The 72,089-nt window shown below is 38.9% G+C and overlaps 1 protein-coding gene and 2 long non-coding RNA genes across 6 annotated transcripts in view; 2 read left to right on the forward strand and 1 right to left on the reverse strand.

The window, feature by feature from the left end:
* Nucleotides 1-23,119: 23,119 nt before the first annotated feature.
* KLF6 (KLF transcription factor 6) lies at nucleotides 23,120-33,198 on the reverse strand. 2 transcript variants are annotated; one of them, XM_035564287.2, is made up of 4 exons: nucleotides 32,656-33,198; nucleotides 29,356-29,929; nucleotides 27,500-27,623; nucleotides 23,120-27,074 (listed from the first exon to the last, which is right to left on the reverse strand). In XM_035564287.2, the coding sequence occupies exons 1-4, from the start codon at nucleotides 32,755-32,757 to the stop codon at nucleotides 27,023-27,025; spliced, it is 852 nt and encodes a 283-aa protein (XP_035420180.1). In that variant the 5' UTR covers nucleotides 32,758-33,198; the 3' UTR covers nucleotides 23,120-27,022. The 2 variants fall into 2 exon arrangements, with proteins under 2 accessions (XP_035420180.1, XP_035420181.1); XM_035564288.2 differs by having other exon boundaries at nucleotides 29,542-29,929; nucleotides 32,656-33,157.
* A 22,316-nt stretch (nucleotides 33,199-55,514) lies between these two features.
* The window catches only part of LOC118260899 (uncharacterized), a 101,613-nt gene continuing 85,038 nt past the window's right edge, over nucleotides 55,515-72,089 (forward strand). For 2 of the 3 annotated variants that reach the window (XR_004782324.2, XR_007707932.1), the window contains exons 1-2: nucleotides 55,515-55,591; nucleotides 55,962-56,030. This is a non-coding gene — a long non-coding RNA (uncharacterized LOC118260899). Of the gene's footprint in view, nucleotides 55,592-55,961; nucleotides 56,031-59,242; nucleotides 59,503-60,280; nucleotides 60,849-72,089 lie in introns of those variants that run through there. The other variant, XR_004782325.2, reaches the window with a different exon arrangement.
* Nucleotides 65,853-68,691, forward strand: LOC118260901 (uncharacterized). The gene is made up of 3 exons (XR_004782326.1): nucleotides 65,853-66,069; nucleotides 66,805-66,956; nucleotides 68,610-68,691. It is a non-coding gene; the product is annotated as an uncharacterized LOC118260901 (long non-coding RNA).

The following is a 72,089-nucleotide window of genomic DNA, read 5'->3' on the forward strand; positions in this document are numbered from 1 at the left end:
TGGATTGACTCGCTCTGACTTAGCTAACTTTCTCACATGCTTATGTCCAGCATAACTCTCAGTTCCTTTTACAGAGAGTGGATAAGAGTAGTCCCCCAAGACAAAGCAAGTAAATACCCCCTACACAAACCCATTTCTCTCAAATAACTGAGAAGAAAGTCTGCAAAGAGTATCTCAGACTTTCACATTCAATTTTGAAATGTTTGGCACTTCAGGGAGATGAATCTGACCCTATAAACAAAAAATGCAGAAGCCATCCCACTCCTTGGATTACCACAGCTGAAACACAGCTCAGCTCCTTTGCTGAGTTACCAATGCCACCTACAATGACCAGTAAGTTGTGAAAAGAATATGAAGACAAACAGAAAAGTCATATGTCAGGCCAGCTGAACCTTATCATTGAAGTAACCACAGGGTACAAGAATTTCTGAAAAAAAAAAAAAAAAAAGAAAGGCAAGAAAAAAAAAAGAAGGGAAGAATTCATATGTGCATCAAAGAAAGAAAGAAAGCAGGAAAGAAAGAAAGCAGGAAAGCAGGAAAGCGGGAAAGTGGGAAAGCAAGAAGGAAGGAAGGAATTATGTTTTAACATAGGTACCCATCCTCTCTCTACATTTCAAATCCTGTTCTCTGCAGCATATTGACTTGTGTGTTCACTTACACTCAAGCCAAGGGAGATCCCATATGAGGACTTGAGAAATTTAGATTCACTCCCAGTCTCTAAAACATGTTTGCTGGGTGCTGTTGAACAAGCTGGATGATCTTGTCTCCATACCTCAGTTTCTGTCTCAGAAATAGTAAAGTGTCTTTTGATATAAACACTAAACATTTTGAGTATTGCTTGCATATTTCCATAGTGATAGCATTCTGCATCCTGTACATATTCTTTTTGCATAATAAATAAGTAGTCATTATTGCTCAAAAGTTCCTACAAGACATTACTCATTGTGAAATAATTTAATGGCCTAAAATAAAAAGAAAGTGGTCTCTGATCTCTGCACCAGTCATAACCATATCTTTGCCTTGTATCTGCTTTAACAAAAGTATCTTCAGATTTTTTTATGAACACTTTGAGCACTTTGAACACTTCTATGAACACTTCCTTGTAAAACACTGAAGAAAGGAAAATAAGTATGAAGTCAACATGCTTTTGCTCTCAAGAAAGTAGTTGAAACAACTCAAACAAAAGTATACCTGCTTTGCTTCCTTAAAGTAAAGCACTCAAGGAGGTGAACAAAGACAAAGATGAGCAATAACTCCCTTCCTCTCAAGTTCCCACTGTAGCAGCTGAAATCCATGAATCAGCCCATCAATCACTGCAGAGCAGACAATACAGTCACCCCAAATGCCAACATCCGGCATCCACGCAGCGATAGCAAAAGGCAAAAATCCAAGCCAAGCACATAAGCAGACCAAGAAGTAAAACAGAGGTTGGCCTTGGGATTTCATATCAACCCTCAAAAACCTCAAATTGAGGAGAAAATAATAATAATAATAAAATAATAATAATAATAATAATAATAATAATAATAATAATAATAATAATAAAGAGCAGTGAATAGGCAGCAACATCCAAGCTGGAAATTCCACATCTGATGCAACAACCTTCAGTGTTACAATGCAGCTCAGCTCAAATCCCCAGCATGAAGATATTCACCAATGACAAAGGCTGTGGATTGCTTAGATCAGAAGACTGGTTTCTTCCCTCTTTCTTATAAATTATGCAGTGTATAAGATCATCCTAGTTATGGTCTGAAATTCCCAGGAGCTGCTGTATATTATATAAATAGAAAGCCTGATAGATCTCCAGGATCAACGACTGACCATACAGAAGTTACCTGTGTCACAGCATCACTTCATATGGGCTTGATACTTGATACTAAGTTTTAGAACCAAGTGGTGCAGCAGGAAGAACACAAACACATAATGGGGAAAAAAAAATACTTTGTAAGCTAAGGGCTCTTTTACCCCATATTAGATCTCTCCTGAGCTAGCAGAACATTCCCATAGGAAGCCATATTTGGAGGCAAGGTTCCAGTAGATACCCACTGAATGGGAAAAAGCATCTGCAGGTCATTTCTTCAGGCTACTGTTAGCTGCCTGTATTCACAAGGATGATGCAGCACCAAGGGTTCAAAAAGGGAGAAAAAGGAATTACATGTGATCTGCTAAAAGGTTGCCAAAGAAGTTGCAGGGGGTGTTTAGGGGTCTGATGAATACTCAGAGAGCAGGAGAAAAACTTAATTATGGGTTTTCCTGCATTGTAGGGTTAGGAAGATGTGCTTTCTGCTGGGGTATTGATGCTCATCCAAATTGAGCTTAGACACTGCCAGTAAACAGAGAATTAGTGTTAATTTATTCAAAGGGGGAGGATAAACAGGCCTGAAGGCTATAGACCCTTTCCTTCGTGGAGGGTTCACTGAGAAAATATAGCAAAGGTAACTGGGTGTGATAGTGAAGTAAAAAGCAAATTATCCTTCTCGTGAGAAGGGGATAATTAAAATTACCTAAAACTGGAATATGTGTGATGCAGTAAAGTATCAGGGATTTTAAGGACCAGTGTCTCTGGTCTGATATTAAATTAGCTCAAATTAGATAATGGCTGCTTACCTTAACATAATATTAAGCCCATAGAAATAATAGATCTTTAATTAGGTTCATTCTTGTAAACAGCTGCATTAAAGTTAACATAGGGAGTGCTGTATTCTTTCCTGGTAAAACCAACAAGCCATAAATTTGTCACTTGAGTTCTAAGCACATGCACAAGTATTTGAAGAAGAAAATCTCAGCAGCTTGTTATCATAAAGTTGCTCTAGCATGGAGCAAATGAAGGAGAGTTATCTGAGATTTATTTTCAGGGCCACACATTCTTCTCCAAATCCTCAAATCTGTTGGATTTCTTATCCACAAGCTACCTCACTCACGTACACATTTGGAAGACTTACCCCTTGACTGCATGCTCACCTTACACAATACTTAACAGATCTTGTTAGTTAATAAAATATTTACATCATATATATCCTACAGTATCGTTACACATTCAATGCTGTCAAATATTAACTTGTCAAATACCCTAGAAGATGTATACTAGCCTCACTGATGTCTTTCAAGGACACTTACTGCTACAACATCATTATCTACTTTACAAACCTTTCCACCACAACTCATTAATTCATTACGAGGTTAACTGTTCTTGTTACTTCATTAACTGAAACAACACAATTTTTCTTGTACTTTAATAGAAGATTTAATTTAATAGTTTAATACAATTTATTTCACTCATATTCCCAGAGATAAATACTCCTATGTCTGTCATCAAATCTAAAATATTTTCAGAAAAGCTGATCCAAATCACTTTCGATTTCTATTTCTGTCTTTGTTGTAAGAGGCTTTACTATAAGCAACAAATATGTTAGTACAGTCAGTATAGAAATAATAGGTGACGTACAACAGTCTGTGTGGGAAAATGTTAGAGGGGAAATGGGATTAGAGAAATCTGGCTCCTCTACATGGTGTCTTGTTGCTAGATTTATCAGAGGTTTTAGAGAGAGGTTACCTTTATTTCACTGCAAGAAAATATTAAGGCAAAACTTTCTTTGTGTTTATAATATGAGATACTCTGCTGGTACTCTTCACTTTATAGACAATATAAACCTGAAGATATCTGAAATCAACAAAATTTCATGTGCAGTGAACAGAAGTAATATCATATGAAGTTCTTGATTTTCTGCCCAGAGTTCTTCAGGTATGTGGTAACCCTAGGAATCAACATCAGCAATAAAAGCTGATGACGTAAAGCTCATGGGAATATATCCTCTATTGCTGTAAGCTGGCAAAGTTCCATTTAAAGCACTACAACAAGAGAAAAGCTGACCCAGGGAGTAGCAGTAACATACAATAACCCTCTCCAAGGATTCCTAGAAAAAGATTTCTATTAAAAGAATTCACAAAATAAAAAGCAAGGTTTCATTGCAACCTCAGAAAAAGAAGTCTGAAAAACGAAAACCCTCTTGAAGTTAATGCTGCAGAGAACATATTTGATCTTTGTGGCCAAGGTGGACTTGACTGTGCATTTATGGCCTAAGAGGGGAAAATTTAAAACTGAAGTGGGGAGAATGGCAATCAGAGTGCATTTCTGGGGGCTATTAGTACATTCCCCTGGCAGCTTCTACCGGTGCTGTGTCTATGGGGACCTCGGGGCAGCTTAAATGCTCTCCCCACTCCTGTTCAAAGGATTGCTTTTAAAAGTACTCTTTAAGCTGGTAATTTATACTGTAAAGAGGGATTCAAGGCCAAAAATGCATCCACAGAATAAGAGCTTGAAGCAATAATGTTATCTGACCCCTTGGTTGCCACCATTAGATACTGTTGTTTAATGCACAGTGAGTGTTTTATTTTGGGCTACTTTAACATTCAGCAAAGAACATTTACAATGGTTATTAACCCCATGTTCTACACTTCAACTGCAGTAAATATTTTTTCTAGACATTATATAATATTAATGATATATTGTGGATGTAAACTTTTTTCCTTGGAGCTGACCTCTTGCTTGAATAAACAAGTGGTTGGAGGTTATTTGCATGTGCTGTTCCAAGATCATCTTCCTCTTCTAATTCTGTGCGAAAGATTGTTTCCTCTCCTCCAGTGAAGGGTATTAGGGAGCAGATAATTTAGATTCAAGGTCAGTTTCCTTCAAAGCAAGTAGCCTGAACTATTGCAAGTAATCCTATGACATGCAAGGGAATTGCCCAATATGAGTAAGATTGCAAAATCAGGTCATGCCTGAACTGATGATGTTGAGAAACTGGAGGTACTTCCTTCCCTTAAATGACCTTGTGGGATGTTACATGCCCAACCTTAGCCAAGAATGCAACTGGGGAACTAGCATCAATTTTCAAAACTAGGCTCCCACTTAATGGTGCAGACTGCGGAAAATACCACTACTTGCAGGCAGGATTAATTATTCTAAACAAAGGAACTGTCTAGTTACTGTTCATGCCAAACAACATGACATACTCACCTGTGAATTTTCCCAGCCCAGGATAACCACGGTGGTTAAGGTAACTCTTTGTTGCATTGCATGAGAATATAAAAATGAGACATGGAGAAAACCTACAGAGAACTTCAATTGAAAAACTAAAGTCACAGTACATTCTGTGTATGGTGATACATTAAATATGACACAAACTTTATTAGAACCCAGTATAACCTAAGGGCTGTAATCTCAGTTTGGGTACACTGTTTGGGCTGTGCTGAGTATGCATCAGTCCTTTAAGGTTTGCAGAATTCGGCTTAATTAAAACAAGATATTTTTGTAAGACAGTCTCAGCTGCCCATCATATCGCTCCAAACAACAGCACTCCATCAGATCTGTAGACTTTGGGCACAGAAAACAAATAACAGGACAGTTTGCATGCCTGATTTCTCAAATTGTAACCTTTAAAAGGAATTTTCTAATCTAGCTGTGAAACCTGCTGGATTGCATTTGTTCTCTTTTCCTGCCCCATCTCAGTGCTCCATATTTTGTCGTATCTGCAGGTTCTGTGCAGTGACAGTTTCCAGTAAGGGTAGCTCTGTCCTGTCCAGTAGAGCCCCATGTAACGATAACCACAGGTAGAAATGGATCATCATCAGCATAAGCTGTCTCTGTGATTCTTAGACTGAGCTGCTTAGCTTTGTTTCTAGGACTTAAATACTTCTTGGTAGCTTAATACTGTGCAAAAAAAAGCTAATTCAGAAATATCTCACGTGGCACGACAAATAGACACAGCTGGAAAGGTGAGGTACTGCATGCCTCTCCCAAACCAGAGAGAAGTTCATCCTAAACTACCAGAACCACTTTACCTGGATTTTCCTCACACACCTGAAGCCAGATTATTTAATAAGCCTAGTGCGTCTCTCCAGTGGCAAAGAACTTGTAGCCTAATTGTAATGTCTCCTTGTATACAGTCTGAAATGTTGAAGTGGTGAAAGAATTATGTTTCTTTGTGTGTATTTTGCAGTGCTGAGGAATTGCACTTTGCAACCAAATTGGAGCTGTGCTGTGCACAAGCTGCCAGTGCACACCCCCAAGCAAGACAGCAAGGCTTGAAAGCAGCCTTGGATCAAGACAGTGACTACCACGCACTTTCTGCATTACTGGCCTGAGGCTTGCATAGAGAACAGGTCCTCGTTGTGGTGAGATCAGGGCTTCTCCCTTTATTATTTAGAATCCAGTCCAACAGTTCCTCCGCCATACAATTCCCATGTCTCTCCATGGCTGCTCCTTGCATTAATTGGCCCCAATCTCTCCCTATTCAAGACTTCCATCCTATTAAGACAGAGGCTTAATGTTTTCTTGCTAAAGTCCTGATTTTGCAACCTCTTTACATGTGGCATTCCCACCAAATTTGATGCAGATAAACCTGCACTGTCTAGTCTTTTCTCAGGCTTTGCACAAAGCATAGCTAAATATAGAAAACACATATTCAGAGAGGAAATGGTCTTTTTTTTTTTTTTTTTTTTTTTCATTAAGAGTCACCATATGTCACAGTAACAGTGCTGAGTCAGAAAGTTCCTCACAGGTGCAAAAACCATGTGTCATAACAATGGTTTAGTTACTTTAAAAAATCCATGTGGCAGAGGTGTTGTTATAACATTTTTTTCCTGAGACAACCGAGACTGCAAACCTGATTTCCTGATTTATTTATTTATTTTTTAATTTTTTTTTGGGGGGGGGGGGGGAAGAGGAGAGAGGATGGAAGATGGGGAAAAAAAAAAAAGAATGGCATTTTATTAAATTCACCATGACTTAAATCAATAGTATCTCTTTGACAACAGCTGTTTGTTTGTTTGTTTGAATGAATGAAAGTTGCACACTCTATTTCAGTTATATTCCATTACAGTAGAAGAGCATTTGAGATCTTTTTTTTTTTAATATCATATCCTATTGTTTCAAGACTACTTCTCCAAATTTGATGACTTTTGAAAGAATAGCATGAAATTATCTTAAAATGAAATACGAGTGTAATTACAAAGTGCTAAGCACTTTCCTAATGCACTTGTTGAATATACTATGCTAGTAGCATAAAATATGTCACAATTGATAAAATTTAGAACATGCTTCAGTAATTTCACTTAACTCTTAAGAGCAGGATAGAATAAAAGAGCTTCTGTGCACCTTTCTCACTGCAGTTATGTTTCATTGTTACTTTGGGAGTCTAGATTGATCTTGAGTATTTTAATATTCTTTGCATCAGCAATACTAGAGCAGATAGGGAATTTAGTGAAGTTAAAAATAAATGGTAATATTCTCAACTAGTGTAAATCACCACTGAGATCAATACAATTATGTCACTTTACATCAGATTAAAATCTAAAGAAATAGGTACTAAATCACAGCATTTCCCTGCCTAATTAGCTGCTCTACCTGTGAGCAGACAAGGTCACCATTTCATGGTCTCTGTGATAAACTGGTTGACTTCCCTTTGGTTCCTTTGGCTTTGTTCAGTAATTTAAGAATAGAAGCAAAGCAATGATTTCCCTATAATATCGTGTGAATAAAATAAATAAATAAATAATGTAAGCTTTAATTTTCCCTGATGGTAGTAAAGCAGCAAGCAACACAGCAGCTGAGCTGGTGGCGAGAGTTTGTTTTCAGGCCAGAAGCTGTTAATTAAGAGGAGCATTGCCATGGCTCTCCTGTAAGGTGGCTGCAAGAGAACCAACTGCAACGGGGAGCTGCTGATGCTCCTCTCTTGCACATGAACTTTCCTGTGTCCATAGAAACATAGGAAAGCTTGGTTTTGAAGGGACCTTAAAAATCAATCCAGTTTCAATCCCCCTGCCATGGGCAGGGACACCTCCCACCAGACCACGTTGCCAAAGGCCCCATCCAGCCTGGCCTTGAACACCTCCAGGGATGGGGCATCCACAGCTTCTCTGGGCAACCTGTGCCAGGGCCTCACCACCCTCTGAGTGAAGAATTTTCTCTGAAAATCTAATCTAAATCTCCCCTCTTTAAGTTTAAAACCATTCTCCCTTGTCTTCTCATTATCTGCCCAAGCAAAAATTTGCTCTCCATGTTTTTAATAAGCCCCTGTTAAGTATAGAAAAGCTAAAATGAGGTCTCCCCAGAGCCTTCTCTTCTCCAGGCTGAACAACCCCAGCTCTCTCAGCCTTTCTTCATAGGTGCTCCAGGCCTCTGATCATCCTTGTGGCCCTCGTCTGGATCCACTCTAATAGCTCCACATACTTCTTGTGATGGGAGACAAATAGCATGATAGTCATTTCATAACATGACAGTCATTTCAAAGTTCCAGTAGGGTTTAAAATGAAGCCCAATGAGCCAGCTTGCCCTGATGAAGGACATCTTTTCCACACTATAGATGGTGGTGCCATGTTCTCAGTCTGGCACCAGAATATGAGCACACTGTAAAACCTACATTTATACAGTGAACCTGATCAGAGCAACACCTAGATTGGATTATCAATTATTTCATTTGTGTGCTCTCCATCATATTAAAGCAGAATATATTTACAAACAATGCATTTAGCAATGCAATAAATCACAGTATAAAGGGTCTTTAACATGACTATCAATTCACAAAGTATAATTTTGTCTTCAAAAGTCTAGAAAAGAGATGTACTGCATACCCACTGTACAGACAGATAAAATAGGATACAAGAAAGAGTGCATCTAAAGACTGTGGAATTCTTTATAAATGTAAATTTTATCAAATGCCATCAGCATCTTGTACATCAGAAAAAGTGCAGAACTGTAGTAAAGTTCACACTAAAAGGGACCTCTGGAAATCATTTAATCCAATTTCCTTCTGAAGGTGGTTCTACTTGCAAAATTAGATCAGGTTGCTCAGGGTATTTTCCAGCTGAGTTTTGCAAGTCTCCAGGGGTGCAGATTCCCCAACTTCTTGGCAACCAGTTCCAGTGCTTACCACTCACAGTGAGATATTTATTTATTTTTCTTTACATTCATCAAAAATTGCATTCTGCTGCAAAAGCCAGAGAGTGAATCAGAAGTGGAATTTAAAGCCAAACATCTCTGGTCCAACCTTTTGAAGCATAGTGTTGGCCCTTAAGTTTCTCCCACTTATTCCAATATTAATCTCAAACATTTAGTTATCCAAATTATCTCTTTCAGAAAAAGATCCAGACTTGATCTGCAGACATCAAAGATTCCCTTGTTTTCCTTGGCAAACTATTTCAACAGCAAATCACCCTCTTTCTTAACATTCTGTGTCTTATTTCCTATTTGAATTTGTCTGGTTCTCTCTACCAACTACTGGTCTCTTTCATTTCCCCATCTCTAAATTAAAAAGCCCTTTATTTTTCAGCATTTGCCCATACCCTGTGATGGTATGACTTAGAGGCATATTCTGCAATACAGAAGTGACTGCAATTGCCTTTTAACCATGTGAATATAAAAGGCTTGAGGAAAATGAGTTCTGCAACACAAGTGGTGATTTTTGTCTTCTGCCTTGTTCACCTGTAAGGTGTAAGAAATGATGAGGGGGTTTTGGGTGCTATAATCAAGTTGCTTTTTGGTCTGCTTTTTGTTCAACTAACCAGACTATCTTCTTTGTGTCTCTCAGGGTAAGGCATTTATCTCTGCATCCTCTCTAATTTTTCAATTGCTATTTTAACATATGGTTGCCAGAACTGTAGAGTATAAGTTTTAATACACATCAAGGAAAAACAGTGTCCCTCTTCCCCCTCATTCCTCTTTATCAGCCAAGGATCAAATAAGTTTTCTTGTTTTTCTATTTCTTTTCCTTAGCACACTATTCCAGAGCTTAAACCAAGACGCTTGCAAGCTGTATGACTATCACTTTTATACAGCCACTGATTTCTACAATATAGTCCTTTACTGTAAATATATGGCCTGCAATCTTTATTCTTAGAAATAAGAAGTTTCATTTTGTGTATTGAAATACATATCTGTGAAATGCAATTGCTCTCTTCATCTACCTCTTCTTATTTTTTACTATTCTTTCCAATTTTGTACCATTCATATATATTTTTTGAGCGACAGATATATATTTACTTGAGATCATCAAGTGAAATATTAAACAGCACTGGACATAACACAGATACCTGTCAAACATGACTAGAGCATTTAATTATGATTCCCCATAGATGACTATTATTTGAAACCTGCTAGTTAATTAGTGGTTAACTCATTTAAAGCATGATTTATTTGAAATTAGAGTATCTTATGGAACTAAGTCAAAGTATATATCCATGGGCTGAAATTATCATTGAATACCAGGCAGGAACAATCATACTAAAGACTAATAATGAGGAGCTTATAAATATGTATATCTACATTATTATTATTATTTTGGAGCATTTCATTCTGTTGCTGTGAGAGAAATCAGTTCCCTGCCTTACTTCCAGATGATTGACAGTTCAAGGGTCACACATTGGCCTGTTTCTCTTCCTAGAGGAGGAAATCTAATTTTAGTTTGAAAGAGACTTAAAAAGTTCTAGAGCAAGAGGTCATCCAGCTTTATTAACTGCTCTTTGGGCTAAAATCTTTGATGGAAAACTATGAGTTTGGAAGTGTAAAAAAGGATTCTTGTAAAATGTTGATGCCTACATGTATAGCATGTAGGATCTTAAGAGCACCATGAGTCACAGTAGAAAAACTGTGCACTTGTTTTATCACAGAGTCCTTCAGGCAGCAGGAGGAATGGGAGGGATTCTGAACATTTGCTTTTGTGAACACAAAGCATATGACACCAGAAATACCTCTTTTGTTTCCCTCCTTTCCTTTGCCTTTGCCTTAATTATTGAAGGCAAGGAGGGGGTTACTAGAGATTGAAGTATTAAAAGTCAACCCCCAATAGAAAAACATTAAAAAGTAAACAAACAAAAACAACAACAAAACAAAGAAAAGCATACTGGATGTGTAGGCAGACCAACTGATATTTTACTCCAGTAAGTGGATTTTGTATTTTTATATTGTTGCAGTGAATAAACCAGCAATATACATCATCCCAGAGTAGCAGACATGGACACAGGCATGTACAAAGCTTACTGGAGTTATAGGAAGGATTACCACTGGCTTCAGATGGATTAGGCTTCTTCAATGAGATCTGTAAAATTTCATTGATCTGTACCTGTTACACAGAGGTTCAAAGTCTGGTATCCTGCGTAAACCAAGCCACTGAATTGCACCTACCTGAGTTCTTGACCTGGCTAACATGTCAATTTGAGTTTAGATCCTAAAACTAAACTAACATCTTTCACGAGTATCTTTCTTCATTTTCAGGAGCCTGGTGGTTAAAGGATTCTCTTAAGATAGGGGATGCTTAAGTGCAAATCTTTTTCTGACTTCTGAAATAGAGATTTGGCGGTTAAATAAGCATTGAGAAAATAGCTCTGCAGCCTAGAAAAAGAAAATTCCAGGCTCCTTTTCAATTAATATTTTCTTAATTTATATAGAAAGAACAGTTCCAGTCGGATATTGAATTTCAACACCATTTCAGAATCCTCCAAGGAGTGATTGCTTTTCTGAACTGTAGAAAACATTGGTGCAATTCCTTGCCCAGTGGTGGGTTTCAAAGATGTATGGACATGGATCTCACACATACCTAGAGTATCACTTCTGCTGTTTGCAAGAATAGATGAAGCTGACAGATGAATCTAATTCCAAGAGTCATTTGTAGCTGTGAATCTGAAATGGAAGAAGGTGTTTTCCTCTAACCCCATGTTTGTTTAACAACCTTTGATGGCAGAGCAGGAGTCTGAATGTTTCTTTGTCATTTCCTACTGCTTAATACTTCACACAAAGCACTGGCTTCTTTGAACCCCATTTTTAGGTGTCTTGTTCTGCCCATAAATTATATAGAGAGGTCTGATTTCACTAGGTAGAAGCTACCTGAAAAATGTTTCAATTCTCTATAGACTTTATCATTTTTCCCCCTTCAGCCTATTTCATCTCAACACAAATTCTAAAAAGATCAGAGACTGGGATTCAAATGTAGTATAAATTGATGCACCTACTGGGCTACCCTAGTTCACAGCAGCTGAAAAGAAAGCTCCAATCTGGAAGTGACAGTCCACTATCATATAATCAGACAACATTGCAGGAAAATACTATGAATGAAAGCAGGGCTATAAATACTGTGTGAATTAAATCTGTAAATAAAAATAATATATAAAACTAATAAAGTTCACTGTTTTGTTTTGTTTTGTTTTGTTTTCTTAAATGAGAATTAGATTCTCAGCAAGTAGCTGAACTGTCAGATTTGGTGATGTGCTGATTGAAACAAAGTAAAGACAGCTCAGATTATTTCCCAGATTCTTCTCCTTTCTTAGTTGTTACATCTTGGGATGCAGATGGAGAATAAGCAGAACTCGCACTGAAAAAGAAGAAAAATCAGTAGCAGCTGAAGAAGATTCCTCACCTACTTTGGAGAGATTTTACTGACCATCTTTGTCTCGTGTTTTCACATTCTTCTCAGGGGAACTAAAAAGGTGTACTCTTACAATACTTATGAAAGAGCTTAGAAGCACATTCTTTTACTCTTCTTCCCTGAATTCCAACCTTTAAAATTGACAGTGTCTTAGAAGTCCACTTCTGGGAGGAGAAAATATAATTTCCTAAAGGGAAATTTGTCAATGGCAGGGGCAACTCAGCAAAAGCTGAGTCACTTTTTCATCAAATGAGTCTGGCATCAGGTTAAGGAAAAATAACATGTGGAGACAGAAAGGTATGCAGTATATATTTTTACTCACCCCCTACACTAATCATCCATTGTCTTATATCCTGTCTTCAGTCAGCTGACTCATTTGACCCACCAGTAAAAATAAAATGTTGTGAAACAATTAAGGTGCCACACTGATGACTCGTTTAATACTAATGTGAATCCACAAGCAGGAAAATTTTTGTTTGTTTGTTTTAAGTCTTTATTAAGTTTTCCATTTATTTTAACTCTACTTTTCTTATAAAATAAGTCAGTGACAGCAAGCTATGTAACTTAAAACGCAATGAATATATATATACATGTACGCACACACACGTACATATGCATACAGGCAGACAAATAGTCCTTATGACTCTGACAATCCAAGAGAGAGATTTTTGAGGAAATGTGGTGGGAACACATATAAGGAAGGACCCAAACATCTAAAAAGCTGGGTATTTCAGTTTTAAGTGACTGACCTCAGAATTATGTCCAAACCCTGGCCTACAAAAATGTGTCACCTGCATTGTGTAGAAGCAGACTTAGGCCCGGCATACAGACACCCAAACCAGCCACCCACAGCTGGCACCCTTGGGTGGTCCTGGCTGCCTCTTCTGCCCCAGCTCCACCCGACTCTCCAGGGCCAGTGGTCTGAGTCCAGAGCTCTTGGGTGCAGGAATGCACCTGCTGGTTCTCAAAGAAAGCCCATTGTGGAGGCTGCTCTGTCATTCTCCGTGTGCCCTGAGACTGCTGTAGTGTTTGCACATCACAGAGGATCTGGGTGGACTATCGTTGAGATCAATGCTAAGCTCCCAGATATCTTTCAAGTATAACTCTTTGGCAGCTGTCTCTTCCCCAGCAAGCAATATAAGCCTGTTTATTATATGCATGGCCTGAGTTCAATCTTGATGAAGATGGCAGATGTTACACAGACACACAGGATCACATCCTGCTATCATGTCAGTTTTACACAGTTCTGACTCTGCTGACATTGATGGAGATATCCCAAATTTAAACTGGCAGGAGGGGAAAGTACCCATGACACTTCTAAGGAGCTGATGTCCTTAGACACTTGGTTATGTACTCATTTGACATACTACGTATTAGTGTATGTATTCTAACGTTTAGATTTAATACTGAAGTTTTAGTTTTAGTTCAGAAAATAAATCTCTCTGCCATAGCCTATAGGTCTAGCAGCTGTGACTGTCACACAGTATTTTTGCATGCAGGAAATGTAGGTTTCTGTGTTCAGTTATTTCTCATAATATCACAAAAAGGAAATCTGGGTCACTTCAGTCATTTGCCTCCACTAATAGTTAAGTGTGAGTTACTGCTATTGAATGTATTCCAAAAACATTGATTTTATTTATTTATTTGCTTATTGGCACCTCACAAGCAAATAAACACCACCAAGAAAAAAGATCCTTACTAAACAGTTAAGATACCCTTTATTAACCAAGACTTGAATATGACATGAAAAAAAGTAACATTTATACACAAAGCTCTCTGCTCAAAACCTGCACTTTAAGGAGTCATTCCCTGTACCGCAAAAGATCGGGGGAAAGAAGGATTCTTCAATGTATTTACGAGCTATTTCATACCCAACAAGTTGAAGAAGAAAAGGGTTTGTGACAAGAGTGAACTGCGCAATCCAGTTGCTCCTGCTGTTCCAGTTAGATTTCTTTCCACCTGCTTTTGATGAACCAGTGTTTCTAGAAAGCTGGGCCAGATTCAGCACAGTGGGACACAGGTAGGCTAATTTAATTCCCTCATTCCTTACAGGTCTGACTGTTTGACATTCTTTGTTTGCAAGCCTTAACAACAAAAATACACCTTTTGTGTAATTATTTTTTTTCTTAAGCTATGGCCTCTCATTAGGAAACAACAAAAAAAAAGAAGTTGAGACTGACAAAATCACCAGGAAATACCGAGGCAATAGCGATGCAGATAATGACACACTGCGTTACAGTAACATTAATGTAGAAAAACATGCATATAACTGCCAGAATGGGAAATGTCCTTCCACTATAGCTGTGAAAGCAAATGCAGGTGAAGGTTCCAGAGGCAGTGATGGGAGAGCAGGGTGCTGGGTTTCCATAGGTTGTCCGCAGCTGCATGGGCACCACTCCATGCCTGAGGCTGGTCCTCCTGCCAACAGCCCCCATGCAGGGATGTGACCACCAACATATGCTATTTTCAGGGACAATTTTCTCTTTGAAGAGGATGAGGAGGGAGCCACATTCCACACTGTGCTTTTACCTTCACATCCCCCAGGACACCCATTTCCATGACACTCTTATATGATGCAAAGAAAGTGAGAGTGAGGGAGCTGCCCATGTAGACTATAGGTTGACCGACTTTCTAAATACAGTGTTTATTTATTGTCCCCTGCCCCCAAGAGATTCTATTGAAAACAAAATTATTTTGCCAAAGTAGGAAGTTCAGTCTTGGCTAAAATTTTGCCACTTGCACAGCTTGAAATCGTAAACAGTTATCATTTCCATTTGAAGAAGCAGAAGACTGTAAAAAGGGAAAGATATAAGAGCAAAATACATATTTTTCCTACTCTGTCCTTCTGAGGAATTAAAAAGGGAAGGCGGGAGGAAGAAAGATAACTAGAGAAAAATATATATACAAACTCTGTATTTAAATATTGAATTCAGAAATGAGGAATACCACATTTAAAAAATATTATTTTTCACTTTTTATTATCCATCTTCCCTTTTCCTCCTTCCCCCAGCACTACCTCCCCCACGTCAGCTCAATCTCTTCGTGTGTGTGTAATAATAGATATCCCAGCAAGGTATCATCTTTGTTAGCATATTTCTGAAGCTCTTCTAAGCTGCTGTTTTCAGTGAAAAACTCTGTATTGCAGCTTTATGATATGATATCTTTCATTATCATTCTCCCAAATGATTCATATAATGATTGTGGCTACTTGCAGGCAAAAAAAAATAAAATAATAATAATAATAATAAAAAAAATCATTCATTATGCCCTCAAGAATTGCACTAAATCCTTTCTGACACTAACCACACATGCCACTCTGTATCCTATGCACTGTTTGACTCACTCATATTTTGGACTGACTTCTGAGCAGTGATTCAGCTATGTCCTGCCCAGCTTTCCATGCTGATAACACAGGAAAATATGAAAAAGCAGCAACATTAGCCTCATTGTGTTCTTCCAAAGCCAAGAAAAAGCCTCACTGTTTTTCTGTTGCAGTTTCATTGGCACGTCCTCGTTGTGTCCATCGTATCGGAACATGGTCATTATTCACAGCCTTGATGACTGGCTTTAAACACACTTTCCTCAAAAGTGAATTAAGTGATAGAGAAATTTTTAGCATATGTGACTCCTTCACAGGGTGCTGCATTTGTTGATCTTACACTTGAGGGTCTCCTGCAGACCCAAGCGAGAGGCTAACGCACGCTGGTGATATGCTCGTGGAAAACGAGACATGGCAACCAGCCTTGGCCTGGCAGGAAGATCATCTTGAAGGACAGTGGGGTCCCGGGGGCTGTCCACCCTTCCCAGGGGTAGAAGCCCCTCCACGTTCTACTGCTGGGATGGAGGCTGTGTCCCACACCACTGCCAAAACAGCATCCCCACAACTTCTCAACATAAAAGATTTGTTCCTTTGAAACTGAACAATCTCCAGTGGCCATTTATTGTCTCAAACCTATCCACCTTGAACATGATTACTTAATTATATCCCAAACTGGGCAGACTAAAATCTCATTTATGACATGATCCTTTTGGTGTATAATAGTCTTAACAAGCCTTAATTTTCCACTCTGTCTTCCTGTCATAGTAACTTACCACTGCTAAGAATAATAAGATAAAAATGTTAGGTGGAACGGCAGAAAGGAGGAAAAAAAAAAAAATCACTTCAGAGTAATGCTCATGTAGTCTTTCCACAGAGAAATACTTAATGAGGTTCCTTAGGCACTTTTAAGGACCTTCCCTGGATTTTAGGTGAAGAGCATTGTCAGGTTTGGGGGATATTTTTGCTTTAATAACTTTTTTTCAGACATTGTCAGCCTGAAAATTATGGCCCATATATTCTGGCCTATGAAATTGGAGAACTCAACGGCTTTACTCTAGCAAAGAATTTTATTTGCATACATTTGCCTCAAGGTAACAAGTTCATACCATTTTATAGTATGACCTTGAATACCTATTGTCATGTGCCTTTTTTTTTTTTTAGTTTCTTATCTTTCCTTTTTTTAAAAAGAAGTTTTTAACCTTCATTGCGAAGAATATCATGAAAACATATTCTGAATACACCCTGCTGGATCCAAAATCCAGAATTTAAATTAAAACAGACAAACATAAAAACAGTGTCATATTATCATTTATTTAAATTCTCAGACATTTAAGGCAATCTTGACCTTTTTTTTTTAAGACCTGGTTCCTAATTTAGGGATGCTTGGAACTATGGCTGTTTGACTACATCCATCAACAACCTCAATGCTGACATGCTCAAATTACCACAAAGTGTTAAATTCAAAAGAACTCTCATAGCTGACATTTTTGCATTTAGTGTTTATTATTATTGTTATTGTTATTATTATTATTTGCATACATCTTACTAGCACAGACTGTTTCATTTTGTTCAGTGTTTTCATCTGGTTTTGTATTACACCCTAATTTAAGGCTGGTGTATTATTATCAGTCCTACAGATGATTCTTGAAGGACACTTTTATTGGAATGTAACAGTATACAGAAAAAAAAATCCTACACAAGAAAATCTGTTTTCATTTATGTGCATGTGTGCACATATCTATATAAATTTTAACCAAAAAAAATCTGAGCATTCTTAGGATCCTTATCTTCAGCCATTATTCTTTCTTTATTAATGAATTAAAATTAAGAACATAATATTAGCTTTAAATATTAGCTCATACCTACATGTCATAGATTGAATATACATAGAAAAATGCATGGAGGATAAGGGAAATACTTGCCTCTTCTTTTTCTGGTATGGGTTACCTCTAAAAGTACAAAAGTGATGCTCACACAAAACATTGAAAAAAGCCAGTATTAAGGTTGAAGATGTCTCATCAAGTCTGCTCTGACATGTTTTCAGATCCCTTTGTCACAAAGTGCTTCATCCTTGCACCGCAGACCTTGGCTGCACAGCCCCAGGAGGCATGAGGACTTCTGGGGCTCCACCAGCGAGGAAGTCCTGCACTGTTTTTTGGTGTCTCACGGGACAGCAGGTGAGGGTCCGAAGACTGTTTACATAGAGCTTATTACAAAATCAAGGCATATATCTGCTTTGAATTAAACAATCCGCACGCATGGATATTTGCCTGAACAGACTTTGGGTGCTGCCCTTTGTGTCAAAAGGAGCCGTATCCCACAGCTCTTTATTCTCTTTTTAATCTTCTTCCTTCTGTCCTGGCTAAACACATTAGTCTTTTATGACTTCATCATTATCCTGCGATACTTAACGTGTAATGGAAAATATATTTTTAATATTGAATTACACATTTACTTTTGTTTGGCGACTAATAGTTTTAGCCTCTCAGACAGATATTCAAACTGTAGTGCCTAATCTGTTTGGATAAATGAAAGAATATACAATCACTTTTTTTTTTTTTCCTTTGGTTTTAAATTGTGCATTATAGTTAAGATAAATAATGTCCTGTCAGAAAGCACAGAGACCCAAGTCTGGGTATATCCCATCTGTGTAAGTGCTGGAAACCTTATTGCAGAAATCTCCTTTAGTCAGCCGCTTTGTTGTGTGTTACAACAGAATTTTTACCTACAGGCATCCAGGCTGAGTTTTTGCCCTGCAAAGCATCCGTGGTCTGGACTTTGGGGACTGAAATTAGAAGAAGCTACAGGAGACTTCACATGTGCTGTGTAAACACTACATCCCTTTGTCTCCTTTTCACCCTCCCTTTCGTTAGCAGAGTGGGGCTGGCCAGTGGCACACGTATAGCGAGGAGCACAGCTCTATAGATTTCACCTGACGTGCCTTTTTGTACGGAACCACTGTGGCATTCAATGCCTCTCTCTTCTGCTTGATTAAAGATAATGAGGGACAAGTGACTGACAACCCTTTGAGGCAGGGTGGTTTCTGGAGATAACTAAGGGTTGGATTTGTATAATCATATTTATATTTAGGATTTGATTAGGTTTTGCTTCATAATTCTTGCTATATTTTTAGTTTAGCTTGCTGAACATTAGAGCAGCCCTCTCTCCAGTGACCAGTCTAATACCTCCTAAGCCCCACAAGGGGATGTTGGGACACTAAAGACCATCAATCCTTATGAATAATGCATCTATTTCCTACTGAGGCTCAAATTCCATTAATATTATAACATTATTACATCTTTTATTTACTCTTTTCTATCTGTGGGATTAAAGATTAATTATTAATTTTTTTTTTCAAATTAAGGAGAAATCTCAGTACATACAAACATTTCAGATAGAATATACCGAGCTTATTGCCAGAAGAAGAAAGTAAGAAATAGAAAGTAAAATCACGAAATGACAAGAAATATCCCAGCTCCATGAAACAGGGATGGGCATTACAAGATCACACCTAAAGATGCTCACTGAAATGCATTGAAACCCAGTGTTCTGCGTGATTTCTCATCCTGGTGGCCAGGGTGAGTCCATCTGTGAAAGGCAGACAGGATTGAATGGAATTATGGTAAAATATCAACAGTATTATCTGTCTGACTGGGAAAAGGAAAACCACTGAGATGATCAGACCAGTTCGCAGAACTGCTTTCTCTCTCTCTACATGTGAGTAATTCCAAATGTGCCGTGGTCTAATTAGGCAGAGCCTGGATGAGTAGCCTCTCTCCCTGTAGGTTCACCACGAAGACCTCAGCCTCCTCTGGATGTTTGACTACAACCGTTAATACTTCTACTGCTGATAAATAATTAATTACAGTGAGGATCTATTAAAATCCTGTTGCCCTCAATGTCCTCTTCATTGTTAGCAAAAGCAAATAAAAGAAAACTTAGAAGACTGAGTAACTTGCATAGCGAAGCTTGGAAATGAACAATAGTCTTTGACTATCTGTGCAGGTTCAAAGATAAATCTTATAAATTAAATAACTAGATAACTAGATAGTAACTAGATTTTTTGATATACTCAGTATCAAATCCAAAAAGTAGCACAATACAGGAAAAAAAAATATGTTACTGTATCCAGTGCAGATCTGCTACCTTCCTGAATTATTACTGAAGTGTTTGTTATGTTACAGAATTTTGTAAATACATCATCTTCCCCAGCCTGGTTGGATAATTTGCCTTTGTCCAGAACTGACCACACATTCTGCTTCTGAAATGCACAGAGGCAATAAAAAGAAGATGGAGGTTTAGCAAGTGAGGCACTGAGGGACTAATATTCAGCAATGCTAATTCCAGCTAAATTTATATTGTATTGAAAGAAAGTGCTGTTAAAGAACAGCTTGGCTTACATCAAGACATGTGGTTACCAGATTACTTTCTATCTCCGCTCAAAAACATTTAGAGAATTTCTCATTAAAATTATTTAAAGTGAAACAAGTCAAATAAATCTACTTAAACATGTTGTTGCACTGCCTCATTTGTGCTGAAAAAATGTTGCTTGTTTTTTACCTTCTATTTTAACTGTACGTGAGAGGCTTTACTTGCCCATTAACAAAATGCATCACCTCCCAATTGCTTTCTATACCCCCTTAAATGTTAAACATAAACACATATACCATCTGTTTCCTATCATGACACCAATCAAAAATGGCTGCACTAGACACCTCCGCATAATAGATCATCTTAAAACACCTTAGCGGCTTTGTTTTATGGAGTTATTTTTCCTGTGACAAATTATAAACCTATATTTCAAGAACACGACCAAGCTGTAGCCTCCATTACAGTTTTGGAATAGTTTTTCCTTATTTTAACAAAATGTGCTGGCTTGTGTCTGATGCAGCACTTTTTTTAAAGCTATAGGCCACCTTTGTTGCTATGGTATCCTACAAATCCAGTTAATTTCTTCAGTTATTAATTCTCGGCTAGTAGTTTTTGAAGCATTCAGATTGAAAACATTACAGTTGAAGGCAGTCACTGCTGTAACCTACAAAATGATTATGTAGCTGTTGTGTAACTGAAACTGCATTGCAAATTGCAAGTGTTTATCATCAGTCTGCAATCAAAAATAAATTTCAGCAAAAAAAAATCATATTTCTGTTAAAAAAAATCATTTCTGTAATGCTTGCACTTGTAAACTCCAGCTATCAAATGTTCATGGGAAATTGATAAAATACAGTCATAAATGTCATTGAATCAAAATTTGGTTTTGAACAGATTTCAAATCTACCTCCTCCTCAGGTTCAGCTCTATGGAAAAATGACCGTGTCTGAAGCCAGTTGAATTCAGTGAGGAATTTCTCCTTGACTTAAATGAGCTTTTGACCAAGGCCTCACAATATTAATGCAGCAACCTGCAAACCCTTATTTCCCAGGGTACCTCCAATGAATCCTAGACTGATTAAACCTCTGTAGACCTATGTGAAAAAGCAATACTCCATCTGCTCATTCTCCCTTATATGTAAGAGCTCAAATGGTTATGAGACAGTATTGCTACAAGTTTGATCAAAAATAAATGTCATATACCTAGGGACCATGAATAAGGGATGAAACAGCCAGTGTAAAGGGTAAAAGAGATAAAGGGAAAAAAAAATAAAGATACTATTGCCTTGGATTTCATAATCTCAGTGGAGTTTCTTGCCATGTCAGAGGCTTTATTTAAGAAGTACCTGTTAATGCCTCATGGCTACATGATCCCCATAGGATGAAGCAAAAGCAGGCAGACTTCTACAGAGGTACAGGCTGCTAGGTATCTTGTCGCCAGAAATAAAGAACTGATGTATTGTTTCCATTGCCTGCCTTATAAACTGATAATACCTGAGGAAGCAAAGCTGGAGAGCTTGAGGAAGACGTGTTGCAGAGCTTTCTTTTCCAAACCATTTTATCTCCAATGAATTCTTGAAGAATGGAGGAACAAGGAGGGAACGTAGTTCCTTTTACACTTTTAAAGGCAGAGGGCAAACCTTCTTTACCTGTCACCCCTGTTCCTGTGTAGTTAGAGCTCCCTTTACCTGAACTCTTCTCTACATGCAAGGTTAAGGAGACCTCCAATTGATGGAGCATGTACGTTTCCTCTTATTGAAGGTCATCTCTCTCTGTTGTGAGAATATGTGATATTACATATTCCTTTGGGGATGTATAAATAGCACTCAGCTACTTTTTGAAACAGTCACCATAGTGTTTTTCCTTCTTCTTGTCTGTAATTTCTCTACTGTCATTTGTGCGATTTACAGAGGTTGTTTTTATTCCTCTGAGCTTTCAGTGCAATTAAAGAAAATAAAGAGTGAATGCTCAAGTAGTTGAGAAGAATGAGCGAGGAAAAAGACAAATACAAAGGCAGAGCTACTGTAAACAACTTCTAAAGAGGAAAGGATAAAATACAGTTTGTCTTCAACATGCTTTCACAGGCACAAATCTAGATTCAGCTTGTGACAATTCATAATATGGTTTAGAGGGGGAGAGATGGCAACATTTAGACAATATGAACATCCAATTTAAGAAAATAACAAACATTTGTCTATTGTGAACTTTAAAGTCATCTGTACTTACAATAAATATGGTCATTCAAATAAGTTGGTAAACTGCGATTTGCCCTACTTGCACTGACCACTTTTATACCAGGATTTTTTCACACCCGAGGAAAAAAAAATAAAAACAGGTTCTGTTTGGGGATTTTAACTGTTTCATCTTGACCTTTGAGTGCATGTAAGTGTGCCTAAGTGCACAAACATGCTGTATCTGACCTCCATAGTAAGAAGCTAACATGTTGGCTTAGAAGCTCTGTCCTCTTTTTCACTTTGTTAACCTCCCTTGAATTTGTTGAAACTTGCTGAGGCTAGTCATCAATGTCTGCACTCTGTCTAAGCCACCTGACATTTTTACTCTTAAATTCACACCCCTTCCCATTTGCTCTGGGTTTCAAAACCTGGAATTAAGCAAGTCTGTAGTAGATGTACATGTTGAAATGCACTAACCCTGAAATGGCTATTGCTTTCTTCTTTGCCGTTTCCTTGTTGCCCAATAGCTCTGTCACTAGCATTTTTTTGTGAACACCCCCCTTTTTTTTTTTTCAGTACAATCTGAAAAGAGGGGAGTGGAATATCAATAACATCCGTAACAGTGGAATTATTGGGCCTTTTTTTTTTTTTGGTTTGTTTTAAGGTATGGTAAGACACAGCCCTAGAGGACACACACCCAGTAAACAGACAAAAATTTGCCAGTCCTTGTTCTGCATTACACACCCATTGAACATTTTGGGTGGAGAACCCCCAAGGTCAAGCTCAGTTCTTCAAAAATATTTCCATTTCTATCTTGTATACAGATGAGAAGGCAAAATGTCACAATCCCTAAATCTCCATAGCCTTTATTATTTCTGTTGCAACTGCGACTGAGTTTCCCAGAACAGGTTTCATTGTGCGAGATACTGGAAGCAATAAAATGTGGTATCTCCCTCTCATTACAGATCAGGATTTTGTTTAAATTGCCATTTTCCTTGCCCATACAGAGGCATATTGTCTGCTTACCAGCCCACTGCAAAGCTGAGGTAGGTGGCAAGGGTCTCTCCCACCTACCCCTTCCACCTCAGTTTGAACTTATTCATTCTTTATTCTGCTTCATTTTTAGAATATTTCTAATTTTAAACCATGAGCACTCAAACCCTGTGAACTCAATTCACATGTTTAAAGTCAGTTTCTCAGCGTGTAACTTTGCTATTCCTGCCAATGGTTTTTCTCGATGTTTAAGGGACTTTTAACACAACCCTGAGTGAAGCAGAAGCCACAAGGCAACATAAAACAAATTCTGCATGCGTCCAAAGTCAGTGTACATGCCTGTCATGCTTTGAAGAGCCATTGTTCCGAAAAAATGCTGTTCATATAGAGGCTTGCAGTTGGCTGGCTGAATGTTACCAGCATATGGATCAGGTCAGCCCCACGGCAGGCTCGGATCTATGCATGTAGACCAGGCAGGCTTCACGTGGTTCCTTCCCCCAGCTGCGCCTTGGAGGTTTTGGGCTTGGTTTCTCAGTGATGGGACAGCTCAGAGGCCCACAGCCAGCTGGAGTAGTTACGGGCAGGTGCTTCTAGGCCAGCCATCTCCTTTCTGTTTATTTCCTTCACTTTAAATGCCCCCTGAATCTCATTTCCCACATGCATTCACCTCTTCAGAACAAGCGATTTGGAATAAAGGTGCAGTCTTGTAGCAAAAATCGTGTAAAAAACTATTTATTCCGCTGAGAACAGAAGTTGAATCAACAACAGCTTTTCAGATATGGAAGATATGTTCCTACTGCCAAAGTTATTTTCTCACCAGCGCTTGTCTTCCACGAAGTGACCTGACCCAAAGATATTTGTACGTGAGATCAGACGGCTCAAGAAAAGGCATCAACGTAGTATTTGACATTGGTATGTATGCCTTCAGAGATGGGAAAGATGAAGCCAGACACATGATGCTGATAAGAATTTCTTTTTATGTTATTCCAATAAAAAATACATTCATACAGAAATATAACAATCTTGCAAAAAACAATTTCAAATAAAATCTTGTAAAACAAAATTTTTACAAAAATCTTACAAAGAGATTCTTTAGATAACAGGGTGCTTCAAAAACAAAAAAAGAAATTTCACTAATAGAAACTTTTTCTTCTTAAATTTCAAGCAAAAATGTTTTTTTTTATTTTTATTTTTTATTTTTCAGCTTGATTGAGGCTCAGTTATCACCTGAACAAAATGTACTTGCTTATTAAGAAAATTACAGGCATTTGACATATGGCACACAGCCCCACCCCATCCACACAAGTCTGATGCTATTTCACAATTGAGACAAGCCAGTGCAAGTTTAATGTTTGGTTTTTTGTTTGTTTGTTTGGGGTTATTTTATTTTTTTTTGCTTTTGTTTATTTTCTTATTTTCAGAAGTATGGCTAAGCCAAGGACATTGCAAACAAGGAGTTTAAAAAAAAAAACTTCTAAATAGAAATCCATTTATCCTCTTTTGTTTCGGGGGGGGGGAAAAAAAGTGCATTTTCAGGCAATTTAAAACAAAAATGAAATGAGAATGATTTAAGCCTGCATGTTCCTTAGAACCAGATCACTTGCATATACTTTTTCCTAAACCACTTATCTACATACATTTCCAGGAAGATATACCAAAATATTAGCATAGTAAGCAAGACCAATAATAAATAGAAAAAAGAAACAGATCACGTGTTTCATTGCATCAACTGTAGTGAGCTGGTTTAAAAAAAAATAAAAATACTGCTTTTGGACAGACTATTTCTATTCTAGGAAAAAACAGTCTTTGTTTTAGCTGAACTATGCAAAATTAGAGCTCAACCACCACAACAACTAGCTCACTCACAGGTCCTCCCATAAGCCAGAAGGCCAAAATATGAGTGTACTTCATCTGCACACAGCTAATATTCTTTTAGCATGCCAATACTCAGTTCATATCATTCTTAAATGGCCACAGATACGCTATTCCAGACAACCTAATAACTACAAAACACAGTCAGCAGTCTGAGAAGAACTGAATGCCAACAAAGCCTTTAGCATAGCATTAAGCTAAAGGTAAAGCCTCTAAAAATGCTAGATTTTAATAACTGTATCTTTCATTTCTTTGTCTCCTTAATGACCATATTGGGGGGGAGGGGATATTTTGACGGGCTGTGGCATTTTCTAGCTATGTGTTCTAATTTTTTTTCCTTTTAAAAAAAATATTTATATATTATCTATATATATACACACATACACAGACTGTACACACAAATATACATACACAATTATTTTTCTGCCCACTTTTAAAAAAAAAAGTAATATAGTTTCTTTCTGTATGACCAACAGATAGCTAGATATATAGATGTGAAACTTGTGCCTTTTAAGCAAATACATCTTTTAATACTTCTGTATCTTTAATATGTATGAAAACTTGACATATTAAGTACAGTTGGGGTGTGTATATACACAGTTGTTGTGCAAGGTCAATATAAAAAAAAGTCTCAAGGTGGCAGAACTGGTCAGGTATTCAATTGGCATATGCATTATACTGTAACACAGTCAAATTGTCTAAGTTAAACAAATACTGTACTGACATGAATGACTTTTCTCTATATTTGTCTTTGTAAAGGAGGACCCTGGAAGTAACCTTTTTTTCCCCTCATATTATACATTTGATACAGTACAATGCCAGGTGAAAAGAGAGCCTTAATAAAGCATGCATCACCCATACCCCTGTATAAGACCCCCTACAAGAGAAGGTCACTTGCATAAGGCACCATTATTAAGGTCAACAGTGCATTAACAGCTAGAAAACCAGAAGTTAGTCCTCAAGGCATAAATAAGAGAAAAATTAGCTGCATGAGAAAAATCAGTTTCTAACCAATAGTGGTTTTATCCACCCAACAGAAAAAATTATTCATGTTCCATACATTATGTAACATTAGACCAATTGTATTTTAGCTGCTCTTAACTGGAATCAAAACTGCAGTCCTGATTAAAGAATGGAAAAGCATATAGTTCCCCAGAACCATGCAATAACCTTTGTATTATAATGAAAAGTTATAGTTGTGTTACATTTGTAAATACACAGCTTATACAATGGATTACAAATGAGCTCTGTAGCAAGTAAAACAAGCTACTTGACACATTGCACGTTTAATAGCTGCACCAGACACCTAAAGCTCCTCTCACACAGGAACGGGGAGGTCCCCATCTCCATTCTGGCATCCTGACTCTTTTTATTCCCCCCTTCCCCTCTCTGTTTTCCCTCGAAAAAGGTGCAGACACCCCTCCCCCCACCCCTTGGAAATGATTGGTGGTCGTCCCGTCTCACAAGATATTCCTCACATACAAGACATTCAGACTATTCTTTTTCTCTTACAGTTATAAAACAACCACAAGAAAAAAAATGTGCCTCAGCATACAGTCGTCAATAGATCCTCATAGCACACAGTCGCCCAATCATTGACATTCTCAGTGCACATGCTCACGGCAAAAGGCTTAGGAGCCACTCAGAAGGTTAGATACCAGTGTATGAGTCCAGGAAACCCCAAACATCACGCACCACGGTTGCTATGCCGTTTCTTACATGACTTATTAGCCCTCAAAAGACCTTCAAGGAAGAGAGGTCCTGGAGGCAACTGGGTAGGGTGCAAAATGGCATGCTTTGGCTGGAACACGCATCCCTCTGCTCAAGGCTCTTCAACCTTGACGCCTCTTAGCCCACAGGATTCACCTCGTGACCCACTCAGAGGTGTCTCTTCATGTGAAGGGCCAGGTGGTCGGACCTGGAAAAACACCTGCAAGGAAAGAGAAAGACGGCGTGTTAGATGAGGGTTGGGTGCACTCATGGCACATTTTATGAGGTCAAGATTCCTCCGTGCTCTGCAGCTCCATACCGCGGCTGGGGGAAGAGGGATGGGGCAATCTTGGAGACACTGGAGCACTCAAGGCATCCCCATGCACCTGGGTGTTCTGCAGGTAGGTGGTAGCACTGGGGATTTCACAACACCAATCTGCACCATCAGGCTACAAACTATATCCAGGTGATTAGTAAAACATTTTTTTTCCCACTACGAAGACATAATAATCCCTTAAAAATACTAGATGCAATTGTGTCCCCAAGCGATTCCTTCACAAATGAACCTTGTGAAAGGCAGCCTAGACTCACTTTCCAGCAAGTGTTAAAAATAACTATTTTAAAAGGTGCATTTCAGTCGCATACCTGTCACAGTGACTACATTTAAAAGGCTTGGCACCAGTGTGCTTTCTGAAGTGTCTGGTTAATTCATCACTTCTTGCGAAACGCCACTCACACCCTTCCCATGAACATCTGTAAGGCTTTTCCCCTACAAAGAAAGCAGATTATATGTTAGTCACGACTTCATTCAAACAAAGATCGGTGCTATCCCATTCATTTTCTATGTAAACCTCCTCCACCCCCTAAAGACAGTCAATTTTATTTAACATATCTGAATGCTTCAGAACATGCAGGCAAAGAAGGCAAAATTCATCCACCTGATTCCTACTTAACTATTGTGCTGCAACAGCACATCAAATAATCTCATTCTTGTTACAAAAAGCGATTAAACAGGTTCTCAGGAAACAAAGAAATCCAACCTTGTACCATTCCTGTTCATCTGTAATAGCACCCTGACTCCCAAACAGGTAGCATGGAACTCATGAAGGTGATTAAAGACAGCGCAGCTAGGCACCCAGATGCAATTAGGCTACTGTATTGCATCAAAGTCCTCTGTCACTCACTCATCTGTATAACATGCAACCTCCTTCTGCTGAGCTACATTTTCTTGGAAAAGCCTGCACAGCACTTTGAACATTGCTATTTTAGCATTCAAGAAATACCACTTCCATTCACAGGAACGTTCTCAGCCAGACAGCACCGGGACAACAGTTCTGCAATACTTCTGAGGCCGGCAGCTATTTATGTCTGCTCAACCACCACGGTTTCAGTGGAAGTTGTTCTTTCCTCTCAAAATAATCTCGTTTTATCGGACTTCTGCCTGACAATGGGAGCATCCAAGCTTGCTCAGACTTCCCATAAAAGCCACAAAATGCTGAGCCCATGAGTCAAAACAGGATCTCTTCCATGAATTCTCTTTCCACATCATGGGGAAAAAAAACTGCATAGGTCTTTGGATTTGCACACCAAGAACGCCAAACCAAATCCTCACATTAAGCGATGACTACTGAGCCAAGGCAGAGTTCTATACATCTAACTGCTATCATAAAAAGATGTTGAATATTAATACTCAAACAAGCAAATCAGCATGCTACTTCAACCATAAAATATTTAGAAAAGTCCTGAAGTGTCTACCTTCCTCACTTTCTTTCCCAATAACACACAGGATTATTTTTTTTTTCCATTCAGATTCCATAACAATAAAATGCTGTTTCTCAGTATTTTGGGATAAAATTATACAGTCAGTCATACATTTGCAAGTCCAATTAGGCAGATATATTAGAAGAACTACAACGCGCCACGGCTTTCCAAGATTTTTGCTGACACAATGGCACACAAAACTGTTAAATTATTTACAACTATAGCTGTACTTTATATAATCAAGGCCTTGGGATGTCTGGTTGAATAGACCCAATGTACAGTGGACCATGAAGACAGGCTCTTATACTACTTTGCGATCCTGATCCATCCAGCTTTTGGATATGCCATTCCTTTTTTTTTTTTTTTTTTCTCCTCAAGAAAGTCTCAGTTAGCTTTTGCTTTGGAAATAAATTGTGAACAGAGGTATAGCGTCTCTTCTGGCTAGCGAGTGCTTCCGAAGACCACATGCCTCTGCAGTTTCCCAAGGATTGCCTAGTTAAACGAGTGGCTCATATTTGCTATGACAGCAGACTCATCCACAGCCAACTGCCTTGGCTTCAGCCGGCTTACGAAGAGAATGAGGAAGTGATGTCGCCCATGCTGGTAAGCCTCTTGCACTATTACATCATCTCTCCAAACCTGGGCTCCCACCCAGCGACTGTGTAAGGCCGTGACACCACCACCGTCAGGGGTATTCCCTGCAGTACTTGCCAACTCTTAACAAGCATTCGGTTACTAACCTGTATGAGTACGCTGATGTGCTTTCAGATGTGAACTTTTGGTGTAAACTTTCCTGCAACCATTAAAGTGACACCTGTGAACACGCCTTCTGCCATCTGGCGAGGTGTCACCATTGGCGGGTGTACCTTTTTCTGCAGTCTTTCCAGCGGTACCGGTACGAATTTTCCCCGGTGAATGCAACTCACCCGGCGTACAATTCCATAGCTGGGAAGAAGACTCCTTGCTCAGCTCAGGAGACGAAGGGGGAGTGGAAGTGACAGATGAGCTCAAGTTTCCTGAACTGGCTAAAACATCGCTTATAGGGTCAGAGGTAAACTTGGTCGTGGGCGAGAGCTCCTCAGAGCTGTCCGAAGATTCACTGCTCACGTCAGAATTCAAACTGTTGGTCTCTAAGTTCTGACTAGTAGGGCTGTCCTCTTTTGGGACACACGTGCTCTTCAGTTCAGATTCCTCCTTTTTCTCACGTGCCAGAATAATTTTGGTCCAGAGATCCTCTTGGCTATCAAATTTGATTTCAGATGCAGATACGTAACAGGGTTCGCTTTGAAGATACCGTTCCAGCTCCAAACACGTCTAGGTGAAAGAGAGGGAGAAAAAAGAGGAAAGTTACAAGCTGGTTCAAAGTAAACCCAATTGTATTTTACACTTCAAAAAGCATGCAGGAATGTAGTATGTTCGATTTGAGGTTTCTAGGTTCAAAACAAATTAAAGGCTCCTCCAGCCGTAACTAGGTGACTGTTACGATGAAAAGAAATCGCTTCTCAAGACCTGGGCAGGAGTTCAAACACACAGCTGAAGGTGCAAGTCAGCTTGGGTTTGCAAAATGGCATTCTAATGAGTCACTCAAATTATCGTCGCTCTCATCATAAAAATCTGTGTTTTAGCAGGCTGACGTTGAAAAGGGACCATAGAGAGCCACAACAAATAATTACACTTCACTCTCGCACCCTGCCTAATGTCAAGTTGTTTTGCATCTCCCTCACACAAACACGAGGCTGAGGGGACCCAGGCGAACACAATGTGCTCTGACAGGCAGCTAAAGCCCAAACACCGTGTCAGAAAACAAAGCCACATTTCAGCATGGCTGCGGAGCTGCCGGCCCGTCTTCTGGGGCCATCAATGGAGCAGCAGACGTCCTCCCATTTCCTGTGCATGAGAATGCTGCATGCTCGACTTTCAAAGAATGTCATTTCCAAGCGTATTGGCATGCACGCCACATAGCTCGGGCTGCTCCCCTGCACGGTTGGAGGAACAAGGGGGGGAACTTCGGTGACAGAAGAGAGGGGAGAAAAAAGTTCCCGAATAGAAATGTCCTATTCTATAGGATGCGAAACGGGAAATTACTCTGAGGTCCTGCTGGGAGTCCCACAATGAACAAGAACTTTATCTACTGGCCAAGAGTGCAACTGTATGAGTCATCGCTCGCTTTCTTTCACGCAATGCCAAAGGAGACTTCCTTTTAAAATCCTGTCCATCTGCCAAGAAAGTACTCTGTTCAAATATACATGCAACAGTACATGGACAACTTCCCCCCCCCCCCCCAGCCGCATTCCTCTCCACTCCATGAAACGAAACAAAACAAAAAACAAAACCACCCTAAATGGGTGAAGCTGCGGTTTTCAATTTCAATTACCCTGCTGACTTTCTAGCCATTTGCAGAGGAGAACAAAAAAGGGTACGAACTGTTATGGCAACAAGCTGATGTTTTGGGATTATTCTTTCCACTATAGGAAACGATCCATATGGAAGCGTTACACAGAAAAAAAAAGGACACACCAAGTTTCCATATCAAACTCTACTTATTTTAGCAAAATCATCCCTTCCCAGCCCGGTAGCAAAACCTGATCCCAAATGCCACACATTCCCCTCACAGCCCCTTCCCATCTGCCTCCCGTCTCCCCCAGTAAACTGGGTCACATGTTGTGACCAGGCCAGGAGCGAGGGCAAAAATGGGGGGGAAAAAACAACACAAAAACAACAAAACAAGATGAAAACAACCCCGGCGCTGCACACGGCGTTTAGGTATTTGCCTGTAATTAGATAACTGGTTTGCAACGCACGTTGACAACAAAAAAGGGTTTCAATAGGGACGACACAATAGTGTATTGATTTTCCGAGAAAACAGAAGGGAAAGGGGGGGGGGGAAGCATTTATTAAGATCTTTTTAAACTTTAATATTCCCGGCTAATTTAAATTCCTCATTAGGTAGATTATAGTAATGGGGACCGGAGCAAAGCTCTCTCTATCTCTCTCTCTCTCTGAGTTTAAATGCCTCTGAAGGCTACTGGGAAAGAGGGCTGGCCCCTTGCCAAAAACCCAAATGCCTGAAGGAAACTACTTAGCTCCATTTCAATCACGTACTATGAAGCTGCCTCTTTGAAAGGGGAAGGGGGGAGGGAAGGAAAAAAAATATGAAATAAAATATAAGGGGTGGGGGGTGATTGCATACAATTAGGAGGCATGTGAAGGCTGTAACACTTTGCATCTTTGCATTTCAACCTTCTTGGGTAGGCTCCTTGGCCCCGCCGGCAGGTACCGGCTGTGGTCCCCGTCGCCCCCCGGAGCGGGGCTGTCAGCGGAGCCCCCCGCTCGGAGCGGATTAGGGCGAGAAAGGAGGGGAAAGAAAAAAGGCAACGAAATATGTCCATTAAAGGGAAGGAGCCTCCGTTCTTCCTCCTTCCCCACCAAGGCAATTAGCACAAGGGGAGCGCTGTCATATGACTGACAACTCTGCAAAGCTCCCTGCGCTGGGAAATAGCTCCATTATACACATATATGTATACATTATATATATATATACACGTGTACAGATGTGCATGTACACCCGTGGATGGTTCTTCCCATCATCGCTAGGAAATAATGCATAATAATAAAAATAATAACAGCCGGGGTGGAAAGGCAGCCCGTGGCCGAGGCGGGGAGCTGGGCTGACAAGACCCAGCTGCGGAGCCCGGAGCCGGCACCGGAGCAAAACTTTTGCCCGGACCCGCTGCGGAGCTGCGGGGCCGGGGAGCTGCGGGGCCGGGCAGGGAGACGGGCAGCTCCTCGCCTTCACCTCGGGGCTCTCAAAAAATGGAAAAAATAAAAATAAAAATAAATCAAAAAACGCCGTGCAATTTAAAAGCGAAACACCTGCTTCCAAACGTCGCTAGGTATTTGTGCTCAGATCTCCCCAAACTCGCCGCTGACACTTGGTTGTTTTTTTTTTTTTTCCTCTTTCAATCCGCTCATCCTTTAATACGGCTTTAAAAAAAAAAAATACGACAACAACAACAACAACATCGACATCCTCGTTTTACCTGTTGCCAATATTCCTCCAGGGACGGCAAGGCTGAGAAGTACCCCGTGTCGTGCACAATCTGGAGTTCCTGGAAGATGCTGCACATGGGGAGCACATCCATGGCTCAAGTTGCAACAACAAAAGTCACTGCTGGTTACCAAAAACACCACGAGAGATGCCTCCTTTATGTGCGACGGGGGTGTGCCGGGGGGGTGTCAAAAACCTCAGCTCTCAGTTTCCAAGCCCCCCCCCTCTTCCTTCCAGAGAAGAAGAAAAAAAAATAACAAAAAATAAAAAAATAAAAATTATTTTATATATATGGAGATATATATATATATTAATTCCTTGAGGAGTTTAGGGAGGAAAAAAGACCGAAGTTTCATGCAAAGTTTAATCGCACGGCAAAGGCAAAGGACGGCTTTCCCGAGGCGGCCGGCGGAGGACCCTGGCGCAGGAGCGGGCTCAATATTTGCAAACACGGCGCTGCTGCGAATGCAGCCCCCTGCAAAACTTCCCCGCTCAAAGCCCGGCCCGGCCGCGCCGCCGCCCCCGCCCCCCCCCCCCGCCGCCCCCCTCTCTCTCACCCCTCCCTCCCCGTCTCCGCCTCCTCCTCTCTCTCCTCCTCTCTCTCCCCCCTCACTCCCCGCCCCTCGTTATACCGTGACACCGCCCGCTCTGCCGCCGCCTCAAGCCCCGCCGCGCGCGCCCGCGCCCCGCGTGCCAATGATGTCATAGTCCGCCCAATCGGAGCCCGGAAGGCATCGCGGCTCCTCCTGGCCGTGAGCAGAGCCCGGCCGTGGACGGCTCCGCCATTGGCGTGCCCCGATTCGAAATTCGCCCCCTCCTGATTGGAGAGGCTGGGCGGCATGCTATTTTAGCAGGGTATATAAAGCGGGGAAGCGGCGGCTTTTTCGGGGAGGGGAGGTGTGCGCTTGCTCGCGGAGCGGGCAGAAGGCGGGGGAGGGGAGGTGGCATGTGCTTTGCTCTGCGCTGCCGGCGGCGGGCGCCGAGGGCGCTCCGGAGCCGCTTGCGTAGTGGCGGCCGCAAGGGGCAGTGAGGCGGCTGCTGCGCTCTGTGGGGCGGAGGGGAAGGGGAGGCCAGAGGGAGCCTCACCGCAGTGTCAGGGTGCCATGGTTAAGTCTGGGCAAGCCGCCATGTCGCCTCCCTGCGACAGGCAAACTGCTGGGTCGTGAGGTCCATGTAGGCTAGTGGGGTTAAGGTTTTTGGGGCGATCCTTGATTGAAGTGAGGGGTTTGGAAGTGTGGCAGGACCTACCCTCACACCTCCTGCCTGCCCTCACACCTCCCCTACTGGCCTGCACCTCAGTGCAGCACCCTATGCTGTGTGCGTGTCCGTCAGAAACACATTTTGGTGTGTCAGTATCACGGCATCCTCATTTCCTAACACAGCCCAATTGGTGATACGGCTGTCTTTCGTACAATGGAAAAACATGTTCTGTGGTTAAGCTTTCCAAAGGACTGTCCAGCGCATGGAACAAACACTCCTAATGTCTTGCTTTTACTGAAAGACCTTTAATTTTCCGCTGATGTTTCCATCGTAATCTCTTCTCCGTTATTTCCATCTCCACGCTTTTCTCTCTGTTGCTTAGTTACTTACAAATGGCAACTAACCTATTTAAAGTTTGTTCTGCCCACTGTATTCTGAGAAGTAGTGATTGTAGGAGTCAAAATGTCAAAGTCTAACTTTCCATCCCATAGCCCTTCACAAGCTGTTGATATGGCCATTTTGTAAGCATACAACTGGTGCTTCTGGTTGGGTTTTCCAATGTCTATGGAAAAAAAAGCTGAAGGTCAATTATAGCATTATTATATGTTCAGAAAAATGAGCTAATGTTGAAGACTCAAAACATATAAATCCAGAGAACTACACTCACTTACTAATTAGTAATTCTTTACCTGGCTTCAGAGGGCCAAACGTGAATATGTTTCCAAAGTTACCTTGCAGACAACAGATAGTTTTGTCTACTTTGTTTCCAAAACCAAATCGTCCAAAGAAAAGCATAGAAGGAAAAAGAAGTCTTAAAAATATTAACTATACACCTAATTTGAGCCTACTTTTAGTTCTGTAGAGTGAAGTATTTTGTGGTCTGAGTTGCCATGTGGGTTCCAGTCAAATATAACCTGGTAGCATAACTGTAGAAATCCTTAGTGTTGTATAGCCAACCTGCTCCCTCTCTGCATAAGATTTTAGTTTCAAACAAAGTGACAGTGAATGTCAATATCCACACTTTTGTTTATTCACTTATTTTAAGTTTGCTTCATTTTAGCTATGCTTCATGTAACAGAGGCCTCGGCTCCTCAGGGGCTGGATGAGGTTTGTTGTGCCCATGTGGAATTTGAAGCATAAGGGTCTTATTCGGTAGTTATCTTCAGAAGGACAGTACCTCACGGTGAAGGACAACTGGGGATACCAAATGTAAATTAGTGAAGATACAATATGAAAAAGAAAAAGAAAAGTCCTTTAATAAAATTCATTTTTAGTTGACAAGTGATGTTTTTTGCGTGCCTGCCAGTCTGTGTTTGGTTGGGCTGGATTAAGATTATTGCCAAAGGAAAAAAAATGAAGCAAATCAAAGAAAACCGTGACACAGATGTGACAATTTTGCAGTGAAAACTATTTAAGTTATAACCTGGCTTTGATTAGGCCACTATTGATGGCCATTAAAAAAAAAAAAAAGACATTTTTATCACTGGACATGTTAGTTCTAGGTTATAACCGTGTTAACAAATTTTAGTCTTAAATAACAAAAAGCATGAACTGAAGTCAACCCCAGATAAGAAAGAATGGGTAAGAGTGTGCAGAGTGAAGTAAACAGACATAGTGTTTTTACCCAGTATGTTTTTATCAGGAATTAAAATTAAATGATGAGTCAATAAAATGCTGTTGTTTGGGAGACTGTTGCATGGAATATAAATCAAAGGGAAAGGTACTTGTGCCAGTAGTAGCCAGGATGAACAAAAAGATGGAGTGTGAATTGAAGAGAATTTATTGTGGTCTTTTGTGGATAATAACCATGAGGACAAGTTTTAGTAGGCCCCTAAATGAATGAATGAACTAGTGGGGATACTTAAAAAACATAATTTGGTCCTAATGGCTTTCGTCAATCTCTATATAGGAGTAAAGTTTCAAATGTCCATTCTGTGATATACTACTGGGATTTTTTGAATCATGAGCAAGGGTGGAATTTGCCTTGAAAACTTTAAATGAAAACATGTTTTAGGTCAAACAAACAAACAGGCGAACTCAAATCAGTCGCTCCCTTGGGACCACACCTCTTTATTTAGACGTGCCAACCAGGGACAGCGGCAAACCTGATTTAGGGCAGAAGGCTCTTCATTGTTGGTTGTGGTGAAAGAGGCTGAAGTGCCTGTACTGAACAGGTAGGGAAGGAATAAGGCTATTCCTTGGATAAATGTCTTGCGACTGCCTTACAACTAAATCAGTATGTGTACCCCTGCTTATGTAGAGATAGTCACAGACTTACTTTCCATTCTGGAAATGATCAGTGTATTTTTAACTATGTGTGGTCTAGGTCACTTATAAAAGTAGCAAAAATTATATAGGATTATATAGGATTACTCCAAATGCCAGTGTTCTGCCTTGCACAACAGCTTTTAAGTAGGACTGTCCACAAGTTAGGATAATCAGCCAATTTATCCCCTTAAGGTTATTGATTCACAAATACATGTAGAAAAAAAAAAAAAAAGCCCTGTGTGCTTTAATTTTTTGGGGGCTCATTAATTTTAATAAGGTTCTGTCTGAAAATCTATATTACCACATTAAATGCCCCACCATTCCTCTGTAGTAACAGCTTTGTCGGGGCCAGTGGAATGTTCCTGGAAAATCTGCTAGCCAGCGTAGCAGGCAACAGACGGTGTTTTCCAGGTGGGCTGAGCTCTGCGTGAGGCAGGGGGAGCACCTGTTCTGTTCTGAGAATATTCGTGCATTTTTAGAGGGCACATTATCTTGCTCTGTACCGTATTCAGGGCTCAGAGAAAGAAGAGGAGAAAACCTCCTGAAAATGTTCCGTGTGCAGGCAGATGCACGGAGGTTAGATGGAATGGGCAGGAATCAATAGCTTGTGGTTTGATTAGGATAAATGGACTTTATTTGGGGAAAAGAGAGAGAGAGAGTGTCAAGTGCATGAAAGCATTGTCGGTTAGCAGAGAACACTACTTGAAATGATCTGCTTCCGAGGTGGTAAGTTGCTAAATTGAAAACTAGCATGCAATGTGATTCTACCACAGATAAAGTAAATGCTCTTTGAGGATATATAAATAGAACTGTTATGAGTAGGCAAGCAAGTAGGGTGATTCCTGATCTGTCACTCTGGCAGAAGCAGTATTAGAGTATTACATTTCAGAACATGAGCTGACATAGAGTGAAAGCTAAAAAAATTAAAAAGAAATAATGACAAAAATACAATATGGAAGAATTTTGGCAAATGTAACTTGTACAGCAGACAGAAGATAGTTAGAAGAGGTGAGGTGTTGCCCTACAAATACTGATAAAGGATTAACCAGAACAGAGGGGAAAAATTGTTGTCATTAGCTAATGTGAACAGAACACAAACCAGTGACCCACAACTAAGTTAAAAGTCAAAGAGAAGTGGTTACATTATGGCTTTTTCTCTCTCTTTTTTTTTTTTTTTTTTTTTCCATTTCACTTGTCATACCAAACCCAGAGCTATGTAATATTTCACCTGCTATGCAGGCTTGGAGTGTGTGTCTTTAAGCACCTGTTTTTATTTTATACTCTCAGATGTGCATAAACAGTTGTTGAGAAAGAACTGGTCTGTGACCCCCAGAAACAGTATTAGAACAAAAGATACCAACAGATGATCCTTCTTCATGCACGTGTACCACAGAATGTCTTTCTTGAGTCTGCATACCTTCACCTTGAAGACAGGTACACTTTCTGCTCCCGTAGCAGACACTGGAAAGGCAATACTGTCAGTGCTGTAATTACTGGTGATGGTTCCCTAATTCCAGGCCTATTCACAGCCGGGTTATTTTACCTATTTCACGGGTCAGTGTTGTTTTCCTGCTTTAAATAGTTCTTTTTCCTCCCTGATGCATAGTTGCTGGACATATTTATGCAGAAAGCATGCTTACTTTCATTTTTTTCTTAGGTGACAGCATTAGCAAAATATGAGACCCTATTTCCACAGGAGGCTCAGTTGAACAGTCTGCTTAGTAGTATACACCAATATTAGTAGTAGTTATAAGTCTCATTTGAATAGGTGGTTTGTGGTTTCTAATATAGCAAATATCATTTATGGGTCTTTAAAGTATTTAAAAGCTCTAGTCCTGTCCAGGGTAAATACAAATTGCACTTCAAAAAGTTGTCACTTTTCGTTTCTGTGGTATCTGAATTTTAGGATGACTATTTCTGTAGCCATCCATAAAATTTCCCATGATTTAGAAGACACAATTTTCCAATCTTAAATAAATAGGTAAATAGGTAAGTAAATAAAGGTAGATTTTCAAATATTTCTTTCTAAATACGAGTTTAAAAGAAAAAGAAAAGCACACTCTTTGCAAAGCATCTTTAGGAAAGATGGGTTTTTAGGGCAAGTGTCCTCATAAGAGGTAACGAGTAAGAGCAACTGGGACTTGTTGAACACCAAGTTACTGGCTGCTATCAGGAAATTACTGACTGATTCCCCAGGTGGAGGGTCAGAAATTGTAGTTTAGAGGTGAAAGCAGCAGTTTTAGATAGGGAAAAAAAAAAAAAAAGAAAGATGGTGTTGCTGGACATTTTGTCATTTTCTTATGACCATCTCTTCCTTTTCTCCATTGTTAATTAGTGACTTATTTAACAGTGCATTGTGCTGGGAAACTTAAATCAGACAAATTACCTGGACAAGCTTGAGAAGTGGGCCCATGTGAACCTAATGAGGTTCAACAAGTCCAAGTGCAAGGTGCTGCACCTGGGTTGGGGCAATCCCAGACATGAGCACAGACTGGGAGAAGAACTCATTGAGAGCAGCCCTTCATGAGCCAGCAGTGTGTGCTTGCAGCCCAGAAGGCCACCTGTGTCCTGGGCTGCATCAACAGAGGGGTGGCCAGCAGGATGAGGGAGGTGATTGTGCCCCTCTGCTCTGCCCTTGTGAGGCCCCACTTGGAGTCCTGCATCCAGGTGTGGTGCCTCCAGCACAAGAAGGATGTGGGGCTGTTAGAGCAGGTCCAGAGGAGGGCCACAAAGATGATTAGAGGGCTGAAGAACCTCTGCTATAAAGAGAGGCTGAGAGAGCTGGGGTTGTTCAGCCTGGGGAAGAGAAGGCTCTGGGGAGACCTTACAGGGGCCTTCCAGTATCTAAAGGGGGCCTACAGGAAAGCTGGGGAGGGACTCTTTGTCAGGGAGTGTAGTGATAGGACAGGGGTGAATGGCTTTAAACTAAAAGAGGGTAGGTTTATATAAGATATTAGGAAGAAATCCTAATTATGAGGGTGGTGAGGCACTGGCACAGGTTGCCCAGAGAAGCTGTGGATGCCCCATCCCTGGAGGTGTCCAAGGCCAGGTTGGAAGAGACCCTGGGCAACCCGATCTAGTGGGTGGCATCCCTGCCGATGACAGCGGGTTTGGAACTGGATGATCTTTAAGGTCCCTTCCAACCCAAGCCATTCTATGATTCTTTGAAGTTTTGGAAGTTGTGAGAAAAGGAACCCAACATGTACCAATCATTTTGTGGAGCAAGAGACTAGAGGACTAATGATGAAATATCTGGACTGTCTTGCTGCCAGTGTCTGTCCAAGTTAGGATTAATAAAAGTGTATAGAGTTTGATTATAACAGCGAACTTTCATAGAAGAATGCAAAGAAATATTTCTAAGCAGTGACACCAATTAGATGTAGGAAAGACATGCTTGGAGTGCTTGTGAAACTGCCTTTTCTGGGAATTAGTCAAGGCAAGACTAGGCAAGGAGTTGTGTGGAGGCCTCAGCCAAGAATGGCAGGCCTTTGCTCGGAATGAACTGCATGGCCCAGGATCTCTTTTCCAACTCACAGCATCTCTGCTTTGACTTTGTGCCATGTGTATTATGTGGGTTGTAAGTTTTGTAAAGGGTTTCTCTCTCTGTTACAGTACCCCTGTCTGTGGTGCACGGGAGGAAAGCAAAACACCTAACCTGTTGCTGCAACAATGGGGAGCTTTCCTATTAAAAGGTCATGGCACGATCCTTTTGGCCCTTACAGCTTGACTTGTTCCTTTGGTGGCATGGCACAGGAGAACACTCCAATTGTGTCTCCTTATGATGAGAAGTGGGAGACAGTGCTGTTTTTTTCCCCTCAGCTGCAAAACTGGATACAGCATCTGATAAACATACAGACATACTAACACATTCAAGAGCAAAATGAACTGTGGCCTTTCAGTACCTTACCCTTCTTTGGGACACAAGGAAATAAACATAGTCGTTAAAGAGTCAGCACCGTTACCACATAGTGAACCTTTACTCACTGTTCCCACCTATTGTTATTTGAAATATCCCATTTCCTGTTTTGAGTAACTGCTGCCAATGGGCAGGATTCAGATCCCATTCACATCAGTGTAACTCTAGTAGCTTCTGAAGATTGGGAGGGGGAAAGGAAATGAAAAACAAGTGACTGTGATGAAGTCATCCTGAGTTTCCACTGAAGCGTCCTGGGTTCAATCCCAGTCAGTGTCAGAACATAGCCCATTTCATGGGAAATTGTGAACTTATTATTTGCTTTGTAAGCCCCAAGACAGACCCCATCGATATAGTCACATTATTGTCATTATTGCTATTGTGCACTAGAATGACGGTAATGATAAGATAAGGAGATTTACTCTAAGTATTTGAGATGAATGGGTATATATATACATATATACACACATAATAACTAGTTACTGGTTGATTCATAGAAGCTTCTTGGCTCCTTGCTATGAGACTGTGAAGTTGTTAGAAATGTATAAATGACTGTGTAAAATGAGAGTTTATATCCCAGCGTAGTGAGAAGAAAAAAAAAAAAAAAAGAAGAACACACAAACTAGCTTTTGTTTGAGGTGTAGGAGAAAGGATTTGTTATTAGAATGCTATAATGAGGAAATAGAAACACAGAGGTAGTTGGAGGATCATACCCACAAAGGTAGCTCTCAGCTCTCGGTTAGTCACCTTTCTCTGCAGAGAAATTTATTGGAAATATAAATGCCTGTGAGAAGTCGTGAATCCTTGGCAACTATTATCTCTGGGTCTCAGTTGCCTAACTATACAAAGAGTACAAGGAAGATACTGCTTCCTTTCTTCGGTCTATGCCAAATGTAAGCTTTGGCCCAAAAATCACAAAAAGAGATTATGGCAGAGCCAAGAAATGAACTCAGATCTTCTGAGTCCTAATCCAAGCTTGTTATCATAAGCTCATCTTTCATTTGCTTTTGAATAACAACCAAAGTGTTAACCCTATTTCTATACATTTAAAACCTGATGGAGTTCTTATCTGTGGTGGTCATTTCATTTCCTGCTGGCAATTTCACAAGCCTTTGAAGGCTTTTTTTTTTTTCCCCCAGGAGATAGGCAGTTTCCTTCAAGACACCTCCAGGAAAGCTTGCCTGTCTTCTTTAGACGTGAATGCTATGTGATTTTCACCTGGTGGTGGAATCAACATTAGCATTTTTTAATTACGCGGTGTTCTTCTTTGTCTTCCTTACCTGCCATTTGTATCTAATCCTTCTCTCCCCAAAATTTGAAGACATTTTTAGAGATTTCCTAAATTATTTTTTCCAAATAAAAATGTTTTGCTTTAACTGAGCACTTTTAAGATTTAGATGCTCCAGGCTATTTGCTGTTTTCAAGGGGCGAACAATTAAGTTAATAAGCATGCACAAAACACAAAATCCTTGTTTCTAGATCTTTCCATGCTCTTGCGGTTTATCAACTTAATTCGTGGGAGGATTTTATTTTATTTTTTAATCTTATTTGGCATTAGTTTAGAAATCATGGATTTCAGAGGCATGGCGGAAATAAAAAATTAGATTCTTTGAAACAAATACATTGCCTTGTTGCTTTAACTTGAGGGAGAAAATCTTTAATCAGGTGAACTTTTCAGTATCAGATGATTTAATACAAAATCACTCTCTTGTTTCAAAGAGTGCTGATGGTTCTTTGAGAAAAACAGTGTTTTGGGATATTTATATTATCTACATGCCTACATGTAGTAAATCTAATTTAATAGAAGAGGTGCTTTCTTGTTCTAAATGACATTATTAAGAATGTCCTCTGTACTGCAGGGTCTTTTAGAGTTTATCTGATTTTTTTGGTTCTTGTCCACCTGAAACTTAATCCATCAAAATGAATGTGGAAATAATTTGATCCAAAACATTACACACATGAAATGAATTACCACCCATCCAGCACGTGTGTTGCTCCAATGGAGCTAAACATTTATACAGTGATGACCCAAACTGTATAGTCATCAAGGGAATTGAAATACAATGCCTCCATAAGCAGCCATGCTAGGAAATTAAGGGTTTTCTACTTATATAGTTATTATTTTGCATTCTTTATGTTGTGATAACACCTAAAGGCCACAGCAATGCTGAATCCCATTGAATTATGTGTGGCAGGAATACACACCAAATGACAGTCCCCATCCTAAAAAGCTTAGTTAAACATGACTTTAGTTAGGGCTGATTGGTCCCTTTACAAAATGTATTTCTGCAGCTAATTGTTTCAAGATGCAATCTATTAATTATGAGGCGCTTTTCCCAGCTTTTTCAATAGCTGATAGGTGGGGTATCTTTATCTAACATGGCAATTTCCCAGAATTAAGAGGGGTCCCAACTTGGCTGAGTCGTGCAGTAGTGGGAAGGGGAAGGAGTGGGAAGGTGCTGCTGCCAAAGGGCCTTCAGAGCGCAGTGCTGCCTCTGGCTGAAAGCTGGGGATGCTGTGTGTCACTGGCTTTGAAAGCTTAGTTTTTGATGGGGACAGCTAGACTCATTAATTGGACACCTCATGGTACTAGCCAAGCTTTATAGATAGATGCATCCAAACATCTCTTGCCTGACAAACCTGGTTTTGAAAAAGATAAGCCAGGCAAAGAAAGGCGAAAAGAAGCCTTGCTGTTCCCCATTTGCAAACTGCAGGATCTGAAACGCTGGGGGTTTGTCTATGCAGGGAGATTAACACAGCAGTGAGAGTCTTCAGTGGAAATGTTTCCTGTTAACTGACATGTGGTATCTGTGTCCAGATGAACAGATGGCTTTTGCTTCAGTGTGACTCATTATTGCTACATGGTGGGAATGTCCTCCGAAGTATGAGCTTTGGGTGTTTCTATCCTTTGCTCCTTTGTGCTGTTGCTGGGCCCAAAGCATTGCAGAACTGCTCTCTAACTTTTGGCTGGTATTCATAGTATTATTTTTTAGCAATGTAGGCAGCAACTGTTGAAAAGACCATGTTTCTTTCAGAGGGATTGTCTCATAATTTAAAAGGGAATCTGCCTAAATATGATCACAGGAAAGAAGTCATAGAAGGAGAAAGAATAACTGGTCATTGCGGAAAGCAGAGTGGAAAGTGCAGCACGGAACTGTTGGGTGTTGCAAGGTGCCTTCTTGTTCAAAGGATGGTAAAAACTTCTTATCTGAGTGTTTAAAGACACCAGCACACAATGGTGCTTGTATACAGATAGTTAAAATACCATCAAGTCCCTGCCTCCACAAGCTGTAACTCATAGTATGTGATGTCTCTGTACATCTGTAAAGTATCAGACAGTGCTATAGATGCTGCTTCACAAATTAAAATGACATAAAAATGATGATGATTATTATTTTAAATGCAATTGAATGTAAATAAAATCTCCTGGAGATTTTTCAGAAATAGAAGCGTTGCTTGCTCAAGTAAAATTTCTTTGAACCCAGTAGCTTTCAATCTTCCCAGATCCCTGTGGGATGAAAAGATGAACCTTGTGGCATGCTTGGAAGGTTAATGAGTGTAGACTCTGGATATAGTTTCAAGGTGAAAGATATCTTGCTGAAAATGTGCTATGGAAAGTGTTTAAAGAAGAGGACACTAGCCTGAGCACTTATGTGACTTAAAACACGTTCTACGCAGAGAAGAAACATGCTTTTTTATTAGGTACTGCCTACACCGTGTACTATGAATATCAGCCACAAGTAAATAGTTCCTGCAAACTCTAAACTCAGGTGTAACAAGCTTGCTGCATGAAGTCCTGCTTTGTCAGACAGCTGCATTCAGCAAGAGCGTTTCTATCTGAATAATTCTTGGTGTGCCTTTAGAGAACTCAGCACCAGTAGCTTAATTTGTATATTGCCAAAGGACAGGATACTTTCATCAGCCTCTTCAGCTGGAATAAATGTTTGTGCTTGCCTAACCAAGGAGGGGGTCTTTGCCACAACTGTTATTTAACTCTCAAAGTGCATCCCAGGGTCTAAATAGTGCCCAGAAATACAGATCTCCCATCTCAAACTGTCACCCAAAACAGAGTCCTTTCCAATCCATTCAGTTACTTCCTACAGTGTTTCATTTTTATTTGAAATTATTTCAGAGCTGAATGAATACACAACATGTGTAATTCTTTCATCCATCGTAATCTTGGTGGATGTACTCTCATTTCAGTACAATTGCAATAGTACAGACCGCTTATATAAAATCTCTAGAGCAGCACTTTGTGAAATGACCTTTCTTGTGAAATTTCAATATGATGGCAACATTTAGCATGATATTTAATTATTTATAAAATGCCCTTTTCCCCTAGCACCTCAAAAGTTCTGCATGTGCCTAACTGCATCTGACACTCACACAACTCTAAAACATTTAACTGTATTTGTTTTTAATTTTAAGACTTTTTTTTTTTTTTTTTTTTTCCTGGAGGCATGTGAATAGGTCAAAAACAGAGTTCCACTGGAAAAATAAGCCATCACTGCCTTTTTACATGTGAGAAAATCCTAAAATTGCAACCAAGGTGCCTTTCACAGACTCAAAAATTGGAAGTCCAAACCCAATAACACTAGCAGTATTATATTTAAAAAAAATACTGACTTGTGGAAACAAAGCTTAATCATGAATTTTAAGAAGCCTGACAAATAATATTTAGGATTTAATTTATGTGTTGGATGTAGTTTTTATATTAAAGGTGTCATCAGTCATCATGCTAGAAATTTCGCTGCATTCCTTCTGAGATCATTGGGAATCTTTTCAGATTTTAATAGGATCTCAATCAAATTAAAAATACGGAGTTATGATCCTTCTGCTGGCTCCCATACAGACTCCTCTGGTGTCTAATTTAGATTTCATTAGGCTAACATGATATCATTAATTAGACATTTCACTGATAAGAGAATAGATTTTTTCTTATCAAGAGAAAATCAATGGATTTTCTCAAGGGAACTCTGACAGATTTAATTTTCCTGGACTTCATGAAAATGTTTGAATTGATACTGCATGGGGAATTATTATTAATATTTCCATTCCTGACCTTGGCACAATATGTAGGAATGTAATAATGAAATATACTGATGGCACAAAGAGCTTGGAGATGTTGTCAATACAGGACAGATTGTACTGTAATACCATAGAAAAAGAAATGGCCTGGAGGGCTGGGGTAATGTCGATGGGAAGAAAAAAAATAAATAATGTGAAATTTGGGGTCATGCACTTATGTACCAACCCCAAGAACTTATTTTGCACCACAGGAGGTCATCAGTTAGACTTGACAGAAGAACAAACAGGCCATTTAATCACTGATCATGAGATCACCTGATCATGAGATCACCTTGGTCACTGGAGGAATTTCAGCCAGCAGCACGACAGTAAATGCAATCATGGGATGCAAGAGGCATTTCTAGAAATAGATGTTAGAGAGGAAGGACCATTTAACAAACAAAGTATAGCCAAAGGAAGAGGTTATGGGAAGGTCTAGGCTGTGTTTTTTCCCTGCTGGGCACTTGAACTCCACCAGAAACGCTCTCTTACACCTCCTCCTCCTCAGAAGAGGGGGAGAAGAAAGTTTGCTGGAAAGAAAAAAATAGCTCACAGGTTGAGATAAGGATAATTTAATTAAAGGGTAAAGGAAAAAAAAAAAAAAAGACTGCATGGAAACACACAGAGAGAGAAAAAAAGTATTCTTTACTTCCCGTCAACGAACAATGTTTGGCCATGTCCTGGGAAGCAGGGCCTCAATACACATAGTGGTTCTTTTGGAGGTCAGATGTCTTCATAATGAGACCCTACCCTCTCTTCTTCCCTGTCCCACCTTTTATGGCTGAGTGTGACACCACACGCTATGGAAAATCCCTTTGGCTGGTTTAGGTCAGCCGCCCTGGTGATGTCCCCTCCCCACCTCTTGCCCACCACCAGCACCGGCGGGCTTGGAGGTAGTCTTGGTGCTGTGCCAGCACAGCTCAGCAGTAGACACAACACTGGTGTGATACCAATGCTGCTCTAGCTACAGGTGCAGAGCACAGCACTGTATGGGCTGCTGCAGGGAAAGTTAACTCCATCCCAGCCAGACCCCCAGTACAACTGGATAAACCAACAGTCTATCAAGTTCTGTGTTCTCCTTCTAACAATGACAAAATATATACAGAAAGGCAGGAAATTCAACTTCAGGACTGGTGATAAGGAGGTACTAGATATGCACTGTCCTCGTAAGATGACAGGGGCAAAAACCTGGTGACAATAATTTCAGGTACAAGAGTACGTGAGACTATCCACTTCCTGTAATCAGTTTTCCTTGTTCCCAGAGCATCCAGAACTGTTGTGCTAGTGGTTTTAGATGATGTGTCTGTGCCTTACCACCCACGTTACAGGTCTGAGCAGGAATAAATATCTACCACTGCTGGATTCCTGTGACTGCTTGTGTCAGCCTTTGCACAACGAAACTTCTCAGCTATGTAACTTTTTAATGTTAAGATATGTTTAGCTTGTTAAGAGCAAAATATTATGTATCTGTAGCATAGGAACTAGTTTGCTGATTGTATCACATGTTCTGAAGTCATCAAGCAATATTTAAAACAAATATGCACATGTTCACCTTTTAAGTTACATAGCAGACATATTTCAGCCTTTAAATAGGCTTTTTATCTTTTGAAATGGCCACTTGACTGGAGTTGTTAGTTCAGTTCTCAATTTCAAGTTCTATCAAAAAGCAAGGGCCAGTGATGACTGCCCAGCATTTGCACATTATACAACGCAGAAAAGAGAGGGTAGTTTTATGTAATTTACAGTGCTGTTGTTTAAAAGACGGTCAAGGCTGTCCTTGCCTGAGTTGCAGACAGTGGACCTGGGGGCAGATCTGAGCTGGCACTTACTCGCCTCCAACACACCTTAGTTTTCAGACTCTCATGGGAGTGAATATTCCACTGTCTAGCATGTTCTCTTCATCAGGACTGCTGGTGTGTTTAGGGTGATTGTTCTGCATCATCATTGACATTTTTACTGTACCTGCCAGGTGTCTTTCCATGTCACATTTCCTCTGATAATTTGTATTTATTGAACATTACATTTAAAGCCATGACTCCTATCCTTATTCTTTGTGAGTTTCTGGTAGTCATAAAAAAAATCAGGAACTGTCTCTCTGGGAACCTGCAAACATTTGTCAAAGGCTTGATATTTCCTTTCTTTTCCCCTTCCCTTCCCTTCCCTTCCCTTCCCTTCCCTTCCCTTCCCTTCCCTTCCCTTCCCTTCCCTTCCCTTCCCTTCCCTTCCCTTCCCTTCCCTTCCCTTCCCTTCCCTTCCCTTCCCTTCCCTTCCCTTCCCTTCCCTTCCCTTCCCTTCCCTTCCCTTCCCTTCCCTTCCCTTCCCTTCCCTTCCCTTCCCTATTCATTTTTTTTCTAAATAAGATTTGCTTTCCCCTTTGCTCTATAATACAGCACTTTCCTCAAAACAAAACTAAAAATATTTTGATAAATAGGCAGAAAAGTTGTCTGCTTTCACTTCTGCTAGTAATTAAGTATCTTTTGTGCAACAGTTTTAAAAAAGAAGTAAATTGAATTTATTGAACTGCTTCACAACAGGCATTTATGACGATTATGTACCTGGTCCACAGGCTCTTCGGAGTTGGAAACACATCATTGCTGTTAAGAGCTGTGTATGATGATTGCTGACTATTTTATGACTAACAGGAAATATGTTTAAAGTGCAGAACAAGAAATAGACAACTCAGAAGGGGAATGGGAGCAGGAAAGCCTGTTCCATAAGTGATACGATTTTATAGCCGTAAGTAAACAATAACATGTAGTGTTAAGTTTAGAATTCATGAAAAACTGCTAGTGTATATATATATATGTATAAATGTGTACATATATATATTCTTTTTTTCTCCCGTGAAAGACATGAATTAATAGTTGAAATCCTATTTATACTAGCAAAGTATCCATGTATGTAATTGACATCCAGAGTTTCTGGTAGGTGGTGGACCTGTGGCTCATGGACCTGTGGCTGTGACAGTATGGGTGAGTTTCAAAGAACACTGCTCCTCTGTAAAAAACTTCAAACTAAACAAGTGTGCCTCCTTCCCTATGAACAAAATAAAACAAAACAAAAGATAGTAAATGGAGATGTTTGTAGAAGAATAATACACTCTATTAAAAGGCTTTTTAGTAATGTTTCTACAGAAGGGTTTCTGAATTGCATATGAAAAAAGCAAAAATAAGATTGCACTGTCTTGTTGATTACAAAGGTGTCCACAGTGCTTAAATCAAGAGGATGGTCTCAGGGCAATATTACATCTATGTGTCACTCAATCTGCAGAACTCATAAATTCCTGAATTATTTCATCCTTCAGTAATTTCTATTTATTCCAAGCGCAGTCCAAATGAAGGATATTGGAGATTTTACAGAGCCCAAAAAGGACACTTGACTGACACAAAATTTTGGATTTATCCATAAACAAGGGCTGGGTTTAGAGGAAATTATGACCTTTTCCAGACAAGCATGACCTCAGATCACAATCACATCAGGAACTGAGGCAAGGGAAGATTTCACGTCTTTAAAATCAGCTGAATGTCACAGGCTTTAGTCAGCAAGTCTCATAAATTCTGCATGGAAGCTGGGAGGGCCCAAGAACATTTCTGAGCTTTCAAGGTTGAACAGTGCAACTTAGCTTTTTCCTGAGTTCGTATTAGTACCAATGTGCCCTATCTTAGACTGTTTTTGCTACGAAAAGAGCTTTGGCAAATGCAATAAAGCAGGAAGCCCCATGCTACAAAAAGTTCTTGTCAGAGTGATGCAGAATTGGGAAACACAGTGGAGCAGAGAGGAAGGTGAGCTCCGATCTGGCCCACAGGAAGCAGACTACTTGCTTACGGAGCTTGGCTCTTAACCTTGTTGGCTGTGGAAGTCATTAGGGAAGGCAAACCTGGACTGGTACATCTAGGAAAACAATCAGGTATTGTAAATACCCTGAAACAAATAAAAAAATATTCACAGAATTACAGAATTGTTTAGATTGGCAAGGAGCTCTTGAGATCACCTTGTCCAGTTCCCGTGTTCAAGCAGAGTCACCTGGAGCAGGTTGCACAGGACTGTGTTCTGCCATGTTCCGAATATCTCTGCAGGTGAAGACCCCACCAACTCCCTGAGCAATCTAGTCCAGTCTTTGACTACCCTTAGAATTAAAAAAAAAAAAAAAAGTGCTTTGTTGTGTTCAGATTTAATTTATTGGGGTTTTGTTTGTTTGTTTGTTTGTTTTTTACTTCGTGCCTATTACCTTCTCTCCTATCAGTGGGCACTACCAAAAAGAGCCTAGCTCCTTCTTCTTTGTTGCCTCCCATCAGGTATGTATACACATGATGATGTGTGATTGACATCTGAGCCTTCTCTTCTTCAGGCAGAACAGTGCCAGCTCTCTCAGCATCTCCTCATATAAAAGATTTTCCAGTCCCTTAGTCATCTTCATGGCCCTGAAACCTAAATGCAAAAAGTCTGCAAGTCTTTGAAAGATTAATGTTAAGACCTCTTAGAGGGCATGTGTTCCATACAAATTCACTATAAAATACATACATATATTAAGAAAAAAATAAATAAATAAATAACACACACACACACACAAAAAAAAAAAAAAAAAAAAAAAAAAAACGCCACCAACCAAAACTGCAAGGATAATTACAGAGGACGTGCACAGCCTTGGTAAAATATTTGAGAATTGCATCTTCATAGGATCCATATGCTTGAAATCCCTTGAAGACATTACAGTCTACATTATTATACTCTGAAATCCTCAGGCAAATGAGGAATATTAGGACAAGCATAATTTTTCTACAGTTAGATTAGGATATAATCTCAATATGGTTCATTTTCTCTATTCATTCTCATGATTTATGAGAGTTCGTTTTTCTCCCCTCCTGGCTACTATTTCCATGACCCTGTTAGATCACTTTTAGAGTGCGTTAGGCAAATTAAAGCAACTTTCTGAAATACTTTTTTCTAATCACAGTTTCTGCATCTTATTTAATTCCAGGAAGAGTTTTTCTCCTATCCAATGTTTTCTTTTTCTCTTGTTCTACAGAGTTTCTACACAATTTCTATATTTTTCCTTATTTTATATGCTACAATACATAATGAAAAGAAAAAATTATCAGAAAATGATTTAACAGGTCTCTCTACGTATCTTTGATATTCATATTCCACCAAAAGCCTGTGCATTTTATAGAGAATTCATTTTGCATGCCTAAAATGAGTTTTCAGAATCTTTAATTTTAGAGCTTGAGTCCATTAAAATGCATTACAGCAGCATCACAAATGTACCCAACTGGAAAAATATTTTGTCCTTATGAAAATGTAACTTGTATTATCTTCTCAGCTTACAAATCATGAATATTGTTCATTGCTACTGTGCTTCATAATAAGTTAAAATAATATCCTGTTCCACAAAGAATGCAAAAATTTAAGCCATTTATCTGAAAAACTCAAAATACTTTCTACATCCCCAGGTCCTTGGGTCAGCCTGGCCAGAGATAAAGCTGGGAGTTGCACACAGCAATAAGCAGGGAACGGTTTATCTGCTCCTGTCATTTGCTGTTCCAGACTGAGTGTGCTAAATCAGAGCTCTGGAGTCTCTACTTCTGCAAGAAATATAACATCAGGTTTGAAACTTGTCAGTTCCTGGATGAAGGCTTCATGTATGATGGAGGCCCATTAAAACACGAGTACTTTTGAGCAGAACACATGCGAATGGACGATTTGTAATCATAAAACTGACATGGTGCCAATGGAAGATTGCAATATATTTGTGCATGTTGACTATAATGCAGAGAAGGTTGACTCCAAACATTCATATATTAAATGCTAGGTCCCAGAAAAGCATGACATCGGTTTTGAAGTAGCGAAATGTGGATAATAAGAAATATAAGTTCCTTTTATTATTCTTCAAGTGTTAAAACGCTGGGGACTTCTGTTTTCAAGTCTATCTGAACAAATATGAGATATATAAAAAACTGACATATATATGTGTGTGAGTGTTCATGTATAAAATTGCAGTTCTCAGGCAGTAAGTTTTGTCAGACAATTGCAGTAGTGTGCTGTACCATAAGACTAGATACAGAATAGGAAGTTTTGCAGGAAAGCTGAAATTGTGCTCATATTGTATTCAGTGGCCATCCAGTTGGACAAAGAAACATGTTTTCTCAAATTTAGTGTACGGCCCTGAATGGATAGCGAACCTTTGTCCAGCACTTCAAGATGACTATCTAGTTAAAATCATCTAATATATGATGATGTTCAGCAAGGACAGCTAACTGAAATGGAGACTGTGTTAGCAGTTAAACCCCGGAACAGTATAGTAGAAATACCTTTCTTAAATAGCATGCCATACTACTTTAAAAATGTTAGGGTCTGATTGTCAGTATATTTAATAAGTATAATACTGGAGTTACTTAAGCTGCTGCAATTTGAAATCACAGGAGCACTACCCTGCGTTAAGTAGTTTTTGGCAGATGGTGGAACAAGATAGCTATATTTTCCTGCTAGAAGATAAAAATGCTATTTGACAGAGCACAGAAAACCACGTCGTTTTAGCAGCAAAATTATGAAATCTGCTGTTTTAGTGGGCTGGAATTATAAAATACTGCTTCTGTCACAAGGAAGATAACAGCAAAATAATGTAGGGTGCTGAGGTTTCTCAGGATATATTTCATTTAACACTGAATTGTAAATTCGTATTCACTGCAGTGGCCTTTCAAATAAGTTTAATTTTTCACATATTTACCAAAAATAATGTGTTTTGATGTCAAAGAAAAATGCTTGAGGCCTTATTGTGTTCTTGCAGAGCCTGATGTGGGGAAATTGTCTGGAGTTTTATTTTTAATACCTAAAATTAGGCTCCGGGCACAGTATGGAGGCAACAGATAAACACTGTTACTATAGAGGTTTTAAGATACCCCCATGAACTTATTTTTGCCTGCTCCATGCCCAAGATAAAATGCTGGCTTTGTTATTTATATGTTATTTATGTATTTTTATGGGACATTTGAGTCATTGTGCTGTGGAGTATTATGCTTCCTTGGTATTTTAAAAATACAAAACTGACAACGAATCAGGAAAATATTAGGAAGATGACAAAATCCTGTTCTAGGAGCACTGCAGCTGCTGGCGTGTTTACTCCTTATCATTATGGGGAGAATTTTCAATTGGTTTGAACAATTAATTTCTTCTACACAGTTGGGAACTACGATAAAAGCTACTTGAAGCAAAAATGAATAATACCAGTGCAGCATTGAAAGGAAAACTATTTATTTTGTCTCCACACAGTCGTGTGAACTTATATATAATGCAAAAAATAACACACAATATGTAACAGTGTAGGAACTGGGAATGAAAGAAACTGTCCTGGGAAGGATAAATGCCAAATATTAAGAGAATTTTTATTTTATACTGATTTTAGGAGAAGCAACATAACATCATGAGCCATTTATAAATAACTGATGCAAGATCATGTAATATGCTGTTATAACAAGGCACGTATTTGCTTCATCTGTAATGCCTGTGTGAAGTAGTTTTACTTTAGCTGTAATGATGACATCAGTCATGAATAATTGTCATGGAAAGTTACTGGTCCGGGCACAAATCTCCTCACTCATCCTCACTCTCATGAAAATAATGTAGCTGGTGATACTTTACTCAACCATGTGGGAGAATTCCTGCCTGAGGGGGTGGAATTTTGTGCAGGCAGCACATGGAAGAGAGTTAAAAGGACAAGAGGTTTCCAGATGCCTTGAATTAAACTGAGTGATTATTCCTGACCATAAATGTTTAACTTCTCTCCCTCAGCAAATCACTTTCAAGATAGATTATTTATTTTCAAACAAAACCAGTTGCCTTGTGAAACTGTTGGTTGGTTAGGGGAAAAAAATGACCTAATGCTTCTGAATAAAATATCTGATCTCTTGTTGCCAAGGCTGAGTCACTTCCTGTTACAATAACAAGACTGTCATCAGCAAACTTCTCTTGCCACAGAGTAGTTTGCCAGTGTATGCATGGCTTTATTTGTCCATGTTGTTAGAAAGTTAGAGCTGAAAAAACACACTGTACTAAATTTGGAGACGCCAGCGTTGTGTTAAAGTGCATTAGTGCTGGATCTCGGCTTCATTTATTCCTGATAGTACAATCTCTGATTTTTTTGGTGCAACATGATAACATCCACCCAGCTGCATACAGTAATGCTGTAATTCTATCAAGGGATTCTGGACACAGCACAATGCATTAATATCAGCAGGGCTTTCTCAACTGGAATTTGCAGGATCATAGTCAGCTGTTTCTTATTTACAGGAATAAGATTTGAAAAAATCTCTGGAAGTTCATTCCTTTTGTCACCTAGAAGATATCCACTGGTGTTTTCTCCACTGCGCTGTCTTTTAAAGATGCGTTTCAGTGCTCTTCCAAAACATTAAACCTGCGGTGATTTTGATTGTCCAGGGCTTGTGCGGGCTGAACCGGTGGGCAGAGGTGATCTGCTCACGCCTCTGGTTCAGCAGAGCAGGAATTTGTCTGGGCTTTTACAAAACAGACTAGAATTCAGTCATTCAATCCCTGGGCACCCTTTCTGCAGTTATAGTGGCTAGGAAAAAAAAAAAAAAACAATCCAGTGTTCAGTTTCAGTACTATTATAGTACTATTATTACTTTTTTTTCCCCCCCAACCAAGTTCAAAATGTTAGTATCTGGGAGCGGTGTCTGGCAGGCGGGGGCTCTGGATGGATGACCAGTCAGCTCTGTATATGAATCCCAGTCCGTGACTCACTCTGTGTGGCTGAGTGCTGAGCCCATGAATAAGAAACAGAGGGAGGCATAAACCTCCTTTTGGGTTTTCAGCCCTGTCTTTTGCCCTAAAAATCAAGTGTCATATATCAGGTCCTCAAAATTAAGGGCCAAGGGAAAAATTAACCTGTACTTTTTTGTGCCTCATTTTCCCCCATGAGAAAGAGAAATGGTGAAACTTGTGAATTAATTTGGTGTGCACAGATAAGCAGCACAGCACTATGCAACAGAAATCTCTAGTTCTTTCAAGTAAACAAAAGCCTAGTCTCCCTGGGTTCTGTTTTTGTTTAACTCTGTTTACTATGATTAATATCCTTCCTGCAGGATCATTTATGCTAGTTCTTCCTGAGAGCGGTGTGATGGATAGTGCTAGACAGCCTGCATCTCTTATGCCTCTGTTCTTCAACCAAATCCAGATGAGTCAAAATGAATGAGAGTACCTGTGAAGAGCAGCTACTCAGAAAAGCAAAGGCATTACGCTGATCTGAAGTGTGTCAATTTGGACATACTTTTCATCCTCCCACTTTCAAAATCAAATTGTTATAGTCATGGTGCAGAACAAGGACATTACCAGGGGCTAGCCAGGTTTAATCTGCAGTTTTCTTCCTTTTGCATTTTTATAAATGCAAAATACCTTTTGTTATTGTTGGTGTTGTTGTTTCTTTTTTAGTTAAAAACAAAACAAAACAGAAAATGCAAGTTGATATGTTTAAGTTGATCACAATGAATCTGAGGATAAGCTGCTATGCTCTGTTCTCTGATAAACAGAGACGTTATTGTGCAGTCCTGGATATAGTCACTGATTATACTGTTTGGGCCATGAAAGCAAAATGTGTTGCAAGGGTTTGGGTGTCTGTAATGAACCAGTTGTAAATGCTGTGGTTGGTGTCTAAGCAGCTGTTGAGATCACTGTCAGAATTTCACCACCGTAAAGGAGCTATCATGAGTTATTCCATTGTTTTAGGATGGAAAAGAACAGTTGTTTGTATACGTTTCTTTTTTTTTTTTTCTTTTTTTTTTTTTCCTAAAACAGAACAAACGTTGGCTGTAAACTGCATTTACAGTGTTCCAGGCTATATCAGTGGAAAGGATTTGTATTTGCCTGAGATTGCCTTTGTCTTCAGTGTAACGTGTCAGACTCTGAGAGTATCATTGCAGCCTAAAGGTTCATTTTTCAGAAGGTTTTGCTGCTGCGTACCCTGAACATTCATTCCGCTGTGGGCAACTTTCCCTGTACATGCACTGATTCACTCCCAGAATACATCTGTGAATATAATTGAGCCCTAAGTTTGGATATTAAGAATCTCATGTATTTTTTAAGAACACGTATCATTTTAATACTGGATTCAAGCCTCTTAGGGCTGTCTTAAAATAAACCTTACAGCCTGACATGGGTAACTCTTGATTATTGATGTGTAGACAGCAAAGAACTTTGCCACTAGTAAATTATATCAAATGCAGCATGTTAGCTACTGATTGCCTGAAAATCCTAATTCTTGTAGGTGAAACTATGGTGTAAGACCTTTGGCACTCAAACCTCCTGCCTCGCTCTAGTTTAGGGAACGGTGAGTTCTCAGTTACAGGGAGTGGGAAGGTGATGTCATTGAAAAACTATTGCCCTGCTTTGATACTAGTAAATGTGCTCAAAGTTCTCTAGGGACCTCTAAGGGCTGAAAAATTCTCCCTACCACAGTTGCTGTGGGATAGAGGTAGTTTTTCTCTCGTTTTCTGAAACTCTCTTTGCTGGTGTTTTTAGCTAGAATGCAAGTGAAGGGCATTTTGGAAAATAAGTCTGTATCTGCACCCTGTAAGAAAATGTGTTGAAACTGAAGCTGGATGCATTCTTATATTATGTATGGAAACAAAGACAGGAACAAAAAATGCCAGAAGTGTGTGTGTGTGTGTGTGCGGATAGATACTTTGGGGGATGGGGGGGGGGGAGTGACAGATGAAGCCCTTTGCAAAACAAAGTAGTGGATGCCAATGTTGATGTTTTTAGGCATGCCTTTCACTAGTGACTCTGTGATAACTTATTAACAATCGAAACTTGGGGGCTGGATTTCTCCTTTTTCTTTTCAGCACATACAGCGTGAAAGAAATAGAGTGAAAGGTCCTGGCAAGACGCCCATCCTACTTCTCGGATAAACGGTGAGTGATGCAACACCATGACTCTTTTTCCCTCTCACATCTTGCCCATCACTTGGGGAAGTGAGCAATTACTTAGCTTTTTCATGCCTGCCAGCTCTTCTGGGCTTTGTCTTGCTTGTTCTGGTGACAGGCAATCTCACACTACTTCTGGCCACCTGCTGTCCTCACAGGGCCTAACCCAGCCTTGGAGGCATTTGAAGTTAGAGATTTGTTTGGATCTGAGTTCTGATGATGGCCGGTGTCTTTGTAATGGGGCCATCATGTGTACTAGATCCACAGACCCAGGGTGCATGCCAGCATTACCAATGACACGTATAAGTCTCTAAGATGCCTCCTCCTTCTCCCTCCCACAGTTACAAATACAGCTTTTTGAGCTTTAGGACCTACGTGTCGTGAGTTTTCTTCCCAACCCTGAAGCCCGAGTTTGGTTTGTTTAATCTGAGAATAGGATGTTCTCTGCAATTTTCCATGCCGTAATGAGGCTTTGAGCAGGACTGCAAGTATCACAAGACTCCTGATAACATCATGGGAGCTAACAGCACTAGCACTTGAGGTAGCTTTGCAGATTCAGCCTTTTTCTGAAAATAACATTCCAACAACGCAGAGATAAACAGAATTGTTTCAGAACAATCTTGCAGAATATTTTACTTTGATCTTTTTTTTTTTTTTTTTCCCTTTACATAAAGACACTCTTCAGATCATCTGAATGGGATTTAAATAGCCATATGATCACTCCCATGTCACTTGATCCATGACATAACTCAGCTTGGGGAAAGAAACAGACAGAAGTGAAGTTTTAGCTCCATTTGCAAAAGTTGAAAAAAGTGATGAGATGAGGATGTTTGAAACACATTTTTAAACTCTCAGTGACACTCACTGGCATCTTAGTCCAATCTGTAGCATTGCTGAAACAAGTAATGTTCAGCAGTAGCCACCAGCAAGCACAGTCCCTGGTGATGTCACCAGTGACATGTCTCAGAACTGTCACCTGCTTGCCTGCAGCCCTGACCACAGCCTGGGATTGCTGGAGCACTTCATCCGGCAGGATTGCAAGGTGGTTAGTCAAAGGTGAAATGCCAGCAAGAGAGAATGATTGCTGGTTTCGCTGGCTGAAATACCAGTCGTATTATGCATTTATTATACTTACACAGCAAGACAACAAAGATAGAGCAAGGGAATAAACTTCAGGAGAACTACATTGTCGGGAAGAGATGGTATGCAAACATGATAAAGAGTACAACTGTGATAAAAAAGCAGTAAAACATTGCCTGATATACGTAGTGGCTGATATGATATTGGACATTCAGACGGGCGTATTATTTCCTTAAATGAGGGGATTTATTTATTTATTTATTTATTTATTTATTTGTACACTGCTTCCTGCGCATGCTTTCCACTTGCAGCTGCTCCAATTCACAGTAGCATCAGGGCTAAAGCATTGCCTACAACTGGTATATGGGTAATACTTACTGAAACTTAGGTCCCAGGCATGCAGCTAAGCCCATGGACATGAGGCACATGCTTGAGTACAGTTCTTGTACTTAAAGTCAGGGATAGGATATGCTTCAGTGCCTGCAACAGCAGCATTTTGTTTTTGAATGACTCCAACATTTCCCAGTAATTAAGCATATTATTAATATTGGCTTAATACAGAGATAAATATCACTCATTGCTCTAGGAAGTTGGGGAGACTGTCATTTTGTGACTTTCCTTTTTTAAACAAGGAAACTAGTTCTAGAAATAGAAAAATACAATATATTGCCTGTTTCGCATTTTTATTCTGTTTCTTTTACTTTCATATTTTGGAACAAACACTGACTGGGCAACCTTCACTGTTACAGTTTAGTAAGAGGATTTTTTTTTCCCTAAATATGATCTGTAATCTATTTTGGAAAGACCCTACAGAATGATTAAATTTTGTTGAAGTCTAGGAATACTAGTTTTGAAACTTAGTAATTCTGGGGGAAGAAAGGTTCAATTGGTTTAAAAATATACCCAAGTACTGTACAACATAATTATATGAGAAAACCAAAAAAGTTAAGTTGTATTTCTGATAGATAAATTTTACAATTTTTGGCCACCAATCATGATATAAGATGAATTTGTGAGCATAACATAAAGGTTATGTAAGCCTCTCTCCCTCATTGTAAAGAGTCTCATTTCCAAAAGGAAAAACTTAATCTAATCAAGAGAAAGTCTTTCAAGATCTCAGAAAGTTGGGAGAAAAAAAATAATATTTAGTTATGGTGCATTATTCTTACCAAGATTAATGTAATAGCTGTCTCTTAATGAAATCTAGAAATGACAGACATGGTGATAGGGGTGTGCTGCAAGCAGACATAGGCATATGACCTCACAGAGAACATTCAAGACCCTAATTCTATGACAACTTGTTAATGTGCTTAGCTTTATGCATGTGAGGAGTCTCTTTGCTTCAAATTACACATATGCTTCATGTTTGCAACCTTACCCTTCCAGGACATCTTCCAGCAAATTCAACACTCCTTTATTTTCCTCCAAATGCTAACTACATTACACGCTTTCCTCCCTTTCAGTCACTTAAAAAAAAACATGATCCATTAAGTCAATGGCAAAATTCCCAATGACTTCTGTAATGCTGGAAGTTAAGCTGTCTGCTTATGAAACTTAAACCTTTCTTTTGAGAAAACTGTCCAACATTATAAAAAAGTCATTTTGGTCCTGCAGCTCTCCAAAATGGTCAGTGTTTTATACTTTTCCCTTATACTTAATAGCATTTGTTTTCAGCATTTATTATCAGTGTTCTTTGTGCTGTTTGGAAGACATGCTAATGATGGAGGTCATGTCTACTTCGTCTGGACATTGAAAGATCCCGTGATGATATTTACAAGAATTTTCAGTCTCTTTTCCTCAACCTCTCCTGTGTAAGATGCTGTCTGTCAGATTTTTCCTACTATGTACATAAGAATTGGTTGCCATCCTATGATATAATTATGATATAAAGATGATATAATGATTGCAGAAGATGTTAGTAGGAGCTCTTTATTAAGAGACAGTAGCCAGGAGACACAAGATGCTGTAGATTTCTAATGAGGTTAATTTACGGGGAAATATGGGATGAGTTTATACATGTTTCACCTCAGTCATGCCAACACTGTTAATATCTTCCTTCTCACTTCTGAAGAAAAGCCATGATAGAAAGATTTCTCTGTGCTTCATGTCTCCTCTTCTAGCCTTGGCTCTACTAAGAGGTAACAAAGAAGAAGAGCAGGTTTCAGAAGGTATGAAAGGAAGCTGCAAAGAATTGTGGACTTACTGATAATGGATTTCCTACATTCAGTAGTGTCAACATCTTTGTTCAGAATGTACTATGAAATATAGGACAGAATAAGACCTTCACAGAGGCAGACTTGACATATTATCTGCAAGTTGAGAGTCAGAGGTTGATGACTGCTGGAATCAAGCACTGGTTCTACAGATCACAGATCAATAGGTAGGATGGATTCTACCTTTTAGTTCAGATGTGGATTCATTGCTATTTTCAATTTCTGTTAAACTAATATAAGTTGAAAATTCTCTGAAGTACAATGCATTGTGCAGAATTAAACTTCAAACCCTTCCTGAGGACATTGAAGTAACCTGCTACCATAACTATGCATTATTCACCATGATACTCTCTATGAAACAAAAATATTCCCACTTTTAATGTTGGTCTTTGTAGAGTTTTTTCTGAACGTGGAGATCGGATAATGAGACAGTTTAGCTGGCCAGTGCCTTGACATGTTTCATTTATGGCTTGATTAGACCATGATTTAATGAGATACTGTACTACATGAAAGCACATCATCTTCAGTCATTGAACACTGACTGCAGTCTGAATGTTTCATTTTGGCAGTGTCTCTGCACTTTTGAAATAATAATAAATAAATAAATAAATAAATAAATAAATAAATGAAAACAACAACCAAACAGCACTAAAGCATAATTTAAGTAGAAAGTTTCATTCCAACTGCAGTAGGCAATTACAAAGAAAATCATTCTGAGACTGCCCACTTCTTTGCTTCTCTTTTCAGTCCTATAGACTATGCGTTAGTGCATCTGAGATTTTATTATATTGTATAGAATGTGTTTAGAATTTAAGATATGTAAAGGAAAAGCAGACAAAAGGACAATCTCATGTTTCCATTCAACTTCCCTGTGTGTATTATTTCAGAGACTCAAAAAGTGATCCATTGTCTAGATTTTGTGACTGCTGACTCTCTTTGTTACAGGGTGTCTCAGGATAACATTGAATTTTTTGATATTCTTATTTGCTCGGCTTCCAGCGGAGGGGCAGCTCTTGAGCACTGACATGTGCCAGTGTTTTTTCTCTGATGAATGGCTTCTAAACATCCAAAGCTTCACTAAATGGTACTGTAGACTGAATAATCCCAGAATTGTAAATGATCTGAGGTACTGCTGCAGTGTTTCAGGTTCACCTCCATTTGCAGTCTTTTTGCACTGAATGGATTTCAGTTGAAGATAGTGGTCCAAAGAACCAAGGCAATCTTACTGGTGGATTTTCTAACATGTAGTTCTCATATACGTTCTCACTTGGGAACAAAGCGTGATGACATATGGAAAGGCTCACATCTATTTCTTGGCTTTCAGTTAATTGTTTAAACTGAAACAAGAGTCTGAAGAAAAAAAAAAAAGACATTAAGAATAAATTATGTCATGCTGAGATGAGGCTAATTATTTAACATCTGGCAAAAGCAGATAGATTCTCAGTTAACACAGTAGAATCCATTCAGTCAGCACCTTGATAAGCACCATGTCTCTTTCACTGGCTCAGATTCCTTCCTGGAGTTCCTGTGTATGTGCTTTCCAGTTCCTCTGAAGACTGGCTAGGCTGCCTATCAAGTCTGTTTAAAATGATTGTCTTCCATTGCCTGCAAGGCTTTGGTAATTTACAAGTGTGAATGATGTACATCTGCAGACAGTTTCTTACTGTGTGGTCCACTTGTCCTGCAATTTAACATCTTACTGAGTAGCTTGAGTAGGTTCAGTGTTGTGTGTCTGTATCCTGGGATGGCAGTTCTCAAAGGTATTTTTGCTGAGATGTGGCCACTGCACATGAACACAACTCCTGTGTGCTGGAGTTTGGCAGAACATGATTTGCCATTGTGGCCATACATGGTGTTCTTGGTGTCCACGCACACACTTGCAATTTGCTGGCATGTGATGTAGTCTTCCTAGTAGGAATCCACAGTTAGTTCTCCTTATGTTACCACAGGGTTCAACTATATTTAATGCTGAAGGAGACATTTTTGGCTTAATGTTAGGGAAACATGGCCATCTTGAACCTCTTTCAAGAGGAAATCCCTAGGATCACGTTTGAAGCTCTTAAAGGTTATTCCCAAAGAAGCACTTTCAAATTATAATAACTAATTATTCATATTTGTATGGTCCCCCTGGTTCCCAGTATATCTGTACAGGTCTTTCCATGGCCTTCATCTTTTCAGTGACCTTTTTTCACTTGTCATTTGAGTTAGCAGGAACATTGTAAGATTATTCTGTATTAGCAGAAAAATCTCCAGTCCTGCTTTATTTCACATTCATAAAGGAGAAAAAGGCAGAAATGAGAATTTCAGGTATACTAAAACTCTCAATGAGCAAAGAACAAATATGAAATATTCTTGAAGAAGAAAGAATTCATTTATTTTTACACCTCTCTTAAGAGCGTGAGCATCTCTGCCTGTGATTGAAGGGCAAAGCAGTACCAGCACTGCTGTCATGCCCAATAATTAGAGCCAAATGTAGGAGAAACACCTTTACTAATCTCTCATATTTGTTGTCCACTGGATTAAAATTCTCCAGTATTTCTGTTTTGAAGTGTTGACATTTCACTGCACCTGCAGGTCAGTGCCACAGGGCTGCAGAGTTTCAGGGAAGTGTGAGTGTTAGCTGTTACACTCAGAAAACCCCACTCTGCTCTCATTTTAAAAGGGTATAAATCAGAGGTCATTGCGCTGTAACCAGCAGATTTTCTGCAGTCAGTGTGAAATCATCAACCGATTCAACAACTTCACGTCTCAGAGTCTGGAGATACTCAGGCTTGATGCTTCAGATCCTAGCCAAGGCACGTCTTGTGTGTTTCCTACTTAAATAACACTTGCACAATTGATGGCCAAACATTCTTTCTGGAGCATTTACCATTTCCAAATATATTTATCTTTCAAGTAAATAAATTTTGTGTTAATTAGTGACAGCTCACTGCTAAAATATTCACTTCATTCTTTTATCACCCTGTGGCAGAGTTCTGCATGCCCTGCCAGCTGTCCTTCACAGCAGGTCTTAAAAGTTTGAAGCCTTATTTGGTGTCTGCAGTGACCTTTCAAATTCCGGAATGTAGTTGGGGCTACACAACTCACAAATATAACACTTGTTAATAAAATGTCAGTGTTGTTGCAGTCAGGCTTACGTCAGTCTTTCAAACTGCATTTTCAGTCATCCTGATAGCTCAGAATTGTGTACATCTGGTGGCAGAGTTGCAAGAGGGGCAAAACATTCAAAAAAGCACCCTTCTGTTCCATCCGTATAACCAGTTCACAACTCTACCCCCTGGGGAAAAATCATTTCCCACGTTTACATTCCAACGAACAGTTGGTTTCTTCATTGCTTAGGTGACCTCAAGTAAACCCAGAAATGCCAGTTTTTAAAGACTAAAATATTGCCTAAACCTTCAATCCCATAACTAATAGCAATAGGAAAAGGAAAAGAAAAAAAAAAAAAAAGCAGAATGGCTAGCAGATGTTTCCTAAAGAAGATATAAACAAGGAAAACGAGCAGTCAGATTTTCCTTTAACTTTATAGCGCAGTTTACAAGTTCATTAAACAGGACTTCTGTGCAGGTCAGCCCTTGCTGAGGGATTGTTTAAGTTGAAGAATTCTTGATTTCCTGCTCAACTGACTCACTTGATAAGATGCTTCATAATGACATCAGCAGCAGTTGAATAGTTAAAATGTTTGGATTGTATGAACCCCTGTAGTTTAGATGGTTCTTGACCTTCTCTGTGTAAGTAATGATTACTTACATACCTGCAGGCATGCTGAAAGCTCTCTGTAATGTACTGGAGAAAAATAACACAGATATTCAAAACTATCGCATTTGTAGTCTTTGAATACAGATATTATAGCTGTTTAGATTTTAATGATCTGTCTTGTATAGGTGCTTGAAGCCATTTTTTTTTCCATCTATTTAGTGAAACTACATAAGCAATTCATGGGGTGTTTTTAAGGTTTATCCAAGTGTAGATATTGCCTGTGTTCCTCCTCGAAATTGGCATTGCTATGATGTTTAGCTCTTGTCATAGTCTTAAAAAAATGTTTTTAATATTAAAAATATTCTTAATTAATATTTATATTAATATTCTATGCTGGCACTGATTTTCCTCTTGTTCTGTAGAAGATTTTTATTTGCAGAAAACCAGTTGTTATCAATGCAAACTTTACAACAGACCTCAGTAGATTTTTAATTGACTCAGTAATGCACATTCATTACTGGGCTAATACTAGGCAGCTGGAGGTTGAGGACACATACAATTCTCATATGATATATAATAAGGAAAAATCAGAATACTCTGAAATAATCACAAAGAATATGTAGTATATTAGCAAATTCTGCATGGAAAAATAAAAATATTTGAAAATATATGTCCTTGCAGGAAATGATACAGGCCATTTCTAAAGCATCTCATCCACTGACTTGAGGCTGACTGGACATAGATACAGGAATCTGAAATCACAGATAGATCTGTATTTTCATTACAAAATAAGAATGTTGGCTCCACTATCTTAGTTAACAAAACAGATATTCCCACCTTTTTCCCAAGCACAATAAATGAACACTCAAAATCAGCTCAAAATATTATCACCTCATATTAAATAGGAGACTATTGTTAAATGGTGCATGCAAATAGTATCTATATCACAATATAGTCATAACTATTTAGGATTAAATGTTCCAAAATACTTTAAATTACTATTGCATAGCTTATTAGAGATTAGGAGATCTTTGAAGAAATTCTTGAGAACTGCTTTAATAAATATTAAACAGGATAAGACGTATTTTTATATCTTTATATTCATTGTGGAGTTGCTGCACTCACTTAATGGAAATTGGCCTGGAATTGCTACAGGTCCAACAGCAACATTTGGTGCATAGTTTGTAAACTCATTTGTTATGTTTGTAAATCTTTTTTAATGCTCCTGATGTTCTTAGAAGATGTCATCTCTCCCTTTCTGTATAAATACTTTTGTGGTGTTGGCAATCCCAACTTAAAAAAAAATATATATATAAAAAATGTAAGGAGTTATAGTACAGCTTTATTAAAAAAAAAAAAAAATCCAGCTCCATGAAGTTAAAAAAGTAGCAAGCATTACAAACTATTTGAAATTTGCACAAAACAACTCTCATTTGACATAATTTAGATTTTGTGAGTTTAGTTACAAATTACAGCAAGGATATTTTCTTAGCTGTTATCAAAAAAAGCGTCTTCCTTCCCAAAGCAAGATTGGACTGGTTCAGCTAAGGCCTGCTCTTTTGGTTCCTTCCCTCTTTTTCCCATTGAGATAGTAGCTTCTGGGTAGCTTAAAACATTTTTTTTTTCAGTAAAGTATTTATTTACTTTTTTTTTTTTTTTGAATTGTCCTGTCCAAACAGAAGTCTGTCATAGCCAGCATCCTTTGAATAACTGATTCACATGATAAAATAATTTCTAGTGCCATCAGCATCAGCTGCAGACCTAAATATAGTGAGTTACCACTGATCAGCATGCACTCGTCTTTTAGACAAATGCACATGATATATCCATGTTAAGTGACATCTTCCATAGGACTAAGTGTTGTGGGATGTCAACTGTGAATACGACTAAGAATAAGATTATGTAATGTGGACTAAGAGAGATGTTTCTTAGAAATTCATAGCTCTCTGCAGATCTCCTCGTAACTGCATGGTAAATTAATGCATGCTGTCACTTCTTTCAGTCATCAAAAGTTGTGTAAATAAAATAAGCTGTCACATTTTTGGTTCTTTTCTGTGTGAAATTTAAAACATTTCTCAAGCTAATAAACGCGAGTCTGGGACTGCTGGTATGTGCTTGACTTTTTCAAGCTGTATACTTCAAAGTGTAGAAGCTAGATAAGCTAACAGCTCATTCAGTGAAGTTGTTGTGTTGGAGGAAGCATGTCTATCAAATACTTGCTTTACAAATTTGAATAGATGGCATTGTTCTCAGTAATGTCACCCACTCTGAGGCTGCAGGCATTGTTTGAACAGAGGGAATGTGAAGCATTTCTTTTTTTTAATTTTATTCAGGGGTGCTTCTTGGCAGGGAAGTCAGCCACTCTTTTTCTGGATCTTTATCAAAATGATGATGCAACAGTACTGGGGAGGCTGAGTACGCATCTGGCCAAAGTGTTGAAGATCAAGGCAATGGTTTAGCACATGGTCTTCAGAGTAGATGAAACTCAATGTAAGAAATGAAATAAACCACGACAAATGTTGCTTGTGGTTTTCTCAGAAAGTGGGTGCTAAGGAATTAACTTTGTTGGGTGCTAAAGAACACATATTTGGTTTTGTCATTTATCAATTGTAAGCACAGATCACACAGTGGCTGACTTCTGTTTCTCCTTGGTACTCTAGGTCAGTGTGTTACAGACATCTGCCCATTGCAGCAATCCGATTGTAAGACAAACACCATCAGCACAAATACATTCCTTGTCCTAGTTACACCAATACAATCTGGCCCCTGGTGTTTATTTCAGCACTGAGTGATTCTTTTGGTTATTTATAGATTGGTCTGAGATTGTGTCAGTGGGGCAAGAGTGAAGCTGCGTTAGCAGCCAGAGTACTCCGGAGAGGTCTGTTGGCTGAAACTTGTCCACTGCCTGTGTAAAAGTCATGGTGAAGAAGTGGCCTTGCATCTTTGCTACCGTGGAGCAAATGCTCTATGGACTTTGCCTTGGACCAGCAGCGAAAGATCTCAGACGCATACTGGAAGAAAAGCTGTGACTCATGGTTCTGTTTTTTTTCTTCCCTGGTTATCTGGGAGGGAAGTAATCTCTGATATATATGATTCACAGGTAGCATTGTTTGCCTGGTGTTCTTGAGAAAGGGGTTGGGAGGGACATAGCAAATTATATGTGATGGGCAGGACTTTGCTTTATCCAAAGTAAGTCAAAGTACAAGAGCACTTACACAGCTGCAAAGACTGTTCTTGCCCCCTTATCTGACTTGCCTAAAAAAGCCTTATAGCTCTGTGAATCTTTATGTATCTGCATGACAAATACTTTTGCCAGACTGAATTGAGTTTCTGTCAATGCTGTCAATCCTCCATGGCTCCATTACAGTTGCTCAGGGACTCTCAAAGATGGCTAAGCAAATTAGATGGACAGGAACTGAGTTGAAGCTTTCTAGGGAATGAAAGGATAGAAAAGTAATTTTGTAGGTTGGCTGAGCTTTTGATGAGATGTTTTACGCTGCTGTGATTTAATTGTATTCCTAATGGTGCATTAGGGTGTTTGAGCATTTTGCTGGGAGTCTCCTGGTTATTATTTAAATCGAAAGAAATGAAACACAATAGGTGTCATTAAAAATCTCTCTCTTTGTATTGGAGAAGATTAGTAGCATTGTACACGTATCTAGTAAGATACATTGGTCCTGATCCTTATTTTCGTGAATGCTCTTTTACACATTTTGTACAGCTAAAATACTACAGACGTTATTACAAATTATTTATACTCTGTCTTTCAGCTCTTGAGGGCTCCACTCAGGCATGGTGCCATACTATACTGCTTTTGAGCATGCCACAGTTGTGCTCTGAGTTCAGGAACTAGCTCAAGGGATATGAGTTTGTGTGCCTTGGCCCACAGAACAAATGAAAATAGACCCATCTTCTCTACAATGTGAGTACTTCAGTCTGTACTTTGGACCACCTTGTCTTTGTTAGAGACACCACTGTGCTTTTTAGCCCATCCACTATTAATTAATGAAACGCCAAGTAGCAAAGACGAGCTCTCAGAAAGGGGGAGAAGATAGCAACAATACCATTTCCTAAGGAAGTGCCAATGTTGCATGGGAATGCATGACCACACAGTCATTGAGTGAATGTGATTAATCCTTTAATTGCTGTAACATAAAATTAGCTCCTAGGGTTTTCTTCTTCTATTACCTGCTGTGATCTCCATGAATCTATGTAAGGAAAGATTCTTACATACAAAGAGGAAGCCTAATGTGAGGCCAAAAACATTGAGAATAATTTCTTTTGGGTGAGCATTGAGCTTTATCGTGTTTTTCACAGTAGTTTCAGTAATTGCTTCTCCTCTGTTAACTTTATTTTGCATTTCACCTTCTTGTCTCTGCAACAGTTTCTTGTGTTTCTGAGACATCTCAGCTGCTCCACTGCTACAAACATTTCAAAGAAGACAGTAGTAATGTCTAAAAGGTGTTCTACTGATCTCTTAACCTACACATTTTTTTCTTCTCTGAGGAGGATCATTTCTAGATGACAGCTCACTACTTGTTTATTTTATCTGCACATAAATGTCCTTTACCTCCATTGTAATTTGACTGTTAAATTTCAAGCTAAAATACTATGGCTTCATTGCCACAAAACCAGACGATATTGTTAGTTGATTTTTGTTTGTTTATTTGTCTGAGTGCTAGAATAGTGTATCAAATCCATTGCTGAAATAATGTTACATGATTTTGAGCCCCAAAGCAAAAAACTTCAATCACAGTTTGTTAATCTCAAGTAGATGGGTACTTGTTTAATTACACAAATGAAAATGTAGTGCACCAGCTTCCTCTAATTCAAGCTTGAACTAAAAGACTTTTGGGAATAAGTACTGCTGGGACATTACTGGACTACTGTTTCATGTTGGAAGTTAGGAGAAATTTCTTCCCAGAAAGAGCAGTCAGGCAGAATGGGTTGCCCAGGGCAGTGGTGGAATCACCATCCCTGGGGGTGTTCAAGGAAAGGTTGGACGTGGTGCTTGGGGACATGGTTTAGTGGGTGACATTGGTGGTAGGGGGATGGTTGGACCAGATGATCTTGGAGGTCTTTTCCATCCTTAATGATTCTGTGATTCTATGATATTGGAGTGATTATTGTCTCAGTACTACTATGAATAGGAACGTACTACTTCTGCATATTGCTTAATTATTTTCATTGTTCTGGAATGACCATAACTATTAGTAGTCTTTGGGGTATGAGAATAAATGCTTCCAAGGAAAGATATGAAGTAAAATACATACTCATGTTTTCTTTCAATCTGGGGAGGTAAACATTTTCTCTCTCTCTCTCTTTTTTTTCTTTTTTTTTTCTTTTATTATTTTTATTTTTTTCTTTTTCTTTTTCTTTTTCTTTCTTTTTCTTTCTTTTTCTTTTTCTTTTTCTTTTTCTTTTTCTTTTTCTTTTTCTTTTTCTTTTTCTTTTTCTTTTTCTTTTTCTTTTTTTTCTTTTTTTTTTCTTTTTTCGAGTGTGTTTTAAAACTAAAGGCAGGTTTCTTCATTTATCTCTCTGCCTGACTTAATACCTTTTTTTTTTTTGCCTTTAGGATCTAAAGTGGGGAACAGGCCTGAGGAATCTGAAGGGTTTTCAAACAGATAAATCACTACACGTTTATAAAAAAATAAAATAAAATAAAATAAAATAAAATAAAATAAATAAAATAAATAATAAAATTTCACTCAAGATGCTCAAAAGACAGAGGACTCATCCTAACAGTGTTCACGTTCAACTGCCTAGAGGCAAATTAGCAATAGAAAATACTCTTTGTGTTTGACAATTAAAGGTAATTATTTCCAATTAAATAAAAGCTTTCCTCTCAAATGAGTAGAAAAATATAAAGTCAGGCTTTGGTGATGTAGTTTCAGTTTCTATTATTTTGTTTCCCCATTTCACTACAGTTGTTAAGTCAGCATAACTACCCTATGGTGATGTGAAGATATGGAATAGAAACTTGGAACATACTTATTTATAAAAGATTAGTGGGTTTTAACTACTTTAGTAATTTGTATTTAGACAGTAGCAAGAAACTGCTTCATGTGAGGCTTTCACAATGGTAAATGTTTTTAATCACAGAAACATATTTTTACACTGTTTAGCCTCTGATGTTATGAATAGTTTTCCACCACTTTCTTAAGACGATAATTTCACAGCCTAAGATTTTTATTAGAAATTTTTGTCATTTCTTATTTACTTTGTGATATTAACTCTTCTCATTGCTGACCGCTGATGGAAACAAGGATGTGGTCAGTAAGGGGGGGATACGTCACATAATTTAGAAATCTGCAGCATAAATGTCTGTAGCTGAGTGGGTGAGTGAGCTCCCTGTAAAGTCAATGGAGAGGCAGAGGTATTTTTATAGTGTATTACCTCCAATGTATTTTTGATGTTAGTTTCAGGAAAAGAGGTGTGGCATCCTATGCTCTACTGACTATGTTTACTAGATATCTATTGACTCCATTAAGCCTGGGAAACTGGACTCTGCATCCTGGACTGTAGAAGTCTAATGAGTCTTATCAAGAAAATACATGCAAATCACAGAGATGATGAGAACAATCTGCAAGGATATTATGTGATACTAATTTGCAAATGATTAGGCCATTTGGCTCTTCCAGACTGCTGGCTGGTGAGGAAGAAAGGACAATATATACTTTGCACAGCTGGAGCAAAATGCTTGTGTGGATGCTGGGGTGGTCAGTAGAGATGAAAATGATGTAAACCATGATGCAGGTAATTCTCCATAACAGGCAAGCTTTCTGAGACCTCTGTGTTATGTGAGATAATAAGCAGGTATTTGCTGGCAGGGAAAATTAACTGAATTGAGGACTTATGGGAAAAAAAAAAGTCATTTGGAAAACAGAAAATATGGGTTGAAATATTGAAAGCAAATGTTAAAACAAGTTGAAATGGAGAAAAAAACACAGAAAATAAGACAATGTAAAGTGAACTAAGAAGATGTTATTGCCCTTGGAATATCCTGATGAAATTAAGTTACCATTGGACCAGACACAGGATAATCCTTACATGAGAGACATCTCAAATAGCTTGAAAACTAGATATTTTTCTCAGTTTTCAGAATAGTTTTTCCATTTTAAACTTACAGGTCCATTGATTGGACCCAAGACCAAGACAATATTCTATGGAGTTTATGCAGTAGATTATCTTCATAGTAAATGGTTATTTCTCTTTCTCCACCCTTGTTTGATAGTGCCCTGTGATTATTTCATTTGTTTTTTTGCCTTCAGCTACATGTCTATAATTAGAGCAAAGATCATTCAGGAATGTGCTTGTTGGAAGTCATTATAGGCATATCACCACAGCTTAAAAGTGACAGCTTGATCCATAAATCAATGACTACCAAAAAGGACATCTCAGCCAGTCATTCATAAATGGGTGAGACATTCCACTGAGTTGCTTTTTGATACATTAGAGCTAGCTTTTGCTTTAACAATAGCAGAAATACTATCACAATCCATTATATCAATAGAGTTAAAACTGCAGGTGGCCTGGAGAACCCATTTTCAAGACTGTGTTGGATTGGTCACTCTGTAGTTCATGTTTGTTTCTTCACTATGAAGAAATACACACAGTAACAACTGACCTTGATTAAAAAAAAAAGAAAAAAAAGAAAAAGAAAAAACAGGGAACAGGAGAGACATTTTTCTCTTCAGTGTGTGGAGTTGATCACTGAGAATTCGGTAAGAATCAATAATGTATAAAGGCAGAAGGCAGCTTTTGTAACTATCTGACAAATTATTCATTAGACAAAGGGATTAAACTGTGGCCTCATTATTAAGTGTTTAATCATACAGATCACAAAATTCCAATACAAACAATTTTTAATGATACAAAATCTGTTGCTATATATATATGTTCCAAATCACACGGTTTCAAACAGAAAAGTTTTCTTCAAAGAAATTCAAATTCAATTAAATTCAGATTTATGTGACTCAAGTATCTAATTTTCATGCAGCTTTTTAATGGCTTGATACACACCCACTGAAGTCAATGGTAATCTCCAATGAAACCCTATGGGAAAGTATCTGTCAGTAACTGAATTATTCAGTTTTCCATAAACAGATTTCTATCTTTAAGATTAATATTCAGGTCTTTAAATAAATACAGAAGTACATGTAAATATTTACTTAAAGGATTTAAGACTAGGTTTAAGATTAAATATATGCATATTTTACAGTAGAAGGATGAACCCCAGTATATACTTACATAATGTGACGGATTAGTTTGTTATAGCCTGGTAATGCATTAAGATGCCAATTATGCCAGGCAATAGGCAAGGAAAGGTATATTATATACTTAGATTATAAGAGACACTTTTAAATTCTTTTTAAAGGTTTATCTGCAAAAATGAAACCAATTAGTAGATGTAGCAAATAGTAACTCTTCCTAACATAAATTCTAACACAAGCTTCTTACAATCTGGGTGGGTTCAGATGATACAGGTGAGAAGTGTATTTGTTTATCCTTATAATAAATTTTCCCTTTTGATCTCCAGCCTGCCATTAACAATCTTTCTTGATCTTTCTTGATCCAAGGAAGTCTCACATATTTTAGTCAGAGCTTAAATAAAGAATGTTGGAAGCAAACTAATAATACTGGGAATCACTAGGAATCTAGAAACAATTACAGTTGCAGTTGTATGTATGCACAGTAGATGTATTTACAGACATTTCAGATAAAGTGGTACTGTTAATAGCACTAGTTTAATCTATAGATTTGTGAATTGTGAGGATTCTTGCATGGTTTTTGCTTTGGAATAGTTTTGTGAGGGTTTTTTTTACTACTGGATAAATGAAATAGACATTATGGGGTGCCAGTGCTGAAGTCCAAAGTCATAAGCAACATTTTTATAAAGTCCCTTGGACAGTCAATCCAAGACTACTCAGAATCTTTACCATGTCTTTCCTCTGCAGCTGTTGTGAATTTCCCCCTGCTATTTTTTTTTTTTTTTCATTTTTATTTCTAGGCTGCTCCCTTTCTTAGATTAAATGTTATCTACTGCAACAGAATT

This window comes from Cygnus atratus, chromosome 2 (assembly GCF_013377495.2).
Source record: "Cygnus atratus isolate AKBS03 ecotype Queensland, Australia chromosome 2, CAtr_DNAZoo_HiC_assembly, whole genome shotgun sequence".
Taxonomy (NCBI): domain Eukaryota; kingdom Metazoa; phylum Chordata; class Aves; order Anseriformes; family Anatidae; genus Cygnus; species Cygnus atratus.

Coding starts and splice junctions, on each gene's coding strand:
- KLF6 (XM_035564287.2), bottom strand. CDS start 32,757: ATGGATGTGCTCCCCATGTGCAGCATCTTCCAGGAACTCCAGATTGTG. Junction 29,930..32,655: donor TGGAGGAATATTGGCAACAG/GTAAAACGAGGA, acceptor TCTTTCACCTAG/ACGTGTTTGGAGCTGGAACG. Junction 27,624..29,355: donor ACATCAGCGTACTCATACAG/GTTAGTAACCGA, acceptor CTTTCTTTGTAG/GGGAAAAGCCTTACAGATGT.